Source organism: Pongo abelii, chromosome 15 (genome assembly GCF_028885655.2).
Source record: "Pongo abelii isolate AG06213 chromosome 15, NHGRI_mPonAbe1-v2.0_pri, whole genome shotgun sequence".
Taxonomy (NCBI): domain Eukaryota; kingdom Metazoa; phylum Chordata; class Mammalia; order Primates; family Hominidae; genus Pongo; species Pongo abelii.
The window spans coordinates 30,622,206-30,694,294 of record NC_072000.2 but is presented as its reverse complement, the minus strand read 5'-3'; positions in this window follow the sequence as shown (position 1 = coordinate 30,694,294).

The following is a 72,089-nucleotide window of genomic DNA, read 5'->3' as shown; positions in this document are numbered from 1 at the left end:
GATACAGGCACATTTCAGGGAGAATCTAAAACTTCTGAAGTCCATCTCATATAATCCAAGGCACAAAGGCAGAAGCTGGAATGACTTCTTATGTTAACAGAACAAGTCAGCAAGTATTTGAAAAGCTAAGACAACCAAAAGGCATACCTTAGCTTATTGCCAGTATAAGAACAGAGAGGATAAAATTATCTGTATCTTCTTCAAATGAACATTACACTGAAAAGAGCAAAATCAGCATGAAAAATGAACAATTCCAACATAGAGAAGAGCATCATAAAAGATTACCTTTATTTTATGTTAGTTTATAGACTTATACCAAGACTACTTAAATAACTGAGAGGTAAGAAAATAAAAGCAGTATCATTGCAGAATTACTGAGAATCATTGTTGACTATATTTTTGACCTACAGTAAAATAGAAAATGTAGAAAGAGACAGGCAAATATTAACTCTGGTAGTTTAAGATTGTTTCAGTTAAATCACTTTTATGTTTGTATAATAAGTACAAAATTTTCCTGAGTGAGAAGAATTTTTTTAAAGTAATGGGAAATTATAAGGACCTGGGTGAGTTAACAATATATTTTAAAAATATATTTTTCTCCACAGGTAATGAACTTTCTATTTATGAATGTATGTTTATGAAACTGTACCTTTTATGAAAAAGCTATCTGACATATTAGAAAAAAACACTTTTCAGTGTTTAAGAGGTTGAAATAGATGAACTCTAAGGTATCTTCCAAATTTTAGCACTATAAAGTGCTAAGAAAAATTGTTCTCATTATCATTTTTATTATCATAAGGAATAATGATATTTATTGTATGTCAAATCCATATAAAAATTAATGTATACAAGTAAAGAAAGAAAACTCAGATAGACTGCTTTTGTTGAGTTTCAGAATAGGCTCTTTAACACTGAACAAATATGAATGCCCAATCCTTTGTTTCTTTCAGTCCTAATTACGTATCTACAAGTCTAGGCTTTAAAGTCAGCTAGAGCTCAGGTGAACAAAAATGGTGGCAAAGGATATTATCCTTAACTTTTATATAGAGTTTAGATAACAGAAATTTTAATGTATCACATTGTTTAGCAAGCTACATGTTTGTCATATATTTTAGTTAATACGATACATAGGAACCTCTCACAATAAAAGGGCAAATGTTGTAGCTGAGTGTCTCCTATTAATCTTTCCCCACTCTACTCAAAGAAACACCACCAGCATCAGCACCTCCACAGTAATTACATCCCTTACAAATGAGTGGTTACAATGCTACGGCAGAAGGACACTGCATTGGGAAAAGATCAGGGAAATCTGGCTTATAAAAATTATAACAATTTATTCCAAGACTAATTAAGTGAGAACAGACGTAACAATCAATTTCCTAAGATTTTGCCTAAAAACCTATGTTTTAATAAAAAAGAACCTCAAGTTACTGGTTACTAAAACATATATTCTTATATAAATATAAATATTAATGTGTAAATTAGAAAATTATTTTTATCAAATATAGAAGCTACATAAAAATAACAGTATTTCCAACAGAATTAATGGAATATTACCTCTTATTGTTCATTGAAAGAATATACACAATAAATTGTAATTTTCCCTAACCCACTCTCAAAACAAGTAAACAAATACACGGATATAGAAAACAATGAGTTGTTTAACGTTCACTAATTACAATACAAAAATCCTAGTTACAGCTCTGGAAGTAGCTTGTAAGTTTTAATTTTAAGCATAAATAAACAACAAGAACAATAAGAACAATTATTAAAACAAAAAAATTCATTATTTCTCAACATGAATTATGAAGAAGACTACATATAGATAAATTAAGATATAGATTGATAAATAGGAAACAGAAGGTACAGGCTTTAGCTATTATACTGGAATTATATCACATAATAAAATTCGTGAGAGATTATGCTTCCTGAAATTACCAACAGCTTCCAGTAATACAAGTGTAATTGCAAGTTTTCATATACTATATTGTTGGACATGATTCAGATTTCATATGTTCTTTATTGTATTGAGATAGCCTGCAAAGATTTTTCCAAGCCTACAGATGCAAAATTTTGTTGACTATAGAGTAAGGCCTATTTCAACAAGAAATGGTAGGTAGGAAAACAGAAATAAACATAAGGGAAAATAATCTACCGTTGAGTTAAGGAGACCATAAGAAGCTAACACTAAAGAAAATGAGAACTAGGGCATTTAAAAAATTGAACACAACTAGGCAAAAACAAAACAAAATAAACAGAATGCCCCCTCACTATGTAATAACAAACAATAGCACTACCTTGTATTCACCCAGCACATTTTATTTATACAAAATATCTTCATAGAAATTATTGCATTAATCCTCACAACAATGTTTCTCTGGTATGAATTGGAAATAGATGGTATTATTTCTGTTTAATAGTTGATACGAGTTGCTAAAATTCACACAGAAATTCAATGACTTCTGAAATAAAATCAGAATCCAAGCAATCTCACATTTTAACTTATTAATCTATTTCCTAGCTTGCATTACTGTTAAAAACCTAATGTTTGACATTTCTTCTCCTATTCACTGAATACTTCATATTTTGCTGGTGGTATTCTGCTATTTTTGGACAGGTGATTAGCTGCTAGTGAAAACATTATTTCTCTTTAACTTCTGAGGACTTCAGAGTAAACAACATTACATAAAAAACATGAACAAAGGTGCTAATACATTGGCTAAAAATACTCAGAAAAGAAAACAAAAGACATTTATTACTTCTCCACTCTTTTGAAGGGCAAGTATGTAATATATGTCTAAAAATCAAACTGCTGGAATAATATGTACTTTTCTATGACAGTGATTTAAAATATACCTATAACACCGCTTTTCATATTAGATTTTAAGTGAAAGAAGAGCTAGCATAAATTGCTCTTTCATAGTAAAAGCCAGCTATTTCTTCTCAACTCAAGGAGGTCTTACTTCTCTTCAATGTGGCCAGCACAGGCACACTTAAAGTAACCACTTCTCAAGCACCATTTTGTAAAACTAAACCAAAACGATATTAATAATGATAATAATTTGCATGACTGACGGCTTCAAGGCAGCTGCACAATCAATCAATATCTTCTTTTGATTGCATGGAGTAATTGATGCTTCTTAGAAACTGTGGTATGGCTTCTTTTGGCAACAGCAGAAGGGAAACGAAAATATTAGCAGGGTAGGAGCAGCCCACGTTTTAAAGATTCCTGAAGTCTGCAGAGGGCAATGCTTCCCAGTAATTTTTAGCACAGAAAAGGTGCTCCCACTGTTCCGAAGCTGATAGCTCACTGTTAGCCATCATACTTCAAATGAAAATATTCTGGAACAGTCTTGAACTGACTGACTCCTAAGTCAGACAGCCTGTCAACATCTGAAAATCAATGTTATCAGCATCTCTTCTAGTGGGAGGATTACTTAACAGGGGTATCTCCACAGTCATCCTTGGCACACCTGGTCACAGGAACACATGATTTATACAGCTGCCCAGTAGGGGTTTATGCTGAGAGAGATTTTGGCAGATGAGGCATAAAATTTGAAAATATGCTGCCAGGAAGACTTGTAGTATGAAAACCCTGTGTTCTGTAAACATCAGCCTTCTGATTTGTTAAGTCTTTACAGCTAAATAGAAAAGTAACAAAGCTAAATAGAAAAGTAACAAAGTTGCAAAAAAGCATAAAAACATGCTGGAAAATAAACAGATTAATAATAATGAGCTGGCAAAAACAAAGGCTCAATATTTATATATTTAATTGTGTATTTCAGAAGTGAATAAACTTACTGGCCAAGATAATACTGGACAACAAGAGACACAAGTATGAAATTACGCACATGAAAACATGTTAGAGATAAATCCAGAAAACATGAACAATGGTATCTACACTGACTGTGCTCCACAAGTAAAATGGGCATGGGCTATCAAGGAAATTCACCTGCCTCTGCTTCTCTTTGCACCTGAGATGCTATGGGAAATTTGTTCTATTAAAAAAGAAAAAGGGATAGAAGTCATGAATTGGCTAATGTGTCTTCTGTGCACACTCTCAATTCATTACTACTGTATCCAGTTACTGAATAATAACTTGAATTAGACTATCTACCTTGAGGAGAAGATTAATCAATAAAAAAAAAACTTACAGATATACCATGACCAGTTTCCTTTTTCAATTTAATATTATTTAGCTAGTAATGCCACTTTCTCTTTAGCATTAATATTTTTAGTACAAATTAATAAAAAATACTAATGTACTGAAATGTCTTATTTTGTCAACTCAAGACTAACAATATATATCCACATGTGCCTCATTACTTTCTCCCAAAACTTCACTATTCTATGTATTATTAAGAACACACATACATATTAGTAAGGACAATAGCTTTAGAGTCTTATTCTAGGACCAAAATAGAAGACTATAATACATGCAAAAAAAAGACAAATATTAAATGTAACTATTTAATAGTCAAGTAAAAAGCCTGTTTTGGTTGTGCCAAAGATATAGAAATTAACACTTTCAGTTACTTGTCAAAATAAAATGGTGAAATTTGAGTTAACTCAGCAGCCTAGATGTCAATTACTCCAAGAAACCTCCCGACATTTCATCAACAGCTGTGAGTGACATTTCACTTTTCTGATGTCTCAATTTATTCATACCTCTTTTATTAAAAAAAGTGTCTTTTAATCATTCCATATAATTCAACATGCGCTTTATCTCTTCAGCTCCTGTAGAAATTTCTTAAGGGCAGGAGCTTAGATGCTTTATTTTTAAAATTGCAATAATTTAATCAGTAATATATTTAAATGAATGAATAGAGCAGTGCTATTCGGGTATTAAGGTACTGGTCAGTACTACACTTCTCTTCTAGGTCTCTGTATCAGCTTCTCCCAAGGTTGGTGGTTATTGGAAGAATTTGGTTTCTTGTGACTGTAGGACTGAGGTCCCTGTTTTTTTGGTTTTGTTTTAGTTTTTTTGCTATATTGTCCTGTTCATATTTAAGCAAACAAGAAACATTGAATCCTTCTTGTGTTTCCAATTTCTCTGACTTCCCTTTATGTCTTACTCTTCTGTGTCTAAGGTATTTGGGAATTATACTGGGCCCATGCTGCTGGATAATCCAGGGCAATCTTTCTGTTTTAAGTTCAACTGATCAGTAAGTTTAATTACATCTGCAAAGTTATTTTACATATGTAAAATAACATACTTATAGTCTGGGAATTAAGATGTAGAATCTTCTTGGGATACAATTATCCTGTCGTACCCAGCTTGTCTGAAATGTCATCACCAAAGGTATATTTACTAGAATATGTAAGTATATTCTTTTATTAGACAAATATTCCTAAACATGTCAATATGGTCATGATTAACATTCACATTTCAGTGTGAATTTGTAAAGTCAGAATCTTACCTTTTAAAAACTCATATTTGCACTTTAGTAATGAGAAATGTAGAGATGAAAATATTAAGTGATGCTGTAATTTTATACCATAGACAACTATTTTCCTGTAGAAAATTATAGAGAGCCCTGGGTGGAATACTTAAATGTGGCACTCTGAAAAGGGGTGCTAGAAAGTAGAATGAATTGGATACAGTATATGACAAATCATAAAACAGCTTTCTTTCTTTTTTTTTTTTTTGAGATGGAATCTTGCTCTGTCACCCAGGCTAAAGTGCAGTGGCGCGATCTCGGTTCACTGCAACCTCAGCCTCCCGGGTTCAAGCGATTCTTCTGCCTCAGCCTCCCAAGTAGCTGGGGCTACAGTCACGCGCCTCCACGCCTGGTTAATTTTTGTATTTTTAGTAAAGACGAGGTTTCAACATATTGGCCAGGCTGGTCACGAACTCCTGACCTCGTGATCCGCCCACCTAGGCCTCCCAAAATAAAACAGCTTTCTTATAGGCTGGGAATTATAGTACTGAGCTAGCTACATTAACCGTATCTTAGATTGACTCCCTCCTTTATCAATGACTCAAACATCCACCCCACCCTCTCCCCACCCACCACCCCCCCAATACACAAATGTCTACATAAAAATACAAGACAATATCCTGGAGACTTTCTGGAGTTGAGAAACTTGTTTTTTTGTTTGTTGGTTGGTTTGTTTTTCTCTTGCAGCACTGTAAAGTATTTTCATAAAATAACAATAGAGGTAAACGGGCATTTCAAATAGAAGGAAAGGTACAATATATAATTATTTCCAATGGTTTAAAAAAAAGCTCCTTAACTAACAGGAATAACCTTGTCTATTCAGTTATTAAATTGTATATTTAAAGAAAGAAATAATTTTCTTTGGTTCCAGTATTGAGTCCATGATAATCCAATCATAACCTGACAGGGAGTAAAACCAATTTCTATTTCACTTTACTGCACCATAGTATCTAATCTTTTTCTATTGATAGTTATTCCGTGCAATTTTCATTAGAAGAGTTTTAAACATCAGACGTAACACCTGGAGGCTGCAGCAGATTCACAGCAACTCTTTCATATCTGGTCACTTCACAATTAGGTTATAACTTTAGAAGAAAGCACATACAAGGCACTGGGTCACAGCTTTAAAGTTATAGAACCAATAAAATCACCCAGGGTGTACCATTATTTTGAAATGACTTATAAGCAGTTTCATTTTATTGCCAAACATTTTTATAATTCCTTTTCCAAAGACAAATGTGCTTAGCTTGATTTGTGTTTGTCTTTGCATTTAATCATGTTTGCAGTCATTTTTTGAATTTAGAATTAATCCTTTCTACATTTATGTAACACTATCCTAAACTTTTTTCCCTCTAAATTTATCTTAGTGGGTGATTGCTTATTACATTTTTATAATGTAGTAATTATTATATATACATAGTGCTTTGAACATCCTGACGGAAGGTATTTTATAATTTTATTATTTAATTGCTCAAACATTTGCAAATAACACATTCATAAAGTCTAAAACATGTAAGCATGACACAGATTCTAGTGCTATTCAGAAAACCACTAGATCGGAAATACTTTATGTAAACATAAATTAGCATTTTACACACTCCTGGCCAAACTACATGAGACCTGGGCCTGAATTTAGTTACCTACCCTCAGACAGCTAGTAGCAAGATGCTGGTATATCCATACAGAGTGCAGCAACAGACTTATGAGGCAAAAGTGTATGGTTTATTGTTGTTGGCTATTGTTTTTACTAAAGAAAACTAATGAAAATCGAAGCCTTAGAAAAACAATGGGGATGATAATGAGAAAACTGAGACCTAGTTGTAGTTCTTCCACTTACTAAGCACACCAGCACATCACTTAGCCTCTAGGTTTCTCTTTAGCATGTGTGAAAAAGTGAGGCTGAGCTACAGCTGCACCTTGATACTTTCTAGTTTGGGTATTAGAGGAGTTTATGGATTGATATGTGTTCTCCCTCTCCGTAAGCTATTGTCCTGTTGTAAAACTGGCAGCTTGGAAGACAAATTAACGGTATTAGTCAGTATTCGCCAGAGAAACAGAACTAATAGGATAGAGATAGACAGGACTGTGAATATGATTTTTTTTTTAAGTTTCAATAGCTTTAGGGGTACAAATGGTTCTTGGTTACATGGATAAATTGTATAGTGGTGAAGTTTGGGCCTTTAGCGTACCTGTCACCTGAATAGTATACATTGTACCCAGTAGGTGATTTTTCATCCCTCACCCCCCTCACTCTCTCCCCTTCTGAGTCTCCAAAATCCATTATAACATTCTGTATGCCTTTGCATAACCATAGCATAACTCCCTCTTATAAGTGAGAACATGCAGTATTTAGTTTACCCTTCCTGAGTTACTTCACTTAGGAAAATGGCCTCCCATTCCATGCAAGTTGCTACAAAAGACATTGTTTCATTCCTTTTTATGGATAAGTCATAGTCCATGGTGTGTGTGTCTGTGTGTGTGTATGTGTGTATATATATCACATTTTGTTTATCCACTCATTGGTTGATGGGCACTAGGGTTGACTCCATATCTTTCCAATGTGAACTGTGCATATGAGTGCAGATATCTTTTTTATATAATGACTTTCTTTTCTTTGGGTAGATACACAGTAGTGGAATTGCTAGATTGAATAGTAGATCTACTATTGGTTATTTGACAAATCTTCATACTGTTTTTCATAGAGGTTGTATTAATTTACATTCCCAACAACAGTGTATAACATTTCCACCAACAGTGTATATGCATTCCCTTTTCACCGTACCCATGCCAACACCTATTGTTTTTTCACTTTTCAGTGATAGTCATTCTGACTAGGGAAAGGTGGTATCTCATTATGGTTTTATTTTGTATATCCCTAAGATTAGTGTTGTTGAACATTCTTTCATATATTTTTGACCAATTCAAAATCTTATTTTGATAAATGTCTCTTTATGTAATTTGCTCACTTTTTAATGGGAATATTTGTTTTTTCTTGCAGATTTGTTTGAGCCACTTGTTGATATTTGCCCTTTGTCAAATGTATAGTTTGTGATTTTTTTCCCATTCCGTAGGTTGTCTATTTATTCTCATGATTATTTCTTTTGATGTGCAGAAGCTTGTTAGTTTAATTACTTCCCGTTATTTTTAGTTTTGTTGCATCTGACTTTGGGGTCTTAGTTATCAATTCTTTGGTTAGGCCAACGTCTAGAAGAATTTTTTCTAGGTTTTTTTCTAGAACTTTCATGACTTCAGGTCTTACATTTAATTCTTTACTCCATGTTGAGTTAATTTTTGTATATGGTAAGAGATATGGATCCAGCCTCATTCTTTTGCATGTGGCTATCTAATTTTCCAATAACTGATGAAACAGAATGAACACAGCAAAGTTCACAAAAGGGCACAAGATAACAGTAGATATGACAGCAATTCCCTTCAGTGGGAAAAAAGAAGTCTAAAAAGGTTACGAGCCTAGCAACAATGATCACATGGTCTGAGAGTTTGGATGAAACATAAATCATTTTATTAATCATATTATCAATAATATTAAACTATGATAATGATTAATTGCATGTTCATACTATTAAAGGCTTTCTATGCAACTGCACAACTAGGCAGTCTTCACTCTTCACATGCAAGCCCAGCATTGACAGAGATACTGGTTACTTCCAGACCAAAACTGAAGAACTGCTCCCCAAAGAAACTGAACAATATATATGGGAGAACTAGGGATCCTGGTGGAAGTATTAACATGCCAGAATTTTTCCATTTATTACTTTTAATGTATTTTTTTACTTTCGGAAACTACAGTGAAAACTAGCTCGTCTATCTGCTTCTTACTCACATGCCATTACACGAAATGCTGAGAGCTAGTCCTCCTATCCAAAGGAGAAAAATATTGGGGGAAGCTGACCTACAGAAAAACAAAGAAAACCAGTATCAGCCATGTATAATATGATAAATACTTGGAGATGTCCCTCAGTCAAACATTAAAAGTAACCTATTAATGTGTACAACATAACATCAAAGAAACAGCAGGCATCATCTCTATATATAATAAAAAATATTCCTGGATGGGAATAGGCAGCCTACAAAGAAATCAGTCTACATTGCAAGCAAGAAAGAAGGTACCTAGAAAAATTTTACGTATTTAAAATTTTTGTCTGTAGTTGTCTATCTTTTATTTTTTTTTTCATTCAGCATCTGAACCTCCTATAATACTTCATTTGAGAAATTTGTTAATATGTGATTCTTGGGGTAATGTAGCAATTTATCCGCAATTCTACAAGTCATTCTACTGGTAGTGATATAGTATATTATCCAGTGGTATCAGTGTCATCAACGATATCTGTTGTCCAATTAGCAAATGAATGGTTAAAGAAAATGTGTTATACACAATGAAATAATGTTCACCCATAAAAAAGAATGAAATCCTGCCATTTGTGACAACGTAGATGAATCTAGAGAACATTAAATTAACTGGAATAAGTCAGGCACAAAAATAGAAATACCACATGATCTCACTCCTATGTGGAAGTTTTAAAAGTTGAGCTCATAGAAGTAGAGAGTAAAATACAGGTTATCTGAGACAGGGGAGGATAAGGAGAAGGGGGATGGGACAAGTAGGACAGCAGGTACAATGTTACAATTAGATATGAGAAAAGCCTTCTGGGTTCCAATGCACAGTAGGATGACTATAATTTACAATTATGTATTGTGTATTTCAACAAAGCTAGAAGGGAGAAATTTAAATGTTCTTACCATAAGGAACTGATACATGTTTGAGGTGACAGAAATACTAATTACCCTGACTTGATCATTATACAAGTTAGCCATGTATCACAACATCACACTATACTTTATAAATATGTACAATCAAAAATAAAATAAAAAACAAGTCTTTTTAACAAATGTTGCTAGGGCATTTGAATATCCATATGCAAATTTAAAAATTAAAAATAAAATACCTTGCAGTAGGCCTTTTATTTTATATAATAATTTACTCAAAACAGATGACATATTTAAATGTAAAATGTAAAACTCTAAACTTCTAAAGGAAAACATAAGAGATAGTTTTAGTGAACTTTGAATCAGAAAAGTGTTCTTAGATATGATACCAAAAGTATGATTCCCCAAAGAAAATATTGATAGATGGGACTTTACCAAAATTAATTTTTTTTCTGTGGAAACACTGTTAAGAGAATTAAAAGACAAGCTATACACTGGAGAAAGATATTTACAAAGGTGGTGTCTCCCAAAGAACTTTTTATCCATAGTATAAAAAGAACTCTCAAAACTCACGAAAACCACCCAATGAAAAAATGAGCACAATTTTGAATAGACACTCACCAAAGAAGATATATCAGTAGCAAATCAGCACATGAAAAGGTGTTTGATATGATTAGTCATTGGGATAATACAAATTAAAGGCATAAGGAGATAACAATAGATACCTATTAGATTAGTAAACAACAATAACTGAAAGAATAACCTGACAAAGCTACATATGGTGGCAAGTGTACAGAGCAGCCAGAAATTTCGTACATTGCTGGTAAGAATGCAAAAATGATATAGCCAAGAGTTTAGCATTTTCTTATTAAATTAAACATACACTTACCTTATGATGCCATGAGTTTTCTCCCTAGGAGTTTACCCAAAAGAAATAAGACTTTAATTCATTAAAATTTTATAGGGATTTTTAAAATAGCTTAATTTATAAGCTCCGAAAAAAAAAAAAAAAAAAAAAACTAGATGCTCTTCAGCCAGTGTAAAGAAAAACAGACCCTGATGAATCCATGCAGTGAATACTACTCAGCAATAAGAAGGAGCAAATGACTGATGCAAGTAATAATAAACATGAATTTCAAATGAATTATGATAAGGGAAAGAAGCCAGGCTCAAAGGGCTACATGGTGCAAAATTCCATTTGTACAACATACTGAAAAAGATGAAACTATAGGGAACGAGAACAAATGATAGATGCCAGGTTTTAGAAACTGGGGAAAGGGTTGATTACAAAGGGACAGCACTAGGGCATGTTCTAGGTGAGGGATTGCCCCGTACTTTTCTTATGTTGGTATACACAACTCTATGCCTTTGTCAAAACTCATAGAAGAACTGTATATCCCAAAGAGTGAATTTTAATGCACGTAAAGTTAAAATACATAAATTAAAATTAACAGGGGAATTTTCAAGCGTAGTACGTAAATGATTAAACGTTATCGATGATGAGAGCAAAAAAAACTGATGTGGAAATAGTAGAATAAGAAGTCAACAGAGGTTGTATACACTTGATTTAGAACAAGAAATAATATGGATGGAGCTACATGAACTAACACAGGAACAGAAAACCAAATACCACGTGTTCTCACCTATAAGTGGTAGCTAAACATTGAGTACATTATGAACACAAAGAAGGGAACAATAGACACCAGGGCCTGTTTAAGGAAGGGAGGAAGCTGAGGATCGAATGACCACCTATTGGGTACTATGCTTATTACCTGGATGGCGAAGTAATCTGTACACCAAACTCCTATGACATGCAATTTACCTATAACTAACTCACACATGTACCCCTGAGCCCGAAATGAAACTTTAAAAATATATACCTATATTATTTAGAAACATTGAAGTAATCAAGAGAATTAAGAAAGAAAAATAGCATTCCCTGAGGTATTACAGGACGAGTTTTGTACTTACCCCATCAGTCAGGATTGAATTTTTAAAGTATGCACATATAGCTTTTAGTAAAAATGAACTATGTAATGTTTACATTTTATAAATATGTTTACAAAAATTATATTGGGTTAATATAAGGGTAGATAACATAGAGTAAATTGATCCTATTTAATGATGTGACTTTAGTAATTTTTATATATCCCTTCTGTGGTCTTCACAACGTGTGAAGATAAAGAAACTATCTTGTTTTCTGTTGAAAGTTGATTTCTGGATCTGTTAGACCCCAGATCACAATGACTTTATGAATATTGTGAGTAAAGCAAACAGACAATTGAAGCCATACCCCTTATAGACCTATATTTCAGTCCCGTGTTTGTCAGTGTGTGCTCCCTGCTCTTTTCCAATGTGCAAGGTAGTACATCTGGTCACTTGGAGAAATTCTAACAAGCAGTAATTAATCAACTGAAAGATATGTGTCTCATGTAATTACTATATGACACAAAACTCTGAATACAGCAAAAACATTATGGATCCTACTAGACAAGGCAGAGATCTCAGTAGGAGGCTGGTAATACAAGCTGCTGCTTGGAAGCATAGAAGACATCTTTGTCCAAGCTGTTTAGTACATTTTTAAACTCTCGGGAAACCCTAGTAAGTATTATTCTGGGCCTGATAAACATGTTCTTGTCCTTTTTAAATGTAGTACTATTTTTCTCCTAGCAAAGATAGCTTACATCATAAGTTATTATTACATAATATACCACCATCATGACAAAAGCTTATAAAACTTTCTATATTTCTTTGGTATTTATTTTACAACCCTGTGAAAACCAACTTTCTGGTGACTTTCATGCTTTGAAACCAAAAAGTACCTAGTGATTCTTCAAAAGATAGCACAAACTCCTAAAAGGCAAGGATTATAAGACCTGGTGATTTAAAATCATTGATCTTGTTACAAAAACTTCAATTCTATTTTAGGGAAGGTATTTTTTCTCATAATTTGACAGGTATTTCTACATTTAGTACAGTTTCTGCATATATTTTCTAATTCAGTTAATTTTATGATAAATCCAGAAGGAGGATCCCAAGTGCGTCATTATACAAAAATAATATTTATTGAGAAATAATACACAGTCACCTTTATCCTATTTCTTATAGGGTAAGGCATGCTGATTAATATATCAGTGTTCCAAACATTTCTTTTTATTCTGAACAACACTGCCATAATAAACCAGAGATGGAAAGCTTATTGAGGGTGAGAGAAGAATTACATTTCAGTAAAGAAATAGATTTCATTTTAAGTACCCACGGGGTTATTTTACAAAAATAATTAAAATAAATTTTAAGAAAAATACTGCTTGGCAATGGCTTTTATGTATAGAATATTGTTTTCTCAATATAACCCCTATTGAGGCAAAAGTAATATTAACAAATGATAAAGTTTTGCTATAATTCTTAGTATTTTAATAAGCATAGTTATAACATGCCAAGTAAATTAAACTCCTTAATCTTTTCCCCCTATTTTATTTTAACACTGCAATGCTATACTTGGAAAATGATCATTCCACAAACAAAGTCACTAATCATCCAAGACTGATTAAAGAGAAAAAGTTTTCTTAATTCCTGTGACCCCCTAAGCTGAAGTCTTTGAATAGGATATTAAAACTTAATTATCTGATGTACAAGTTCAATGTTATCAATCTGGCCTCTTTACCACTTTGCAAGTGTAAATTGCTTGGGTAAATAGGTGAATGGTCTCTCCTTTTCTTTTTTAAATAATTCACATTTTCAATTTCCAGATGAAAAATAATACCTTGACTAAATGCTAATTATACTTTCCTGCTGACAAAGATAGAATAAACCAAGAGATTACCTAGAATACTAAGGGGATAGCAGTATGCATAAATCAATACTGCCTCTACCCATATTACTAATCTTCTTTAGACATGAAACACAAAGGTTTTTGAAAAACGTAGACCATTTTGAGATAAGGTTTAAAGTGCTCTCTCAATCTTAAAATATACTTTTCTTTACTAAACAATTTTAGGCTAAACTATTTTAAGTATAAATAATAAACTGAAGGAAAAAAACAAAAGCCAGGACCTCCTCTGTACACCCCCACTACTGTCCACCTAGTTCTGTTTCATATAGGTAACCACATCAGTTTCATGTATGAACTTCCAGAAATAGTATATGCATACACAAATGTTATTTCACTGAAATTTTAACATGAAACTACATCTTGTATTTTTTTTCTTGAAATACAGTATACATACCGATCCATATGAATGCATATGGAGTTGGTATGTTAGAATATTATGTAAATGTTTTCTGACTTATTTAAATTGTTGCTTATGATACGTCCAGAAACAATGAAGGCCCAGTCCGCCTTTGTGTTCTTGCTTATGGTGACATCCCTTTCCAGGTCATTTGAATTCTTCCCCGACAGCCGAGTAAAAGAAAACAGGGTCTCATGCCAAGTTGCTTGAGTTCAAATTTTGGCACCACCAGTTTCCACCATGTGAAATTTATGTAAATTACTATAAATTGATGTAAGAATCTGTTTATATTTCTGTAAAAATGCTATAATTATATCTCAAATTTTATAAATTATAAAAGTCATGAAAAATATTTACCACACTTCCTGGCAAGTTTTAAGTGTTCTATAAATAAGATGTGAATATTAATGCCCTTGCTTTCAGGAGCCTTCTGAAACATGAGATAAATTCATTGTTACATATGAAGTTTCAAGTATATCCTCTAATGGTATGTATGGCTCTGGCCATGATCGTTTGAATGGTTCTACAGGATGGATCCTTTTCCATTCCTCCCCTTACAGTATACAGATATTTTTCTCTAACACCTGCCTAAGTACAAGGAGCAGGTAGGTAAGTGTTGTCCCAACACAGAAGTACTACTATAAAAATGACTGGACCCTCTTCACATTAAAAGCAGTAAGTTGCAGTGTATCTTAAACTGCAGACTCAAATTACAAGACCCCATATGTCTGTAAGTAGTCTTTATACAAATATATTACTCTACGTAGGTCAAGCACTCCAACTGCCTGGCACACATTCAGATAACTTTTATGTATATCAGTTAACACCTTCTCTCTCCCTGCTCTGTGGATGCAATGGTGCTCTGTAAAGTGACATATCACTCCCTTATCTCTAGAACTAAATAGTCGATTCCTACTGTGTTAGCATTTGACTGCTCTATGAGTAAATGGGTGTGGGCATTGTGACCACCTTTCCCTTCGGTATGCATATCCAACCAAGCAAAGACACAATGAATCTAGATCTCTTGTTCCCTGAGCAGTCTCAGTTCCTGTGTGGCATTTATGTTTGAATGTCTCATAGTATCTTATTTATTTATTTATTTATTTATAATATCCATGCCTAAGGTGGCTATTATCCACATGTAAAGTGGCTATTATTATTATTCTTTTTTACAGAAAAAAGAATCAAAAGTTTAAAAAGCACAGGTAACTTCCCTAAGGTCCAAAATCAGTAAGTGGCAGAGCTAGCACTCAAACACAGGTTCCGCTGACTTCAGGTCCATATTTTTCCACCACAAAACATTGTCTCCCATAAATAAGTAAAGAAGTTCCATGTGAAACTGATTAAATTCTGCAAGAACAAAATTAACTAAACCAGATTTTGTTTTCTTTTCTACAACGAAAAAAAACCTGTATATACAGGGAATATAAATATCATATTATGCTTGGCAGTATGATAAAATGTAAAACACGAAAACTGTTGACACATTTTCAAAGCTATCAGTCAGGGAGGTAACCAGGCAGTGGTTTACAGACCAAAGTTAGGACTGCAAACACTTGAGGATTCCCTTACAAAAATAAATGTAGATGGCAACACAAGAATATTTACATGAAGTGATGGAGGTAATAAAATTAGCACATTAAAGCCAAAGTAACCAATTTCTTTTAGAACCTCTTTATTAGAATATTGTTTTCACCCAAAATGGTTTATAGATTGTGCTAATAAATATGTACTTTTTTAAAATTATCACTTTTGCTCTGTTATCTAGAGAAAACATGCATAAGGGCTGGTCCCCAGTTAAGATCACCCTTCCAGGCCATTGGACAAAATGAATTCAATGTATGAACTTGTTCTTACTAGAGCTTTGCTTCAAATTAGTGATTCCAAGCTGTGGTCTAATTCTAACAATAGTAATGTACAATGTTCAAATTGCCTTCACATTAGTTTACTCATTTTATTCACACACAAAAAAACTTTTATTTTGAGAAAGCCAATACTACTAATCACTTTTTTAAAAAGATAATAGCATTGGGCTGGGCACCAGGGCTCACGCCTGTAATCCCAGCACTTTGGGAGGCCGAGGCGGGTGGATCACAAGGTCAGGAATTCAGGACCAGCATGGCCAACTTGGTGAAACCTTGTCTCTATTAAAAATACAAAAATTAGCCGGGCATGGTGGTGGGTGCTTGTAGTCCCAGCTACTCGGGAGGCTGAGGCAGAGAATTGCTTGAACCCAGGAGGCGAAGTTTGCAGTGAGCTGAGATTGCACCACTGCACTCCAGTCTGGGAGACAGAGTGAGACTCTGTCTCAAAAAAATAATAATAAAATAAAATAAATAAAGATAATTGCATTGAATTTGAGGTTAACGAATTTGCCCAACAATTCGTCTGTCCATTTTCGAGAAAGAACAAAATTTCTTAACCCTTAGCCAAGTGTTCTTCTAGTGATAATGGCAATGATAGTGACAGAACAGGAACATCTAAACAATAATACTAGCAATGACAATAGCAGTATCAGTAGCCTTGCATTTCTAAATATATGTGTGAAATTTCTATGTCATGTTCTTAAAAAGGATATTACCTCACCTAAACCTCATAAACAATGTTATGAAATGAAAATTATCTTACACAAATCATAAAACTCAGTCTGGGAGGAGTTTAATAACAACCCTAGATCACATAGCTAGTAAGTGCCAGTGTAACACATTATGTTTCACAGGTAGTACTGTTTATCAGAGATCGAATTTATAGTTTAGCCCATGTGCTGGTCTCCACTAATTTTGTTGTTCAAAATGGGATAATGTTCATGCTCTATTTAAGACATGAACAACTATCTCATTATTTTAGCGACAAACTCTGATATCATTATTCTCTAAATAACATAGATTATTAATTTACCATTATTAAGGATGAGGGAGGTGCTTTAATGTGGATATTTTGGAGCGTTCCCTCATTTGATGGTAGTAACAAATGAATGTGAGTTTTTTTTTTCTTTAAAGGCAGAATAACACTTTTTTCTTCATCTCCACAGGTTCCATTCTCTCTGTATTTCTCTCCATATTTCTTCAGGTCTTACCTTCTTTCTTTCTCGCATGATCTCTCAGCACAGTCACTGATATAGCCAATTGCAAATACCCATCTCCATCACAGTTCATTCAACAAACAATTGTTAAGAAATGAATATACTTCAGTACTTTTTTAAGTGCAATGTATATAGAGATAAATGAAATGAACATGACATCTCTCCTTACAGATAAAAGCATTTACATAAGGACATTGACATTAAGCAAATGCATTAATAATTGTGTTACGGCCAAAAAGAAGGATGAGAAAAAAACAAGATGCAAGATGATATGTGACCTTTCACAAGAGAGGCTCATGTAAACAGTAATCTCAAGAAAGGTCTCCCTGACAAAGTAATTTTTTGGCTGAAATTTGAAAAGTAAGTAGGAATTATGCATTCAAATAAGGTAGGAAACTTGTCCAATGGTCCTGTGGGAGGAAGGTACTGAATAAGGGAACCAAAGGTGAAATTTAGTAAGGAAGGATGACAGTCCACTAGGATAATGAATTAATCAAGAGCTATGTACACGTTATTCATGATATTCACTCTCTTCTATGATTAAAATAGATGATTGAAAGACTGTAAGCAGGGAAATATTTTCTTTCTAAAATCTTACTCTGTGGTAGATGGAGAAATAATAGATTGGGTCTCCAATATAGTCCCAAGACTACATTTGAGGAGACTGGTTATAAAACAGTTACCAAATACCTAGTAAGACATGCTGGTAGATAAATTGGAATTGTCTCAATCGACATTTGAGAAATAGAGCACATGTTTGATATAGAGTTAAGGGGTTTAGTCTGCACTATTGGTAATTTATCAGAAGGGTAAAGGAGAAGGAAGACTCAAGAGGAAATTCAAGGACAAAATTGGATACAAATTTTTGAGCTTTCAGAAGGATTAGAAATCAAATTTAAAACAGGTTCAGTCTAAGATACCAAAGAGAAGTGAGGGAGTTCAGAAACAAAACTATATGAAACAGAAGACAAACATAGATAACCAAATTGTGGTATATTTATACTACTCAGCAATTAAAGGCAGCAAACATTTGGTGCATGCAGAAAAATGAATGAATCTTTAAAATGTTATGCTAAGCAAAAGTAGTTAGACACAAATCACCAAAATATGATTCCACATATGTGAATATCTAGGATAGATAAAATGAATCTCTAGTAATAAAAATCAAATAACTAGTCACCTAGCGTAGAAAGGCATGAGGGTAGGGGTGAGGAAGACAGCTAAGGGGCAATAAGAAGCTTTCTGGGATGTGGAAATTACCTAAATCTGGATTAAAGTGATGGTTAAAATTGTGTATATATGTATCAACATTGAATTGTACGGTGAAAATGGATGCATTCTATTATACACAATATATAGCAATAAAGTTGATTTTTAAAAGACAAATATATGCTATCAGCTAATTTAATGCTTTGCACTTTTTCCCAGAAGTTAAAAAAGAATCAATCAATTTTAAGATAGGGCAAATAATAGTGTTTCAGAAATTGAGGCTTTGCTCCTAGCAATAATACTCACAAATAACACATAAAGTACAAATGTATGGTCTTACTGAATGTGCTGGATTTGAACTGCTCTTACACTCCCACTTAAACCCCAAAGTGGCATTTTGGGAGGCCGAGGTGGGTGGATCACCTGAGGTCAGGAGTTTGAGGGCAGCCTGGCCAACATGGCTAAACCCTGTCTCTACTAAAAATACAGAAATTTAGCGGGGCGTGGTGGTGTACGCTGGTAGTCCCAGCTACTAGGGAGGCTGAGGCAGGAGACTTGCTTGAACTAGCGAGACAGAGGTTTCATTGAGCCCAGATTGGACCACTGCTCTCCAGCCTGGGTGATAGAGTGAGACTCCGTGCCAAAGGAAAAAAAATGATTATCTTACTGATTGTAATGATGATCATGATCATATTTCTGATTGTTGGATATAATTGAATAATCTTGTTGCTAGGACTGTAGTAAATGATCTTTATTAAAAATGTTTAAAAGTTGTTTTTTATACATAATTCGTCACTCAAATTATCTGCTTACTCTCAAAAATATTCCCTATATTTACAATTGTTTCAATTCAGATCAGATTAACAGCTTCACCTGTGCAACACAGTGGAACTTCCAGTATTTTACTGCCTCGCTGGAGGTTTACAATGATTTTCATGTACAGATATCACAGCAGATAATTTTATGACCTTTTAACTCATATCTTAAATTTACTTCATCTGTGATTAATAGTTACAATGATATATCAATTTTAACATTGGAGCAGTACTCCTTAAAGCATTTTGGTGAGTTAAAACTGGATACTATTTCAGTTGGAATATTTAGCAGTGTTTTGAGAAGGCTTAGATAGAATCAAGTCATTTCATTTTATTGAAACAGTTGGATTGTGTTTCTATTTAGGTAGAAAGTATCATCATGTGACCCAACACTGACTGTCAACTTGTGAGTGTCTCCCATGAAGAATACATCATTTGCTGAACACATAACACCAAGTTCGGTTATCTGTCAAAACACGGAGCCATCAGAGTTTGAAAAGGAGGATGATAAAATTGTAACACACCTGACATACACTAGGCTGCTGCTAGAAGGAAGCAATTGCTAGATTTCAATGTTTGATTAGAGCACAAGATGGATAGGATTTGTTTGATTTTAATTTTTAGACTCTAGGGATATTTTTGCCATATTAACCACTGTGAATTTTCATAAAATAAAACAATGGAACCATGCCCAGAAAAGAAAATTAAAAGTCCAACTTTAATTATTCACACAATTTAACATGGAAAATGAAAAAGAATGACAGTGGGAAAATACAAGTAATGAAAAGGGAGAGCTAATGAAGATGTCTGTCCTGGTTAAAAACGTGTTTTGTAAAAAGAGGAAAATAAAAAAATTGTTTATGTAAATATAAGTGTACTTTCCTCTCATGATGCTTAAAACTGTGTCAGCTTGATTGGATTGAAGGATGCAAAGTATCGATCCCGGGTGTGTCTGTGAAGTTGTTGCCAAAGGAGATTAACATTTGAGTCAGTGGGCTGGGAAAGGCAGACACACTCTTAATTTGGGTGGGCACCATCTAATCAGCTGCCAGTGCAGCCAGGATACAAAGCAGGCAGAAAAAAAAAGGGAGAAAGCTAGACTGACCTAGCCTCCCAGCCTACATCTTTCTCCCGTGCTGGATGCTTCCTGCCTTGAACATTGGACTCCACATTCTTCAGGTTTGGGACTCAGACTGGGTCTCCTTGCTCCTCAGCTTGCCTATTGTGGAACCTTGTGATCATGTAAGTTAATACTTAATAAACTCATATATATTATATATATATATATATATATATATATCCTCTAAGTTCTATCCCTCTAGAGAACCCTGACTAATTTTGGTACCAGAAGTGGGGTAGCTCTAGAGGAACAGAATATTAAGGATGGAGTTCTTATGTTAGTTTTGGGGTTTCTGGGGTTGGCTGCTTAATATGATTAAACCCCAAAATGTTAAGGACTCAACTTCCAATAGTACAGAGAACACTGATAGTCCTTTGTGTGAACTCTTTAGAGAGTTATGTAAAATAAGTGCACTTGACACTGCTGACTCACCACTTGTGAGAGGCAAGAAGTTTAGTGACTCTATACATAATAGCTTAGACCATATGTCTGAATAGTCTGACTCGTGTGGAGCTCTGGCCTTGGCTCATTAATCATGGTGTTCCTAGAAGTGAAATTGATAGGAAGCCTACTGCATTCCTACTTAATTTATGTCAGCAGAAAACTTCTAGGTCAAATGGACAAAAGACTAATTTGAATTATAAAAAACAGAAAATCATGGTCCGTCAATCAATTTCCAGACTTGAGCCATTTTACAGATGCAGAACCCCTTGAATGAAGGGGAGGCTGAGTCCCCTTGAGGAAGGACCCCACTACATTACTGATAATTTATGCAGTGAATCTTTCTCCCATCCTTCCCCAAGAAGACCTCTAGCCTTTTACAAAGGTAACTGTGCACTGGAGAAAGGGAAATGATCAGACATTTTGGTGACTGCTGGACAGTGGCTCCAAGCTGTTGTCAATTCCAGGGGCCCCAAAATGTCATTGTGGCTCTCCAATTAAAATAGGGGCTTATGGGGTTCAGGTAATTAATGGAGTTTTAGCTCAGGTCTGACTTACAGTGGATCCAGTGGGTCCCTGGATTCATCCTGCAGTCATTTCCCAGTGCCAGAATGCATAATTGGCATAGACACACTTAGCAGCTAGCAGAACCCCCCACATTGGCTCTCTGACGGGTACAGTGAGGGCTATTATGGTGGGAAAGGCCAAATGGAAGTCACTAGTGCTAACTCTACCTAGAATAACAGTAAATCAAAAACAATATCTCATCTCTAGAGGGATTGCAGAGATTAGTGCCACTATCAAGGACTTGAAAGATGCAAGGGTGGTGATTCCCACCACATCTCCGTTCAACACTCCCATTTGGCCTGTGCAGAAGACAAATGGATCTTGGGGAATGACAGTGGATTATTGTAAGCTTAACCAAGTGGTGACTTCATTTGCAGCTGCTGTACCAGATGTGGTTCCATTGTTTGAGCAAATTAACACATCTCCTGATACATGGTATGCAGCCATTGACTTGGCAAATGCCTTTTCTCCACTCCTGTTCATAATGCCCACCAGAAGCAATTTGCCTTCAGCTGGCAAGGCCAGCAATATACATTTACTGTCCTATCTCAGGGGTATATCAGCTCTCCAGCTCTGTGTGATAATCTTACTCGGAGAGACCTTAATCACTTTGCCTTCCACAAGATATCACACAAGTCCATTACATTGATGACATTATGCTGATTGGATCCAGTGAGCGAGCAGTAGCAAACACCCTGGATTTATTGGTGAGACATTTGCGAGCCAGAGGATGGGAAATAAATCTGACTATAATTCAGGCATGTTCTACCTCAGTAAAATTTCTAGGGGTTCAGTGGTGTGGGGCCTACTGAGATATTCCTTCTAAGGTGAAGGATAAGTTGTTGCATTTGGTCTCTTCTGCAACCAAGAAAGAGGCACAATGCCTAGTGGGCTTATTTGGATTTTGGAGACAACACATCCCTTATTTGGGTGTGTTACTCTGGCCCATTTATCAAGTGACCCAAAAGGCTACCAGTTTTGAGTGGGGTCTAGAACAGGAGAAGGCACTGCAACAGGTCTAGGCTGCTGTGCAAGCTGCTCTGCCACTGGGGCCATATAACCCAGCATATCCAATGGTGCTTGAGGTGTCAGTGGCAAATAGGGATGCTGTTTGGAGGCTCTGGCAGGCCCCCATAGGTGGATCACAGCAGAGGCCTCTAGGATTTTGCAGCAAGGCCCTGCCATCTTCTTCAGATAACTACTCTCCTTTTGAGAGACAGCTATTGGCCTGTTACTTGTCTTTGGTAGTCAGCGTTTGACTATGGGTCATGAAGTCACCATGTGACCTGAACTGCCTATCATGAACTGGGTGCTCAAATGCCCATTGTCCTCACTCCTGCCACTCTGCCTTCTCTCCCCCAGCCTGCATTGATGGTGTCATGGGGAGTTCCCTATGATCAGCTGACAGAGGAAGAGAAGACTCAGGCCTAGTTCACAGATGGTTCTGCCCAATACGCAGGCAGCTGCAGCACTATAGCCCCTTTCTAGGACATCCCTGAAGGACAACAGTGAAGGAGAATTTTCCCAGTGGGCAGAACTTCAAGCAGTATACCTGGTTGTGTACTGGAAAAAGAAAAGGCCAGATGTGTGATTATATACTGATTCATGGGCTGCAGCCAGTGGTTTGGCTGGATGGTCAGGGAGTTGGAAGAAGCATGATTGGAAAATTTGTGACAAAGAAATTTGGGGAAGAGTTATGTGGATGATCTCTCTGAGTGGTCAAAAAATGTGAAGATATTTGTATTCCATGTGAGTGCTCACCAACAGGTGACCTCAGCAGAGAAGGATTTTAATAATCAAGTGGATAGGATGAGTCGTTCTGTGGACACCACTCAGCCTCTTTCCCCAGTCACCCCTGTCGTTGCCCAATGGGCCCATGAACACAGTGACCATGGTAGTAGGGATGGAGGTTACACATGGGCTCAGAAACATGACTTTCACTCACCAAGGCTGCCATGGGTACAGCCACTGCTGACTGCCCAATTTGCAAGCAGCAGAGACCAACACTGAGCCCTCGATATGGCACCATTCCTCAGGGTTGTGATCAGCCAGCTACCTGTTGGCAGGTTGATTATATTGGACCTTTTCCATCATGGAAAGGGCAGAGGTTTGTCCTCACTGGAATACACACTTATTCTGGATATGGGTTTGCCTATCGTGTAAGCACTGCTCCCACCAAGACTACCGTCCGTGGAATCATGGAATGCTTTATCCACCGTCATGGTATTCCACACAGCATTGACTCTGACCAAGGCACTCACTTTATGACTAAAGAAGTGTGGCAGTGGGCTCATACTCACAGAATTCACCGGTCTTACCATGTTCCCCATCATTCTGAAGCAGCTGCGTTGATAGAATGGTGGAATGGCCTTTTGAAGTCACAATTACAATGCCAACTAGGTGACAACATTTTGCAGGGCTGGGACAAAGTTCACCAGAAGGCTGTGTATGCTCTGAATCACAGTCCAATATATGGTACTGTTTCTCCCATAGCCAGGATTCATGGGTCCAGGATCAAGGGGTGGAACTGGAAGTGGCACCACTCACCATCACCCCTAGTGATCCAGTAGTAAAATTTTTGCTTCCTGTTCCCTCCACATTACCATCTGCTGGCCTAGAGGTCTTAGTTCCAGAGGGAGGAACGCTGCCACCAGGAGACACAACAATGATTCCATTAAACTGGAAGTTAAGATTGCCATCTGGACACCTTGGGGTCCTCCTACCTTTAAGACAACAGGCTAAGAATGGAGTTACAGTGTTGGCTGGAGTGATTGATCCAGACTATCAAGAGGTAATCAGTCTACTACTCCACAACAGAGTTAAGGAAGAGTATGCATGGAATACAGGAGATCCATCAGGGTGTCTGTTAGTATTACCATGCCTTGTGATTAAGTTCAATGGGAAACTACAACAGTCCAATCCAGGCAGGACTACAAATGGCCCAGACTCCTCAGGAATGAAGGTTTGGGTCACTCCACCAGGAAAGAAACCACAACTTGCTGAGGTGCTTGCTGAAGACAAACGGAATACAGAATGGGTAGTAGAAGACGGTAGTCATCGATAGCAACTATGACCACGTGACCAGGCGCAGAAACGAGGACTGTAACTACCATGAGTATTTCCTCCTTCTTTTGTTAAAAACATGTTTGTGCATGTATACGCATGTACTAAGAAAATATCTTCATTTTATTTCCTTTTTATTTTATCATGTGACATAAGATTTATTGACTTCATGTCAGGATTTAAGTATTGTTAACTTTATATAATAGTATTTGAGTTAGGGATTGGTGGATTTTCGGTTGTACAAATGACAATTGTATTATGTTAGGTGTAATTATGACCTTATTATTGTCTTTATTTGTAGATTATGTATAGTCTCAGGTGATGTGTGTGGATTCAAGTTGACAAGGGGTGGACTTACAATGGTTAATACTGAGTGTCAACTTGATTGGATGGAAGGATGCAAAGTATGGATCCTGGGTGTGTCTGTGAAGGTGTTGCCAAAGGAGATTAACATTTGAGTCAATGGGCTGGGAAAGGCAGACATCCTTAATCTGAGTGGGCACCATCCAATCAGCTGCCAGTACTGTCAGCATATAAAGCAGGCAGAAAAATGTGAAAAGACTAGGCTAGCCTATTCTCCCAGCCTACATCTTTCTTCTGTGTTAGATGCTTTCTGCCCTAGGACATTGGACTACACATTCTTCAGGTTTGGGACTCAGACTGGCTCTTCTTGCTTCTCAGCTTGCTGACAGCTTATTATGGGACCTTGTGATCCTGTGAGTTAATACTTTGTAAACTCATATATATATATATATATTTATATTTATATATGTATTTATATATATTTATATATATCCTATTAGTATTTATATATCCTATTAGTTCTCCTCTACATATATCCTATCAGTTCTGTCCCTCTACAGAACTCTGACTAATACACCTCTTACCATCAAAACCAATTCAGAAGAATCAGTAAGCTGAATTGTAACCCACACCAGAATTGACATCAAAGATTTAAATAGCAAACTAGATAATTTTATGATTATAAGACTGTTCATACTTCAAGATGAATTAAAGAAAAATAAAGCACTTTCTATAAGTTTCTAAATAAAATAATAATTAGTCTGCAACAAAATGATGAAAATTCAAACCCACAGAACAAAATATTACAGCTGAGAACAAGATAATCAATGTGATCACAAATCTGCTGAAGCCACAGATAGAGTAGTTTTCCACGGGTCTTTACTTCTTTAGCACAGGCAACATTACTCACTTCTATTCACTCCAACATATAGTTACCTAGTATATTTTAATGAGAAAAAAAGAGAATTGTTTCACTCTTTATTTGATTAATGAAAGAAACTAAATATAAATTTGTTCTAGGTACATTAGACTGTCTACATTGCAACAGTTAGATGAATCTGTATGTGATTTTGCCAAAGAAAAAAAGAAAAAGAAAACACCATTTTTCTTTAGGTAGAATTCACTTAAATCTTTTCAGGGCTTATCCTTTCATTCTAAATGTCTGTAAATAATTTGCTGTGTTCTTACTTTCACCTACTTTACATTTTACTGCGGGGAAACAGACGTGTAGATTGTAACTTCCTGATGGCAAAAATAGTGTCTTTTTTTGTTTATATTTTTCCATAAGTTGAGGCTGACAAAAAGCTAGCAATAATGTAAAATTATTAAATGAATGAATAAAATACCAAACGTAGAACAATTAAATTGAAATGACCAAATAGTCAAGGAATAAATAATTTCAATTCAAAAACAACTTTAGATATGAGAAGTATATTGGGGAAACTCCTTGACTCATTTAGAAGGCTTGTATCATTTCAATCACAAAACCCAAAAAAGAAGAAAATATATTGACAAATCACACACTCATTTAGATGTAAAAAACCATATTAACAAATAACAAATTAAAACTAATTACAAATAAATGAATATTAATTTTGTATGATAAATTCAAGGATATAACTAGATATTCAATAAGTATAGTTTGGAACATAAACAGAAAAAATAAAAATTATATCATTAATAATTTATTATAATATTTGATAAAATTTAATATATATTCACAATTTTACAAACACAGCAAATGAAGAATAGCAGAATCTTTCTTAATCATGTAAAACATACCTAAAAATATAGTAAGCATTATATTTCATAGTGGAATATAGAAAGCTTTCCTTTTAAGATCAGGAACAAGACAAAAATATTCACTCTCGTGACTTTTATTCAAAATTGTACTGGAGTACCTATTCATTAAAAAAAATATAGATTTAACCTAGCTGTATAAATATTGATAGAAAGAAATGCAACTGACTTTACTCCAGACCAGATGATTTTCTATTCAGGATCATCAGTGTTCACAGGTAGATTATTGAAATTAGTAACAGAATTTATAATACTTGCTAGTTAAAAAATAAATTAAAACATTAAATTGAATCACCACTTCTGGACGTGGTGCACTAAGACTCTCTCAGATAAACTCCAAAGCAGAAAACAATATAAAATCTGCACATAATACTGAAAACAACTATTTGAACAGAAGCAGAAAGACTCTGGAAGTATGTTTCCTTGAAGGATCAAATATAGTATCTAGATAGCCAGACACAATTTCCATAACTTTCAGCATAGATTTAAGTATAGTCTACAAAATATACATGCTGGTGAGAGGAAGGAAATCTTAGAAATGAACATAGTTTTTCTGGACTAAGGAAACTGAAAACTGAAGCCAGGAGCTACAAATATAGAAATGGAATAATGAATGGGAAAGAGCCAAAGACAGGAGTGCCCAAACTCTTTCTACCCATATCTGTGACTGACACTTAAAGCCCCTGCGTGGAACAGATTCAAGGAAGTTTGAATGAAGAAAAAGAGACCTGAAATGATCAGACCAGACTTGCTTCCCAAGAAACAAAACTTAAAGATCAAGTACAGCCAAGAAAAACACCTACACACACACACACACACACACACACACAAAGGAAATGTCCAGACATGGTGGCTCATGCCTGTAATGCCAGCACTTGGCTAGGGTGAGGTGGGCACATAGCTTGAATCCGGAAGTCTGAGATCAGCTTGGGCAACAAGACAAAATTCAGTCTCCACAAAAAATACTAAAATTAGCGGGGCATGAAGGCATGCACCTGCAGTCCCAGCTACTCGGGAGCCTGAGGTGGGAGTATCACCTGAGCCCAGGGAGGCCGAGGATGCAGTGAGCTATGACCTGGGCATCACAGTAAGACCCTGTCTCAAAAGCAAAGCAAAGCAAAGCAAAGCAAAGCAAAGCAAAGCGGAGAGGAGTGGAGAGGAGAGGAGTGGAGAGGAGAGGAGAGGAGAGGAGAGGAGAGGAAAGGAAAGGAAGTAATAATCTTCAGAGGAAAAAGACAGAATCAAAAATACACCTCATTATTGATAGACAGCTAGCTAGATTAACAAAGGCAGAAAGAGAAAAGGTCCAAATAAGTGTGATTAGAAATGACAAAGGTGACATTACAACTGATAATACAGAAGTTCCTCGGAGACTATTATGAACATCTCTGTGCACACAAACTAGAAGATGTAGAAGAAACGGCTAGATTCCTGGAAACTCACAGCCTCCCAAGACTGAATCAAGTAGAAATCAAAACCCTAACAGACCAATATGGAGTTCTGAAATCGAATTGGTAATTTAATAAACTACTCGCCAAAAAGGGCTCTAGACCAGATAGATTCATAGCCAAATTCTACCTGATGTACAAAGAAGATCTGGTACCAATTCTAACGAAACTATTTCAAAAGATTGAGAAGGAGGGACTCCTCCGCAACTCATTCTATGAAGCCAGCATCACTTTAATACCCAAATCTGGCGAAGACACAACAAAAAAAGAAACTACAGGCCAATATTCCTGATGAACACAGATGCAAAAATCTTGAATAAAATACTATCAAAACAAAACCAGCAGAACGTGAAACAGTTAAATCACCATGATCAAGTAGCCCTTATTCCTGTGATGCAGGGCTGGTTCAGCATACACAAATCAATAAACGAGATTTACCACAGAAACAGAATTAAAAACAAAACCCATATGATCATCTCAGTGGATGAATAAAAAACTTTCTATAAAACCTAACAACTCTCCATGGTAAAAAAAAAAAAAAACCTTCTAGAAACTAGGCACTAGAAACTAGGCACTGAAAGAACATACCTCAAACTAGTAAGAGCCATCTGTGACAAACCCACAATTAACATCATGCTGAATGAGCAAAAGTTGAAAGCATTCCCACCAAGAAGTGGAACAAGACAAGGATGCCAACTATCACCATTCCCATTCAACATAGTACTGTAAGTTCTATCCAGAACTGTCAGGTAAGAGAAAAAAATAAAAGGCATCAAAATAGGAAAATAAAAAATCAAATTTTCTGTCTTCACTAATGATATTATTCTATACCTGGAGAACCCTAAATACTCTGCCAAAAGGTTCCTATAGCTGATAAACTACTTCAGTAAAGTTTCAGAATACAAAATCAATTTACAAAAATTAGTAGCATTGCTATGTGTAAATAAAATCCCAGTGGAGAGCCAAATCAAGAATGCAATCCCACTTATAATAGCCAGAAAAATATATATATACCTAGGAATACATATAACCAAGGAGGTGAAAGATTTGTACAAGGAGAACTACAAAGCATTGCTGAAAGAAATTATAGATGATACAAGCAAATGGAAAAATATTCTATGCTCATGAATTGGAAGAATCAATTTCATTAAAATTGCCATAACATCCAAAGATATAGACAGGTTCAGTGTGATTCCTATCAAATTCCCAATGCCATTTTTCACTGAACTAAAAAAATAAAACTATTCTAAAATTTATATGGAACTAAAAATGGGCCCAAATAGCCCAAGCAATCCTAAGCAACAAGAACAAAGCCTGAGGCATCACTTTATCCTTATTGAAACTATGCTACAAGTCTACAGTAACCAAAACAGCATGGTACTGATACAAAAACAGACCCATAGACCATTGGAAGAGATTAGAGAACCCAGAAATAAAGCTGAACATCTACAGCCATCTGATATTCTACAAAGTTGACAGTAACAAGCAATGGGGAAAGAACTACCTATTTAACGAATGATACTGAGATAATTGGATAGCTGTGTACACAAGAATAATACCAGACCCCTACCTTTCACTATATATAAAAATTTACTCAAGATAAAATAGACTTAAATGAAAGGCCTAAAACTATAAAAATTTTAGAAGAAAAACCAAAGAAATACCATTCTGAACATCAGCCATAGCAAATAATTTATGACTAAGTAACGAAAAACAATGGTAATAGAAACAAAAGTTGACAAATGAGATCTAATTAAACTAAAGAGCTTCTACATAGCAAAAGAAACTGTTAATAGAGTAAACAGCCTACAGAATGAGAGAAAATAATTGCAAACTATGCATCTGACAAAGGTCTAATATCCAGAATCTATAAGAAACTTAATTCAACAAGCAAAAAACTACTCCCCTCGTTAGAAAAATGGGAAAACGACAGGAACAGACACTTCTCAAAAGAAGGCATACATGCATCCAAAAATATGTAAAAAAAAAAAAAAAAAGCTCAATATCACTAATCATCTGAGAAATGCAAATCAAAACCACAATGAGATACCATCTCACACCAGTCAGAATAGCTATTATTAAAAAGTCAAAAAATAACAGGTGCTGGAAAGGCTGCAGAGAAAAGGGAATGCTTATTCACTTGGTGAGAATGTAAGTTAGTTCAACCATTGTGGAAAGCAGTTGGGAGATTTCTCAGAGAACTTAAAACAGAACTACCAATTGACCCAGCAATCCTATTACCAGGTATATACTCAAAGGAAAATAAATCATTCTACCATAAAGATGAATGCATGCATATGTTCATAACAGTATTATTCACAATAGCAAAGACATGGAATCAACCTAGTTATCCGTCAACAGTGGATTGGTTAAAAAAAAATGTGGCACATATATAGCATGGAATACTATGCAGCCATAAAAAAGCACACCCGCATGGCACATGTATACATATGTAACTAACTTGCACATTGTGCACATGTACCCTAAAACTTAAAGTATAATAATAATAAAATAAAATAAATAAAAATAAAAATAAACACTGAGGGGGGAAAAAAACCCATAAAATCCTGTTCTTTGCAGCAACATGGATGCAATTTGAGGCCATTATTCAAACGAATTAACACAGAAACAGAAATCTAAGTACCATGTGTTCTCAGTTATGTGTGGCAGCTAAACATTAAGTACACATGGGCATAAAGATGAGAACAATAGTCACTAGTAATTACTAAAGTGGGGAGTGTACACTGGGGACAAGGTTTGAAAAACTACCTATTGAGTACTGTCCTCACTACCTGGGTGATGGTATCCTTCATATCCCAAACCTTAGGAACACGTAATTTACTCATATAAAAAACCTGCACGTGTTCCCCCTGAAGCTAACAGAAAAGTAGGAAAAAAAAAAAAGAATCCCTTGAGCCTGGGAAGTGGAGGTTGCAGTGAGCCCTGATCACACAACTGCACTCCAGCCTGGAGTGAGCTCATACCTCAAAAACAAAACAAAACAAAACAAAATGAGAAATAAAAAAACACTGGAAGTCTGAGAAGAGAAGTAGAAACAGTAAGAAAAATCAAATACACATTCTTAAAATGATAAATACATAGAATAAAACACAGAAATTCATCATGACTTTGTGGTATGACAATACTACTAAGACAATGCACAAAGAGGCACAAATCATAAGAAAAAAAGATAAATTGGAATTAATTTTTAAAATTTGTGCTCCAAAAAGCACTATTAAAACAATAAAAATGTAAGCCACAAACTGGGAGAAAATATTTGCAATACAAAATACTTGACAAAAGGCCTGAATTCAAAATATATATAGAACACTTCCTACTAAATAGCAGAGGGATAAATCACCCACTGGGATAAGAGACACAATATTTAAAAAGATAATTCAGAAATTAGTATATGTATAATTCAGCCAATAAATACATGTGAAGATGTTTAACGTTGCTAGACATCAGATAAATCAAAATTAAAACCATGAGATAGTTGTACATACTCATTAGAATGTCTAGGAGTTAAAATGATTGGCAATATCTAAGGCAGAAGTGGAACAATTAGAATTTTATACATTGCTAGGGAAAAAATTAAATGATAACCAGTTTGAAAAACAGCTTAGCAGCTTATAATAAAGATTAACATCTACTTTATGCTCAGACCACATATAATTCAGAAATGTTACTCTCAGGTGTTGAGCCAAGAAAAATGAAGATATATATCCATGCAAAGACTTGCATAGCAATGTGTATAATAATTTTAATCATTATTGTCCACAAATGGAAACAATGCAAGTGTCCATCAGCAGGTAAAATGTTAAACAAATTGCAGTACTCAAAAAATGATATTCGTCAATAAAATGAATGAATTACAGATGACCAAAACAACCTTAAAACATTCTAAAATATTATATGGAGTGAAATAAATCAGACACAAAAGACTATTAGTTGTATAATTCCAATTAAGTGAGTTTCTAGGACAGACTAAATTAGTCTATAGCAATAGAAATCATAATAGAAGCTGATCTGGTAAGGAGTTTTCTGTGTAGAGTTAACTGTAACGGATCTAGAACGAACTTTGGGGGAAATTAAATATTCTAAAACTCGATTGGGATTGTAACTAAAAAGGGGCAGAATTCATTTAACTGCTCACCTAAAGTGAATGCATATTTTGTATGTAAATTCTATCTTAATAAAGTTTATTAGAATCTAACTCAGATTTCATAGTTAAAACTTAATGTAATTCACTAGATTAATAAAATAAGAAGGGAAAACCATATAATCCTTTCAATAGACATAGAAAAATCATTTGACTAATTCCAGCATCTTTCTTGGTAAGTCTCAACTTAGGTATCCACAATGGAGAGAATTTTAAATTTTAAAACAATAAGAAAAAAGAAACATTGACAAAATAATTGAAGTAAACTTCAACCTGATAAAGGGCATCTACTAAACAAAACAAAACAAAACAAATCCCCCACAAGGAAAATCCTGCAGCGCCAAAAACATACTTAATGGGGAAATACCAAATGCTTTTCTTCTATGATTGGGAACAGTATAGCTGGGGTGGGGCCATAAAATGAGAAAAGAGAATTAAAAATACAAAATTTGTGAGAGTGTTTACCTATTGTTACACTTAGGTAAGGCTACTAGTGGACTTCCAAGATAAATGTCTGTTCTGTTAAAAAAATTTGTGGCTACATGAGTGCTTTTTGAATTGTTACTCTTTACACGTTACACACATTTTGGATATCCTTATGGGGATACCCTCTGTCCTAGTAAAATATTTAAATGCCAGGACATTTTAATTGCAAAGTGATCATACTTATCTTAATTATATAATATTATAGAAGTATTATATATAATTATATGATACTTAATAAGATAGCATATCACATAGCGCTAAAAAATCATAAAGTTTGAGTAATGTGAGATTAATAGGGTTTGTAATAGAAAATTTTTTATGAAATCTTAAAAGAATAATATGAAAGGTATAGAGAGATAGGTAGATAGACAGATAGATAGAACAGTAATCCAGACACAATATAAATTATTATCAGCTAGGTATATATCAAATGTGTGTGCATGTGTATACACAAATACATAAAATTTGTTCTAAGTGTGTTAAAGACAGGAGACTTAAGAATAATTGAGAAAGTTGGGTCCAGATAGGTGGAAAAAACTCAACATTTGTTAAAAATTTGAAGCTTTCAGTAAGCATGGGGAAATTTCGAACAAAGGGGTATAATGGAAAAAGCTATTGTCTTTTAGCTACCACCCAATAGAAAATAAGATTAATATGAAATGCCTTTAATGCAGCTTAAATGAACAGTTAATCTGTTTGTAAAATTACCTGCAATCTTAGATAATTAAAAATTATTATAAATACAATATGGTACCTGTATTAGTCTTTTCTCCTGCTGCTAATAAAGACATACCGGAGACTGGGCAATTTATAAAGGAAAAGAGGTTTAATGGCCTCACAGTTCCACATGGCTGAGGAGGCCTCACAATCGTGGTAGAAGGCAAAGGAGAAACAAAGGCACATCTTACATGGAGGCAGGCAAGACAGCATGTGCAGGGGAACCACCCTTTTATAAAACCATCAGATCTCATGAGACTCTTTCACTCTCACAAGACCAGCATGGGAAAAAAACCCACCCCCATGATAGAACCACCTCCCTTCAGGTTCCTCTTATGACACGTGGGGATTATGGGAGCTACAATTCAAGATGAGATTTTGGTAGGAGCACAGTCAAATCACATCAGTACCTAATAAGAGTTGAGGATACTTTCAATCTAAGGATTAATACAAATAATATTTGAGTTGATTTTAATAAATTACTATCCCAAGTACCATTATGATAGTTAATCTTAATAAAACAAATAATTGTATGCATAGAAGCACATTCACACACATACACACATTAATGATGACCGAATTAAAAACCAAATACTTTATTTATTTGCCATGCTAAACATTGTCACATAAATATGTTTTTCTGATTTTTAATGTTTGCCTTACTAAGTTCCAAATGGGTAAAAATAATAGCTCAGGAAAAGCCAATTAGAAAAATGTCCCCAGTCTAGTCAGGCAAAGCAAGTGACTTTAAACTAGTTAGAAATAGTTGTCCCTTTTTCAATAGGGCACAGCATATAGATTGGTAAGTACAACAAAGTTGAATTTTAGCTTATAGTTGTTGCTTTTTCAATAGGGCACATCATATAGATTGGTAAGTACAACAAAGTTGAATTTTAGCTTCCACATACAATCTTAGTTGGAAAATTTTGTGCATTGAAATTGCACGATCATATATTGTCTGTAGTTGCCTATCTAATAATCCTCTTGGTGAGTCACAATGCGCAAGAGCACAGAAAAAGATCTAGAAGTCTTAAGCAAACATACTGATATCCTTGTCTATTCCAATTATTCCCCAAACTTACATTTGTAGAATATAGTAGGTACTCAATATGTTTATTAAATAACAGATATAAAATAAACATTTCTTCTGTCACAACAACAATTTACATACTATGAAGATGGTATTCTAGGAAGCTTTCCTTAGCTCTTACCTACATTAAATGTCCTACATACTTTCTACTACAAAAGGATTTCAGACATTTCAAGGAGAAAATTATTTTCACAATGGTGAAAGTGATCAGCAATTTAACTTCCAGATAAGTAGAGAATGATTATACACTTTAAAACAGAAAAAAAATGATGATATTGTGTGATAATTGGCTTATATGTCTTTTGTGCATTTTTGTAAGACTAGAATTGCAAATGCTCAATGCTCATTTAAAACAGCAGCAGCAGAACTAAAAATACAAATAATTCGTATTTTTGTACAGGGCTATCAAAATTTTCATTTTTCTCCTTCATCAGTTTCACAAAAATTAAATAATAGAATGCCAGGAGATCTTAAAAATAATTTGAATTTATACCACACAACAAGGAATCGTATTTTTAGTAAAACTTGATTTTAGTTAGTATTTTCACAACAAAATAAAGTGTTTTTAATTGCTCCCCTCTACTTTTTTTGTGTACTCTTAAACTTGCAATGTCTTTGTCAAGTTGTTTGTCTGTTTGTTTATTTGTTTTGTTTGTTTTTGAGACAGAGTTTCGCTCTCATTGCCCAGGCTGGAGTGCAGTGGTGCAATCTCAGCTCACTGCAATCTCTGCCACCTGGATTCAAGCAATTCTCCTGCCTCAACCTCCTGAGTAGCTGGGATTACAGGTGTCTGCCAACACACCCAGCTCATTTTTTTATGTTTTTAGTAGAGAGAGGGTTTCACCATGTTTGCTAAGCTGGTCTCAAACTCCTGATCTCAGGTGATCCACCCTCCTGGGCCTCCCAAAGTTCTGAGATTACAGGCGTGAGCCACCACACCTGGCCTTTGTCAAGTTTTAATATTGGGCTCTGGTGGTCTGTTTTCTGAAAAACGTTATGTACAATCGGTAAAACTTCTTCCTTTAAATGTTTAGTAGACTTAATCAGTGAAAGCATCTGGGCCCGGAATTTTCTGTGTGGAAAGCATTTTGATAATTAATTCAAATTGCTATACATATGGAACTATTCTGGTTTTCTATTTCATCTTGTGTCAGCTTTGGTAAATTGTATTTTTAAGATATATGTACATTATATCCAGTTTTTAAATTTATTATCAGTAAGGCTTACCTTATTACTATTTACTATCTATGTGATGTGCAGTGATATAGCTTTATAATTTTAAAATTAAATTTTAGATCATTACATAGGATCAAGTGGAAAGAAATTTGATTAATTCAATTATTTCAGCTTCTAAGTATTTTCATTCCAAACAGACAATAAAAAAATGGTGTAAATTTGCCATATGTATAAAATTTTACATTTTATTTATTTTATGACTGATAAAATATTTGACATAAATTATTTCTAAATTATTATATTTAAGATCACAGTTCATTTAACCTAAAGGCAAACTATACTCTTTTTATTGATAACATGTTTCCTGGTGTCCCATATGTAACATTTTTTCACCTTTCATTGCTTTAAATTACATTAAATATAATGATTTCAATTAAAAATAAAAATTTCCAGCAGCCAGTTGGAACTGATAACTGGTGATGATAATGTGTAGATATGTAAGCAATGCCAGTGTGATAAGCCAATATTTACTCATTTTAAATTGACTTAGTAATCAGAAATCACAAGTTATTCTTTAACAACAAAGCAAAACAAAAAACAAGTAAAAACCTCATCTATGGTGTATCCTATTCATTTTATGATAACTCGGTTAATACCCTTGTTAACTATATATTACCTTAACAGAAGAGATAGAGAGAGACAGAGAGCTTTAGCAGAATTCAAGAAAACATTATTAAATTATTTTTTAAAACAACAACAAAAAAGATACATAAGATATTAGTATCCTTCATTTCTAACACAAGATGATCCACAAAGCTTTATGAATAGTTAATTTTTTTAAGGCCTGTTAATAACTTGAACCGTTCAGGTTTAGAAACGAATTTTCTTATAGAAAAGATGATAAATTTTGTAGTTGTTGTTTCTCATAGAAGATACTCACTTTTGAAACAAGAATGAATTTAAAACTTAATACCTAATTCACACTTAGAACAACAGCAAAAAAAATCTGAAAAATCATTCTTCTGATGTTCATGTTATCTCCTAATCATACAAAATTACCTCTTTCCAAGTACTTCTGGGAAGATTAATATGACATCCAAAACAAAGTACATGAAATGCATCCAAGAAACAAGCTACATTTATTCAGTATAAGGGGCAGTGCCAAATTTGACAGGGGGCTGGCACTTAATACCTGCCATTAGTAATTTTAGTATGAAACAGGTTTCGTCTCTAGTGCTTTTATACTTCTGAATAAATGTAGAACTGAATCATTCAATGCTGAAACATTTTTTCTAATACCATGGGCATCTTCTGTCATTGAACTCAGTCAATGACATTGAACATTGTCATGTTAGGATAGGCCCATTCTTCTAATTTTTTGTGTGTGAAAAGACTTTTTGGGGGGCATATGTTGAGTTCTGTCTTAAGTTTTTTTCTGCTTTCCTTTGCATTTCATTTAAACAGTAGATTGAATGATGGTTTTTGAATTTAGAGTAAATCTTCATTTAATTTCTCTGATAAAAACACATGCTGATCATCCTGCAGTAGGCAAGAACAAGATTAACTTCCAATGTAGTATTAAAAAGTTCTTATTTCTTTGTGTTTTCTCCAATGTTTCTTAAGATTGGTCACCTACCAGAAAATTAATAGAAGGCCATCCAAGAGAATTATCCAAGAAGTGCGTAAGTTTTATTTTTCACTGCAAAATAAAATTCAGTTAGAAATGTGAGCTTTTATTTCATTTTATATTTTTAGAAAATCTCTTAAAAATCTGAAAAACCAATCTTCACTATCATCATGAATTAAATCTAATGTTATGCAAACCTTTAGATAAAATCCTATGTAATATTCATTAATAATCACTCTAAAAATAGCATTACACATGAATTGTGAATAATGTAGAGATGATTTTTTCAATCATCTCTATACTAGAAAAGTATTTAATCTTAGGGACACTAAATGGAATAAGCCACCCTTTTTTATTCCCTGTGGATTGAGTGTTTCTGGGGACAAAGAGAAAAATGTACCTCTTCCCATGTATCTATTAATAAAACAGGGTTATTCCTTAGGTTTGATGGTGAAAATATTTCATTTATTGGTTACTTTGCATACATCTGTTGAGCACTTTTTGATGTTATGTCCTAGGCTAGACACTGAAGATAAATGAAACACTGAAACAACTTTTCCACACTTGCTATACTATTGAAAATAATCTCAGTTGCGAGTCATAGAAATTATAAATCAAATGGCATAAACAATAATGGATATATTATCTCAGGAAACAAGAAATCAAAATGTCAGGCAGATTAAAATGTTGGTTAATTTATGGCCATTGTCAGGATCAAAGGCTCATGTTTCTTTTATCTTTTTTGTTTGTCAGCCTCAGCATGTAGACCTGTTCATCGTGATCACACATATAGCGCCAACAATATCCGATGAATGAAGAGGGGATGTTTCTTCTTGACTACTTTTATACGAATGGAAACCTCCAACCTTAGTAGATTCCAACTACTTTATCACTGGTCAGTATTAATTACATGTCCTTTCCTAAACTAATTAGTGTCCATGACATTCGGTTTGCCATGAATAATTTAAACTACTATTACAACCTCCCTTTTGATCTGAAGATACTATGATGTCTTCTTAACACATGGCCATTTAATGGAGATTTCCACATCAAGCAAATTAGATATGCTGTCCAGAAAGTTTCTCAGGCACACATGTTTCTTGACACACAGTTTTTCCTTTTCTTTTCTTCAACTTCTCGCACTCAAGCCCTGTCTATATTCTGAACTTCTTTTCAGCCTTCAAGAGTCAACTTTAGGTTAAAAACTAGGAATAGACATAACTATCTTTTACCGTCTAAAGCAAAACACAAAAAAATAAATAATGATAGGGCTGTGCATTATTTCATTCTGATTGTAGTAAGAGTTGTTGGATATTTCAGAAAAATTTTTTGCTGATGTAAATGTTGCTCATAATTTTTGTCACTAACACAATACACCTGCATTAGTTTAGATTTGTAGCAGACACATACAGAGTGTCTCTGCTTTGTTATGTCTTCCAGCACAGTCGTGCTTTAGTATTCCACATTGAAATATCATTTTATTATAGATTATGGGTTTTTTAAAAAAAAATGGCCGATCTGTCATAAACTGCTTACTTTCTGTCCCACCAGAACATAAAATCATGAGTGTATAGAAGCAATCAATTATTATGAGAACACAGTAGAAATGAGACTGAACTTGAGTAGTTCCAGAGGACAGGAGAAAGTTGTACATAGCTCAGACTCCACTGTGTTACCACCTTGCTTTCAACTCACACTGATGGATTTGTGAAGAGTTCCCTATGACAGGTTGATGGACTAAGGAAAAACATCAGATGTGATTTATTGATGGTTATACATAATATGCTGTGACAGTACATGTTTCATATGATCAGGAAGGACAGCAGTGAAGGAACATTATAAAGGTAGAAAAATGTGAAGTGATATTTTTAACTGTCCACTGTTACTGTAGGGATGGTTAAATAAAAGTATTGTGGGAGATGATGTGGTGATTCCTCAAGGATCTGGAACTAGAAATACCATTTGACCCAGCCATCACATTATTGGGTATATACCCAAAGGAGTATAAATCATATTGCTATAAAGACACATGCACACGTATGTTTATTGCGGCACTATTGACAATAGCAAAGACTTGGAACTAACTCAAATGTCCATCGGTGATAGACTGGATTAAGAAAATGTGGCACAAATATACCATGGAATACTATGCAGCCATAAAAAAGGATGAGTTCATGTCCTTTGTGGGGACATGGATGAAGCTGGAAACCATCATTCTCAGCAAACTATCGCAAGGACAGAAAACCAAACACCACATATTCTCACTCACAGGTGGGAATTGAGCAATGGGAACACTTGGACACAGGAAGGGGAACATCATGCCCCAGGGCCTGTCGTGGGGTCGGGAGAGGAGGGAGGGATAGCATTAGGAGATATACCTAATGTAAATGATGAGTTAATGGGTGCAGCACACCAACATGGCACATGTATACATATGTAACAAACCTGCACATTGTGCACATGTACCCTAGAACTTAAAGTATAATAATAATAATAAAAGTATAATACATTGCTTTATGGTAGTGTTTAATGTTGTTTTTTTTTTTTTTCATTTAGTCAGAGAAAAATATGTTTGGAACATTAAGACTAGCAAGACTAAAGTAGGGCCATGTAGGCAGATCTCTCAAAATGGGCTTAGCTTGTGAATATATTTATTTCTCCTGTAAATATTCACCAGAGAATATTCACTGCAGAGGAGGTTTTCCATAATCAGGCACAGTTTATACATGACTACTTTTTTACCAGTCATATAATATCCACTTCACGGGAGATCAATGGACTGAAGTGGAACATATCATGGTGGTAGGAATGTTGGTTATGGAAGAGGTTAACAACATAGAATTCCCCTCATCAGTGACAAGAATTCCCCTCATCAGTGGCAATAATTCCCCTCACTGAGGAATTCCACATAGAATCCCCCTCATTATATTCTGTTATAAGCAGACACCAATGCTGAGCTCCCCATGGCACCAAAAGTAAGGAATCTTCCAGTCAGCTGATGGCAGGTTGAAATCACTGGGTCCTTTTCATTATGAACAGGGAAGTAATTTGTTCTAGTTGAAGAAGATAATTAATCTAGATATGCATTTGTAATAGTAATTAGTAATAGCCAATAATAACACTTTTACCTTGATGATGGTTGTCTCACACAATATTTGCACTAAATATCTTTCTTGGGAAGTCCCTTCCAAGAAGACTGAAGCCTGATACCTCTATGATTTTACTTCCAAGAGTAATAAAAGTATATATGTTTTTCATTTCATTGGTAGAAGTATATCTTACTACATATTTAGTCCTTTCTTTTTACCACTCTAAGATACTTTAATTAGTTTAAGCTTAAAGTTATAAGAATGAAAAAGGCAACACAAGTGGGTTATTGGAAGTGATGGTGAGAAGTATCAATACCACTTTTATCTCTTGGTTTATAGTTTCTTGACTCTAGGAATTAGAGATGCAGCACCATATATTTGTCATTGTTTCAAGGGACATCATATATCCTGGAATAGAGTGTTCCACCTCATCAGGATGCTCTTCCCGAGCTGGCACATTTTTGGGCCTTTAATAGGCCATTCTATTATTTTATCACACTGTATTGTATCACGCTGACAACTTCTAGTTGGTGCTCTGCATAGTAAAACCTCTTTATATTGTGGTTATATGACCATTATTCCATATCTTTGCAGTAAAATGGTCCCTTTATAGAGGCAACATTATATGGGAATTTCATGTAAGTAAATCTAGCATTCTTTAAGTACCGAGATAATGGTGCCGGCAGCAGTTTTATATACTAGGAAGACAACCTACATTCAGAGTTAGGGTATATTCTAGTAAGGCTGAATTACAATTCTCTCCAGGGTAGACAGAGGCTTATGTAATTAATTTGTCTACAAGTAGCCAACTGGTCATCCATAATAAATGGTACAATATTGAGGGGTGGATTTGGTTCTCCTCTGATGACAGGTTATATATCACCAAAGACAGTATCTCAATCAGCTTTAATAAGAGGCCTAGGCCACTAGGTATATGCATAGCCTCCATCCACCATTGCCACTCAACTCATGGATTTACTGTGCAAATATTATAATGACTAAGAAGACAGACTACCTTCTGTCCAGCTGACAAGTCATTTTGTCTAAATGATAATTGTGTGCCTTTTCTGGAATGGATGCTTCATGATGAGGATTAGAAAATATATACATAAAAAAAAACTACGACCTTTCGTTTGCATTTTTTGGTCATCCTAAAAACTTTATAGTGGATGTTGTGATGTATTGCTCAGGTACCCTTTTGAGGACTAAGGCTTTTTTCCTATCCTTTGAGCATTTCCATGGCTGGAGGCTCTCAGCTGAGTCACTTTCTAGGAGTTGCTCTCAGCAAAAGTGTACAAACTTTCCCAAGGTCATTGTCTATCCTTGAAGGCGGTATTCAATGGCTGGTTAATGCAGAGGTATAAACTTTGGTGTATGTTAGGAAAACTCCAGATATTCCCAAAGACCTTTGTTGAGATAGACTTTTGTTGAGAAATTGTCACAGTTCAATTTCTCTTTTATTCAATGCTACTACCTTCATCCCCAACATATGCCCCTGAGGGCACTACCCAATTAATTTAGTGAAAGAAAAACTCAGTCTCAGTCTCTGAAAGACAACATAAGACAGTTGGTGCCAGGAGTGACGTGAAGAAACAGACATGAAAATTGGATTTTGGTGCTATGTGACCAGCTAGCAAGCCCTGGAAATGAATGGAATTTAAAGAGTTATGAGAATACAGTAGTCATGCAAGTTTTAAAAATTTTTCATTGGTAATGAATTGAAATGGGATACCAGGGAAGGAAAGGTACTGGTAGGGGCAATATCCAAGCATTTGAAAGGCTTAGACAAGTAAAAATCATGGAATCTATGGATTTGAATGGCTCTCTGGGTGCTTCTAACACATCGTAGAAAGTTGATAAAAACTGAAAGTGATTACTTACACATTAAAGGCTTAGTTTGAAAGCTCAAAGGTTTTTTTGGCAACATGCAAATAGCCTCTGATCTTCAGCAGCCAGAGGGCAGGAAAAGATAAGGATTTGACCTAGGAATTATCTGTGACATTATCTAGAAGAATAGCTACTGCAGAAGTGTGAATTCTCAACCTCATTAAGTATGCTCTACCAAGTTCAGGTTGTTGATAGGGAGGGAGAGGGGTATTGAGAAATGAAGTATCCAGGTTAATACTTTCAAAAATCCTGAATCTTGGGATTCTTCTGAACCTGGGAGTGCTCAAAATGGCCCACTACTTCCTGTTATTAATGGTGAGTGCAGTCTCTTGCTTGAAGAAGAAATAGAGACCTCTGATTTGCAAGAAAGCATGTTCTCTTCCCAAAAACTACCCTCACCATTTCTCTGGGCTATGAGGCCAATAAGTACAGTTAAGCTACAACATAACCTGATCAGGTAAGGGCTGGACCTACTAAGACAGGAAAGGAAATATAACTGAAGAAAGCTGCAAGATGCATCCATCATATACTGGCAGGATCCTAGGGAATGCATACGGCCTGAAGTGTCAGGATGCTGGATCAACAGTAGTAAAACTTAAAGTTGGATACTGGAAAGCTTATAGTTATGGGACACTCCCTCATGGTACAAATGTATCACCTTAGCAAGACCTCCAGCATGTGATAATAACACCCTTTTAGGATAGTTCCCGGAAGTTGGAGAAAGTGATTGCTCACAGTTAATAAACAGAAATGCCAGAATTTCCACAAAAGGCAGTGAAATAAGAGATTAAAAGCCTCAGAAAAATGGACATGCTTGAGTAGATATGCCACCTAAGGTCAGATAACCCACCAACTGACTAAGCTCTACAGGTGTGGTGGGGGTGCTGGGGAGAGTCAGGAGACACTTTCTTTTTTAACCAAAACAATAAGTAACATTCAAGGGAAAGGGACACCACCACTTCTGAGAATCTCACTGGGGATTCAGTGGTGTAAGACATAGTAAGAGATGCTGTTTCAAAACAGGGATCCCTTATAGCAACAGGAATGATAGAAATCCTGAGTAAGAGAGGCCAGATGGCAGAGCTTTAGTGTGTGGAGGTCAAAGTGGCAGACAAAGAAACCTGACTCTTTGACAGCTACAGAAATAATAAGTTACTATGTTCCTATGCACAAATTAATGGGCTTCCGTTATAAAAACTGCACAATCTAAACTTGGGGGTCAGGAAGGATAGAAAGCCAGTTTGTTGAAGGCAGCTGCCCCTAGAAATATCACGGTGTTTCTCTCAGGTTTTGACTTGAGCCAGTTTCACAGTTGAAACCCATTTACCACAGGAAAGACAGAGTTTATATAAAGAAAGACCCTGCAATACCACATAAATTGAAAAGAATAATGAATTTATCACTCTTTCCCCAAAGAGACCTATAGCCAATAACTCAGATACACTGGACAAAAGTGAATACTCAATAATTGAACAAAGGATCACACTATAATGAGTCACGTTTATTCACTATATTAATGTCATCATGTCAATCAGACCAGATGCTGATATAATATCTTCAAAGTGAGAAAATAAATTATTGCCATTTGTGCATTCCATCACTAGAAAAGAAACCTTTTCAGGTTCTAGACATAGCGTATTTCATATTTGGAAATATTATTCCAACAAATGTATTTGGTATCATAAAAGGCTGCTAGTTCATGAGACACAGGGCAATAAAGTACTCTACAGGATATTGAGTCTGTGCTCCTGGCTTTGCTGTTTGTTTCACAGAACCCCACACACTCTGTGGTGTTAAAGGTATTGATGCTAAGGAAAGGTGCCTCGTGGTATTTATACCCAACACCAATAAAATAATCTGAATGAAGACTCCTAGGTTTCTGGATGAAGCTTATGCTATTTTCAGTCAAAAATTATACATAATTTGAAAAACAGGTTTTGCTAATGAGCCCTGGTATTAATGGAAAGCCTGACGATGAGCACTAAGAGATCATGGAGCAAAATTTTCTATACTTAGCTGAGTTCTCTCAGACCAACCTAAGCATAAGGATGAGCAGGTCTAGCAGCACTGTAAGAGGAATTTTGCAAAAGCAGCAACAGAGAACACAGGCAGATTGCAAAAGAAGGTGGTACAGAGTTCCATTGACAGCCAACACTATTGCATTGGCCTCTCTTTCAGATAATACCTGTAGTCTCATGGGGAATTGGGAGTAGAGCAGTAATTTAGGACCAGAAAACCAAGGCCAAGTTTGAATTAGAGATGGATGGACTTGCATGTGTATGCTAGTCAAAAATGGCCTGCTGAAGTCCTCCAGTGCCACCTGAAATAGCTACCAAAAGCAGAGATAAGTGAACTTCCCCTACATACCAAACCAATGGAAAAGCATTTGGTAAGGCAACTGAGCATCCACTGTATGTTAGAGGAGAGAACCCAAGGTAAGAATATATGAATGGATGGGAAATGTCAAATGGCTTAGCTAATTGATCAGGAGCCCGGAAAGATAAATGTTGAATGATAGGGAACGAAGAATTCTGAGGAAGGTGTACATTGATGGATCTATGAAAACAGGGCACAAGGTACGAAGGGCTTCATATCAGATGAAAACACCTATCCAAGTAACATCTACTTCTAAAAACACATTAAACTAAAAGATAGTCAAAAGCAGTCAGTCCCTGTGATTGTCCACCCCAAGATGGTCACAATGGACTCATAAATGCAGTAGTCATGGAGGCAGGAAGAGAAACCATGTATGAACCCAGCTGTATGGCTTCCCAATTTCCAAAGTTTATGGAGCCCCCGCTGCTGATAAAGTCAGCAATGGAGACTAACTCTGAGCCTCTGATGTACTATCCTTTAGGATCAGTTACCTGATAGCAAGTTTATTACATTGCATACCTTCCATATTGAAAGGGGCAGTGCTTCAACTCGAGTGGAATCAATACATACAATAAGTAGGACAAGCTTTACTGACTGAAAGGCTTCAGACAGAATCATATCTTGCTTGATCCACTCATCCAAGACCCTATGTAACCTAATGCCACATTAGAGCAAAGAAGGTGTGAGATTTGGCATATGACCATAAGACCTTTTAATCCTATTATCTTTCTCACCACTGAGAAGCTGTTGGCCTGAAAGAGTGATGAAACTACCTTTCAAAGGTATGACTGAGACACCAGCTTAGGTACAATAACTTATAAAGAAGGGAAGACATTTTTCAAGACTCCGTATTTATACGGAATTCATGACCATTTTATGCTTCTATCTTCAATAGGTAGACTAAAACATGGGTTTGGTCACCAAGGACAAAAGTAATAATGGCCCCACTCACTTCCAAACTCTGTGGCCTTTTTCTGGGGAATTTGTACTTTCCATCCCCATGATCTGGGCAATATGAGTTTAGAGTTCCTGGTTCCCAGAGACAAAGTTTCCCTGAGGGCAGTAGCAGAAGCCCCACTAAACTTCAAGCTATGCTATCATATGGCCAGTTAGGGCTTCTTAAGTGAAAAGACAGGCAAAGAAGGAAAGGAATCATCAGTCTGGAAGGAATAATTGACCCTGGTCATCAGGAGAAGGTAGGGTTATTATTAGATATAGGGGCTAGAAAGATTGTGTTTGGTACCCACATCTTTATTTGCATATATTTTGGTATCCATTTGGCTGCTTTTGAAAGTAAATGGACAAGTGCAATAGCTATGGCTTGAGAAGGGTGAGTTAACCAGACCTACAAGGGATAAGGTCTTGGTATACACCCAAATAGATGGTAAGTAAAACAATAAGTATCAATTTCAGCCTTGAGACCAGCTGCAGTAGGGGTTGTAGTTCTTCTCACTAATCTTCCTCTTACTTTCCAGGAAAAGAGACCAATAAGAATCATGGCAGAACTTCTCACAGAACTTATGATATCAAATAAGTAGATTAGAGCATTATAAAATCTGAACAATAATAAATGTTTTATGTGGTGCTCAGACCACTCCTTTGGGACTGAAATATTCATTTCCTCATCTTCTGGGAGTGCTGATGGCTAAAAGTTCCCAGTTGAGTCTCTTTATGTATTGGATGTAGTAATTGATTCTGAATATCAAGAGAAAGTTGGGTTACAACTATATAATACAGGCAAGAAGGAATGTGTCTGGAGCCCATGAGATTCTCCAAGGAGTGTTTTAGTTCTCTGATGTCATGTGGTAAATTTAATGTAAAACTGTAATAACTAACACAAGTAAGAATGCTAATGGCCCAGAAAGGACTCTTAATGACTTGGACTCTATAAAAATGAAAATCTGGATTTGGGTCACTTAGTTAACTGCTGAGAAAATGCCCTCCTGGAACTCAGAATCGCCCTCAGTAGCGGAGTACAAGCTCAGAACAAAGAAAGAAGCAGACCACTTCAGATTGTTAAGTAGTCAAAGATTTATTTAGTTGGGAACTTACATATGAGGTGGGATTGGGTGATGACTAGGTAAATCTGTGTGCTTGCAATGCATACGTGTCTAATCTTTTATATCGTGAAAAGAAAAGAGAAAGGGACAAAATTTAAAAAAAAAAGTCACTGATGATCATAAGTCATAGGGTTACTTTCTTAATCTATGTACTTTCTACTTAAAGGGATTGTTTGGGTTTCCCACAATCTGGTCAACATTCCTAAGTGGGGAATGAAGGGTAAGGGAAGGGATGTTCTGGGAAGTAGCAGTTATTTGGTCTTCTGATGACTGCATCCTACAACTCACTTTGTGGTCATGTACCCAGAATACATTTTCACAACACTCTGCCCCTCCCGACTGGCCTTATATTCTTACAAGCCCCTTCTTCCATGAGAGTACCTGGCTTCCCTGAGGGGTTTTATAGGGAGAGTGGATGCGTTATTCACAAACTTGGTGCCACATTGCATGATGAGTCTACAGTAACAATAGAGACACACACAGGAGAAAATGCAAAGCAAAAGAAGTAAGCATATTAACAAGTGTTCCCACCAATTTCCCCAATCTCTAAACTAATGTGATGATAACTGTTCCTATAATGGGTGGGATCAATTATCTTTGATGCCATGTGATACAACAAGAGGAAGCTAGAGATGGAAAGGTAAAACTCCAGCAGGCACTTGTAAAGGTAGATCGTCTCCTCCAACAATGATTACGATGGAGGATTTGTCCCAAGTGGTCAAAACAGCAGCTGCCTGGGAAGGCTTCCCAGGAGAAGCATATCATACTTGCCTGCTGGGAGAGGTAGGAGTGTCTCCTACATGATTACTCTTCCTGGACTGTTATATGCCAGATCAGGAGCCTGATCACTTCTCCCTTATGCAAAATGCAAGTGGCCTTGTATTAGTGTCTCCTTACCTCAGGCTCAGAATCTAGCAGTGTGACAGGAGTCCAGGTCAGTAAGGTGAAGTCCTCCTTCCACTGTGAGACAAAGTATCCCATCCAGCCTGACAGGGTGTTCCTGTGGTAGTCAGTCTCCACTACAACAGGCTGTCTCCTGGCTGGATGTCCCAAGAGGTATGCATTGCCATAATGCAATTAGTAGAGGCTGACTGAGCCAAGAATATGTCTTCCTTTGTTTGCCATACTATGTTCGCCATTTACCGTTGGCTCATCTATCCTGTCATATGGAGCAATAGGGCCCACTAGGCTTTCATCTATAAGCCTAATAGCTTGTGGCAACATTTTGTCCACCCAGCCAGACATTGAGGTCAGAGTGGTCTGTAGGAGAAAAAAAGAAATCTTCAGAGGTTAACATGATATCATCGATGTAATGTGACCATGCAATGCTGGAGGTAGGGGACGGGAGAAAACAGAGTCAAGTCATGGGCTACTATTCCATGGCAGATTGCAGAGCTGTGTCTTTCTGGTTTTATTTTGCTTTTTCCACCTCCCAGTGCTACTTGATTTGACTTGATCAGTGAAGCATAGTGTTGAGGACCCTGTTGCATGCTCTGGGAAACCTCCTAGGGCAACGGGTGGGCATTGCCACTGACCCTGCAGACTGGTCTTTGGTGAGTGTGAGGCTCGGAACCCATCCTTAACCTGATATTTGAATAGAAGAGGAAAGGATGCAACAACAGCAGTCAATATGAGCTCATTGGCCTCACAGGGGTTTTAAGCACAAGCCATAGTACCTCTGGTCACCCAGCCTCCCATAGCCCCTACCTAGAGCAAAAAGCCTGGCCTATCTGAGATTCCCCAACACTGATAATCCAGACCTGGCTCCTGTACTCCCACCTCTTTCTTCCAGTGTCTTTCTTGGGTTGTTTCTACTTGCTTCACATCTGTCTCTTACTTACTGTTTTATTTCTTTAAATGTATGCTTTCATTCCCACGTGTTTTTTGTGTGTGTCTCTATCTCTTGGCCTCTGTGTCCCAAGACAAAGCGTCCTTATTATTTCTAGTTTTAATTACCATACGTTAATTAGAATTTTATTCTAATGGTGAACTTGCATTCTGTAGATTAACATCATTTTATAACCTCCAGAAATGTATGCTTCCACAAAGTTCAATTTTTCATGTTAATTAACAGACCCAAAAATACAGTATTTAGTGTTTCTACACCATGTAAGATGCCAAAAGTATGTCAAATTAAACTTATGCTCAGCAATTAATGTTTTAGTATTTTATCTTCTTTGGAAACTATGTAGATATTTGATGAATATCCATTATTTAATTTAACTTAGCAAAACTCCAAGGCTGTAAGCTAACAAAGAGATGTGGGAAGCTATTTTTAAGTCGACATATTGTAACGCAAAACAACACTAGCCATCATCAAGTTATTTCCTGTTAACTATTTTTACAGCATGTTTCATGTTAAGCAGTCATTGAGAAAGCAAGAACCTAATGAATTAAATCCATGATTTTGGAGGTTTTGTTTCTGTTTTATTTCTGTTGGATATGTAAAAGCAATGGACACAGCACCTCCACATGCACGTTTGTCCCTTGGTTGAACTCACAGCTCTATGATCTTAAACATCTAATACAGAAAAAAGTTGTTTGTTTCTTCTAATAGTAATTCCATCTTGAATTAGTATTAAATATTAAATTATCATTTTGAAACAAGTCTTTCTACTTCAGGGCAAAAATTACTCTTTTTCCTTTAACAAAACACAAGTTTATATCTCATAGCTGAATTCATCAAATACATGTCTTACTTTCCATTGAGTTCCGTATCTTCACTTCTGGTGCTAACTGCGTATCTGTTGTTTCTTGCACTGCCCACAACAGGGGCCACCAACTGCAACTGACTTCTTTACTGCCATGATCTGCTTTTATCCCTCAAATAGGGTGACTACCCTTTGGGGCCTTTTTAGAGCATTCTGTACTCATGCAAAGGTCCACAGGCATCAAACATATGGGTCACTGGTCTCAGCGTGGAGGCAGCTAGCCAATCTGGATTTCCCCTCACAGATTCTCTATTCCCCAGGCCTATTTCTTTGGTGGGCTCCTGGCTAGCTCACCAATTGTTGGGAAAATTCCCTGCTAAACTGAGAACTGCCTTGTCTCAGTTCTCAGTTGAGGGCAAGCTCAGAGCAAATAAAGAGGCAGGCCACTCCAGTGGGTAGGTAGTCAAACATTTATTCAGGGGAAACTTACATAAGAGGCAGTCTTGGGTAGCAGCAAGACAACATAGATCTCCACACTTGCAATGCTTGTCTGTCAGTTTCTTATACCATGTATAAGAAAAGGGGGCTGGGCCCGGTGGCTCACACCTGCAATCCTAGCATTTTGGGAGGCCAAGGGGAGAGGATCACCAGAGGTCAGGAGTTTGAGACAAGCCTGGTCAACATGGTGAAACCCCACCTCTACTAAAAATACAAAAAATTAGCCAGGCATGGTGGCACATGCCTGTAATGCCAGCTCCTTGGGAGGCTGAGGCAGGAATATCATTTGAACACTGGAGGCGGAGGTTGCAGTGAGCTGAGATGGCGCCACTGCACTCCACCTGGGCAACAGAGCAATATTCCATCTCAAAAAAAAAGAAAAAAAAGAAAAAAAAAGTCACTGATGGCGTATTAATCTATCTGTTTTCTTCTTTATTTACTTTCTACTTAGAGGAATTGTTTGTTTCTCCTATAACCCAGTAAACATTCCCAAATTTGGTTGGAAGTGGGGAGGTTATTCCAGCAAATAGCAATTATCTTGGTCCTCTGGCCAGCGTATCCTATGATTCATTTCGTGGTCATGTACCAAGAGTACATTTTTATAATACTAGCCGAAGAATCATTACCTGATGTAGTGTTTACTGAGGGCAAAAGGAAAATGCAGCAGAAGACATTATTTTTGGAAGGTCACAGTTGTAAGATGCATGGTTCTGTCACATGTGGGGATTTTGCAGAGATTTGAGCAAACTCACTTTACCTTCATGATAGTATTTTCAGATCTCTCTGAGCTCTGCTTTGAAGAATTAATTTCACAGCTAAATGTGAAGACTTTTCAGATTTACTGCAAGCATCAATTTCTCCAATATTTCCAGATATTGAAACACAATTCTTCAGTGTGTAGGTGTTGACTCTGATTTTAAAGACTCAGTATTCAGTAACTTGCCTAAAGTTAATTAATTACAAAATACTAGAGAAGGATTCATGGAAAAATCTGTTTCATGTAAAAACTTTTGCCTTTAATTATATTCTGCTATAGAGCGACACGTAAAGCAGATAAATGGGTCATTTCTGAAGTTGAAACTGTGATGGGTGCGTGGAGTCCACCACAGATCTGAATATATCTGCATATCCAACAACACTGTGGTTCCCCCAAAGAGACTGGATATTATTGCACTAGAGTCTTTCATAGGCTAAACATTATGCTTAATGATAAAAACAAAAGATAACAAAACATGCTCCTTTACTTCAAGGGAGCTTATACTCTAGTGGGAAGATAATTAATAAATTAACATATAAGATAGTCATTGCTATAAAGTGCAACTTAACGGTAGCAGATTCATTTGGTGCATGGCAGAAGGGAAACAGAAGTGTACCTTGAGGAGTGAGAGATGACTTTACTGATGAGTCGTGACTGAGACTTAACAAACGTTTACCAAATTATTAGTCAGACAAGAGTTGGGGAGTTCTTCAGTCATGGAGAAAGGTATGTGCAGAAGCCAAATGGCATGAGAAAGCTGGAACGTTTAGAGCAGCGCAAATATTTTGATATTTTGGTAAGGTGAGAGTATCGAGTTCCTAGTTGAGGTAGTCTTCCAGAGTGTCATTAATTTATAATTTATCATATTAGGATAAGGGGCTCCTTAAGCAATCAAAGCATAGAAATGGCATAATTTCATGTGGGAATCAGAAACCTAGCCCAGTAAAGATATTAAATTGGTTAGTGGGCAAGAAACAGGACAACCAGTTGAGAAACTATTGTAATAAACCTGGTGAGAAACGGTTAACAGATAAACTAAGGATGTAGACTGGGACAGAGGCAATGACAAAAGAAGACATTTTGAAAGAAAAATGATGCTGAGTTTTAGACGTACTGACATGAAGTTGTTTGTGGAACAATCATGTGGAGATGTCTAGTAGAAAGTTTGATTTAAAAAAAAGAGTATACAGTTCTCAAGAAAATCTGGCTCTAGAGATGAGCTTTAAGTCAACAATATTTAGGTAGAGATTATGTATTCTTAGACATGGATAAAATCACCCAAGAAAGAAGTGAAGGATGAAAGAGGAAAAAACAACTGTGACTAAGAAACAGTTTTAGAAAACACAGATATTTTAATGGTTGTTTAAGGGAGATAACTTTAACCCCTTCTCTAACTAAAGATTTCACTCCTGTAGTATTATCAAGATTATCAATGGCTTTTGAGGATTTCATCTTTTATATATGTTAGTACCAACCATTTTATTAGGGTCAAGGTCAGGAAAATAATGGTACAACAATTTAAATATTTGCTCTGCCCTGTCTTCATAATATGGATTTATCGTCCCAATCATATCAGGGGGTACCCCATCTAAGAGGCAAGGGGTTACTGAATAACTAGAATTTCCAGTCTCTGCATTCCTAAGGCCACTTGTTCAATCTTTAATACTGCTTATATGTCTGAGCAGGTAATCATAATTAACTGGTAATTAATGTCATCATTTTTAAAATTAGTAAATTTTTAATATTGCTGCCAAAGCCACTCAATTACGTAACTCTTTACTTATAACAAAATAGTTTCACATACACTAGATCAAGAGTTAAACCCTATTTTATTTCACTTTTCAAACAGTGCTCAGTTTTATTTTTTTACCTAAGTTTAACAGAAAAGATAGGATGTAAACATAGGGAAGTGAAAGATGAGATGGAGAGTCTTCTTTGAGATTGCATGAACACAAAAAATGGAATGCATGTTATTGTAGGCAATAATTAACTGAAGAGGGAAAGTTGAGTAAAGCAGAGGTCTCTTTAATGAAAAAGTAGCAGATATGGGGTAGGATTAGGAAGAAAGCATTTCAAAGAGGGAGAAGTCTCAATTTCACTTTATAATATTGGAATTTTATTCAGTGAGTGCTTATCTGGTGCTGTATATATGACTATTGTGATAGCCTTGTAAAATGATGTGAATCTGAATAGGGTTGGTGGCTACTGGAATAATAACTAACAACAACAACAAACAAAGGAATAAATTTACAGGGACAAAGACATTGTTTAAAATGTCCGACATTTAATATATGGAATTAAAATCTGAATTCTGATTAAGTATGGAAAGAATTTTGATGTGAAAAATAATTGAATAAGAACAAAGTTTCTTCTAAGATGGTGACACATATGTTTTGAGTGCAGAGCGGAAAGTTCAAAGCTCAAGACATGCTAGATAAAAAAATAATAATAATAATAATTAAATGCATTTGAAAAAAATTTTGGCATGTCACGGAATACTCTCTCATTTTCAAGACGTAAAAGTGATTATATGTCAAAACCTGAAACAAAGACTTTAAATAATTGATAGTGGTCATTCAATATTGATTTTAAAATGTCAAATGATCAATCAAGTTTATTATGTTTAAAATCTGAGAAACTTGAAAGATTATATTTGATTCAAATTAATGAAGTGTATGTGAATGCTCAATGACAATGTGCTTTATCAATAAATCATTTGCTCACATGGCGCTTTTTGTGAAGCAGTGTTGGATCAACACTGTATAGTGCATATATCCCTATACACTACTTGGTTCCACAGGTTTTGTGTTTGCAAAATGAATAATAAGTTGCAACTAGCTAAGATATTTAGAGTATTGTAGAGGGCGTTAAAATATTTCCAAAGGAGAATATTTAAATAGGGTTTAAATAGTGATAGTATCATTAAAATCAGAATAGAAACTTTCAGATTTACAATATTGAAGGCAGTAATACTTACTTGGATATGTTACATCATTTTTTTAAAGTATAATTGATCTAGAAGTAAAATCAATAGCATAACACCAAACCAGCAGCCAATAGTATTGCTGAGTAGCCCTCTTTTGTCAAGCCTGCTTGTTACGCAGACAAGAAACAGCTGAACTTAGCACATAATACATTTGCATGTAAATCGTATTTTTAAAATTCTTAAAAATAGTTTATCTTAGGTAGATTAAGAATTACTTGCTTTAAAATTCACAACAATTTGCATATCTAGACCTTTAAAAACTGATGATTAAATGTTTAATATGGTCCATCTTGTACACAAGTAATTAAATCCACACGCTGGTTTATTGAGGTCTAACTTAGATGATTTTTACTATATTAAACCAAAGACATATTTTTTAGTGAGGAAAAATATTCCTAATGGCAATTTGCTTCATATGGTTGTATATTACAGAAAAAGATAATTTCAATCCTACATAAATGATTCTTTTGAACCATTTTCCTTTGAAACAAATGATGCAGTGACATGGCAAAGCAGAACTACAAGGAAAAAATAACGTGAAAAATAAGCACATTATGTTCCCTTTGTTCTTCAGTTTAAGGCTATGTTATGATTTTATTCAACACCACACTTTATAGTTAAAATGTAAGGGCAGGTCTGTTAAATTCAGAAACAAGGAAAAAATATCTAGTGTTACCTCCATTTGTAAGTATCGTGGTTTGCATCATTTATATTAAAAATATACATTGTAAAAATGAAATGCAATTGACAACTAACCAAATAAAGATATATAATAAATGTTATCTGAGTTGAAATTTAAAGAGTAATAAAATACAATTTAGTCAAATATCAAATATTTTAATAAAAATAATTCTTAATGTTGGCTAGTAAGCAGATCCTCCTGCTCACTGTAGTGCGTTTTGCAGTTAATGCAAAAGCCTTTCAAAGAACCTCCTCTTTGTGAGCAGGAAATTATATCTCTAAAAACCTACAATAATAAAATAATAAAACCTGAGCTCAGGAATTGTGAATAAGAGATATTAAGATGTTTGCAGAAAAGATGTTAATTAGATGCAAAATTGGAAATCGCAAATGTCTGACTATAAATAAATGAATAAATAGTACATCTAAATAAAGAATTCCATGCGGCTATCTAAAGTTTTATTTTAGAAGAATATTTAATGATATGGAAAATGCTAAAAATACATGTAAAGTGCAAAAAGGAGAAAATAAAATTTCATAAATGGTATAATGCAATTTGGCAAAAATTAAAAGAACAAAGAAATACATATATCACGTGTACACATGCAAACAAGCTAAAAGAGTCTGAATGGACAGATGACAGAGATAGATAGATGATGATGATGGGTAGATAGATTGGAAGTAGTTACACAGAAAAGTAACTATTTTCTGGTAGAATTATGAGTAAAGTTTATTTTCTTCTTTTTACTCTGTATAATAAACATGTATTAGTTTTATTACTTAAACAAGAACACATTGTAAACCTGTAGGACATGCATTTTACTACGTAATCTATCTTCTTACCATTGTTTAAAAGAGTAAGAGCACAAATTTAAACCTTACTATGTATTTTATTTGAAGAGAATTCGGCCCATTCTCCATTTTGTCCTCCCGTTCCTGAATGTGCCTTTAAAACGTGATCCACACATAAATCAACAGAGTATGGTCTAACCATTAAATAATGACATTGCAATTGCATGCCCTGATTCAAAAATAAAGCGTAAGTTAATAAATTCTTCATAAAAGTGACACTATGCTCACAGAAGGGCACTACCGGAGATTGCTGGTTGATTAAACCTCCAGCGAGACACATTTGTTTTCTAGTTCTATACTTATTGATTTCGTAGTAATAACTGCAATGCAGAATTACTGCTTGCACTTACCTCAGCACAAGAAGCCCTGTTGCTTTTTTATCAGAACATTATGTTTCCTACTTTACTTTTCAATTTCCTGGATGTATCAAGAAAAACAAAATGAGTTAAAAAACAACAACAAAAAAATCAGCACCTGAGACTCCAATTTAGATCACCCAAAAGTAAAATAAATGTAAAGAGTTTCCGTGAAACTAAAAACAGTGCTAACATATCAGAAATTCAAATTACAGTTTGTGCTGTTGACACAAAACTATTCATTTTAAATGTTTTTATTTCTATATTAGAATAACATCCAATATTTAGATACACTCACTTAATTTCCATATTACTGATTTTCTATAATGAGATTTATAAAGGAAAAATGTTTCTATTGAAGCAAATGTGAATAGTAAACTCTTTATTCTTTCTTTTTTTGGTTTGCAAAAATATTTTGCTAATATACATTCAGAATCACTGTAACAAAATTCTGCTTTCAGAGATATAAAGAATCAATGGTAAAAATTTTATTTTCAAATGACATGATGACAGATATTTTTCTAACACTTTAGTATCGTAGAATATAATAGCAAGGTGACAAGTAGTAATAGTGTTGTCCGCCCATTCTAGATATAGTCACAAAATGATTTGAGGAGACTTTTCACCATTTATTTTCCTTTTTAACATTAGGACAAAGATAAATTCAACATAATTTTAAGTGCCATCAGTACGGTGTTAGGAAATATAGACCATCTATCATTTCTAATGGTGTTTTCGCCTAATTTTATCTTTCACTTACTACATAAATTTGGAAATATTTTGGAGGTAAGTTGAGGTTCTTAAATAATCCCTAAACCAATTTGATTTATACAAATTTAGATTAATAAATTTCTTAGATCCTTACAATTCCAATTGGATTTTATCCTTTGTGCTCATTAGTGTAGGATAGGCTAGGAAAACAACTGGACAAGTATATAATAGATCAACACAGTGAAATTGTGTAGTACAGGGAATTTCCAAATATACAGGGATCGTCTACTTCACAAAATCATGTGAGTATCAAGGCTGAGGGCAACTTCTCTAATGTCAGTGTGCAGTTTGCATGATTTCCCTGGGGTTCATACTCTAAATCAGTCAGAAGGGGAAATGAGCACAAAGGACTACATTTAGGAGATCAAGGCCAGGGGAGGCCCATTATTTGCTAAAAGGGAGTACAGTCATATGCACATATTTATCTGAAAGGAAAACTGGAAAATGTAGTCCAGGAAAAAGAAGAATCTGTTCCTGAGAGAACTGCAAATAGCCATCACATAAGTTGGCCCCTTCATCTGTGTGTGCAACTTTTTCCACTGAGAAAACACTTAGTCCTAGCCAAGTGAGACAACCTACCTACCCTCCAGTTACAGAAGTCAGCTCAAAGTCCATTAGGTTTAAATTTTGTTCTGCTTGTTCTAATGACCTATGAATCGAAAGAGAAGTTATGGATTCTCTCCCATCATGCTCAGCATCACAGCAAGAGCAAGATGAAAACTCATATTCATGAAAGGGGAAAAGGAGATATAGAACAGTTCAGTTCCTAGATCTTGGCAGGACAAATCCTGCAAAACAAGCATCATGGAAAGCCACTTCCCAGGGACGTGGAGAAATGTTGTTTTGTTTTTGTTTTTTAATTGAGTCTGCTCTCTGGGGGCATATTCCTCTTTCAATATAACTTGCGCTCTTTGCTCTGACATTTGGAACGTCCCTCTTTTTTTTCTTTATTATTTTCAGTGGCCACATCTGACGTGGGTAACGTCGAGAATGCCCTACTTAGAAACTTCATGATTTGGACAGCCGTGTTCCTGCTGGTGAAATTCCTGTGACCTCAGGCTTTTTTAATGCCGCATTCTCTCTCTCATACACACACATGCTCTCCTATATGTCACATACATACACACACTTTTGCTGTTGTTCTATTATTCTTGCTCTTTTTAAAATTTTTATTTTTTTCATTTGTATAAATCTAAGAGGTGCAAGTGCAGTTTTGTTAGGTGGATATATTTCCTAGTGGTGAAGTTTGGGCTTTTAGTATAACCATCATGGAAATAATTGACATTGTACACATTAAATGACTTTTTACCCTTTAATCCCTCTCCACTCTTTCAAGTTTCCAGTATCTATTATTACACACCCTATGTCCATATTCTTGCTCTTTACTGGGGATGGGAGGCTTTTTTAACTTTTAATATAACAACAGACTTACAGAAATTTGTAAAATAATACTAAATTTTTCATATCCAAGTCACTCAAATTTCTGAATTGTTAATAACTTTATGGGCTGAAGCATACAACTCCATTAAAAATGTACATCTTTCTGATAAATTCCATATTCAAGTTATTTCTATGCTCCAATAAATGCTGCCAAATATTTTTCCTAGATATCATTGTTAAGTTGACTCTATCAAGTTGGCCTTCTTTGCTCTTCCTCTCCCTCCACATACATTTGTCCGCTCTCTCTCTTTTCCCTTTAAGAACATATAAAACAATAGGATTGGATGAGAAGACAAGACATCTTAAGCTGATTTTTGCACAAACCGAAGCCCTTTGATTATACTACCTTAATATGCCTTTGGTTCTCAGAGCATTTTCCAGTCTTATCTCCCCTTATTCAGGGCTCAGAGCAGTTCGGTTTTCCAGCCCTATGATGCTTTAATCTCTGGCTTTCTCTTTTCCCTTCAATCTTTGTTTAAAACCTGTTAATTCTCGCCTAAGCTCAGCTCTTTCTTATAATTCATGGCTCAGTGCAGCAAATAATAGTCACATATTTCTTAACGTTTTTACTTTTTTCAACTTTTCCCTTAGCTAAATGTTCAGGGGCCACTTGGTCTGCTTTCCAAGTAACTATGGATGACTTTCCAAAATGCTTTGCCTCCAAACATAGCCCAAATGTACATCTTTGCAACTTGCTGTACATATTACATAGTCTCCAATTTGTTGTTGTTGCTGTTAGAGCAAAAATTGCTTATGTTATGGCACATGTTTTTTTTTAAATCAGCACTCCATTTTAATATTATATTTCTTCTACTAGTTTTGGTGAGCTGGGCTACAGATGATAGAACTAAACATATAATACTTCAAGACAATAGCATTCTCATGTAACTGTCTGTGAACTTTCAGGTCAATGATCAAGCTTGAGGCACTCTGGGGGTTTCTATTTAAGGCAGAAGGAAGGAAAAGCAGTGTGAAGGAGTGCTCATGAGTGATTTTTATAGAATAGACCCAGAAATGTGCATACTACCCTCCCTGTCATTCTACTGGTGAATAGTTGGTCACATGGTTACAGCAATCTTCAGGGGAATTTGAGAATAGAGGCTTAGCTATGCGCCCAGGTAAAAAGGGCAGGTGGGCAAGTGTCTACTTTGCTTTTGAATTTCTCAAAAGTGGTTGCATAATTCATAAAAAACCAAGTATGTTATGAAAATACAAAAGTAGGTAAAGAAAAAGAATAGTAAAAGTAAAATAAATTCTGAGTACAGAGCAATAGTAGCCTCTTATTTTATAGTCATTTCATAATTTGCATTTTATACATTGAGAGAAAAGACTTCTTTGTTCAGTTATTTGAATGAATACATATTACCCAAATCACTTCACATATATGTGTTGTGATGATGATGAAGATGATGATGATGATGATGATGATGATGATGATGATGATGATTATACTGAAAAAGACTTTAAAATTAGGCTCAAAGTTTTTATATTTTGCTTTAAAGAGTAATGTTAATTTTGGCAAAAAAAAAAAAAAAGAAAAAAGCCTAGTAGAAAATGGAGTAAACTTTTGAGTTTCAATAAAACTTGAAATTATGATACTCTGTGCCTTAGCTATAATTATGTCAGTCAAAAGTAAATATTACTTTCCTTTTTAAGAAAACTAATATATTTTAACAGTAGGAGGGATTTTCTGTTTCTATATAATCCATTTCTATTAAGGTTGTTATGTTTGCTTTTCTGATATAATTCAGGGTTTTGCTGTGGCAAGAGAAGAGAACATTAGACTGCAAAGTATATGCCCAATAATGTATTTTTAATACCAAATCTTAGAGTATATGACATTACCTGTTTCTAGCTGAAGCATCTGCAAGAAAATGATTTTATTATATACTGAATTTGTTTAAGAAAGAAAAATAAACTATTTTGGTGTGGCAATGATGTTCCATGTGTAAACAAAAATTGGAGATAATAATTACATTTATTAAGTACTGATTATGTATCAGATAAATCCTTGTAAAACAAAATATGGTAGATTCTATCATTATGCATATTTTACAGATAAGAAAATTGAGACCACTGAGCGCAGTGGCTCATGCCTGTAATCCCAGCACTTTGGGAGGCCAAGGCGGGCTGATCATGAGGTCAGGAGATCAACACCATCCTGGTCAACATGGTGAAACCCCATCTCTACTAAACTACAAAAAATTAGCCGGGCGTTGTTGTGCGTGTCTGTAGTCCCAGCTACTCGGGAGGCTGAGCTGGGTAATCTCTTGAACCTGGGAGGTGAAGATTGCAGTGAGCCAAGATCGCACCACTGCACTCCAGCCTAGTGACAGAGCAAGACTCTGTCTCAAAAAATAAACAAAAAAAAAAAAGAAAGAAGGAAAATTGAGGCTTAAAATATCATCTCATTACTCAAGATCCAAAAATGGAAAAATAAAATAATAAAGATGTCCATAGAGATAGATTCTGAACACCTATGTGATCCTAAAATTTAGTAAGATTTGTCAGTAAAATATATTTCCCAAATGTTTTTTATAGCATTTAATCTGTATTAATATGCTTCCAGAAGCTTTACATTTATTAACTCATTTAGTACACAACTGAATGAGGCAGGTACTCCTTTCGTTATGATAGAGAAAAATGAAGCATATCAAAGTTAAGTAAATTGTTCATGTTTACAAAACTAGTAAAGGGGAGAGTTAAGATTCACGCTCAGGCTGTTTGACTCCAGGAGCTGACTCCTGTTGCTTGGCTTGTTCATACTCAAAGCCTCATCTTCAGTGCTGGGGAGAAAAGGCTACTAAGACATACAAAAATTTTGTTTACTAAGCCTAACCCACAAGCTTTCCTAGGTTATTTTCTATTATTTTTACATTTCTGTCACCTTTACTTGGTTCCATATCCAAGTAATACTTGCTTTTGTTTTTTTTAAAAAAGGAAAACTTTACCTGAAGAAAAAAAACATTTTAATATGCACTCTTTTGTTCACAGAATATTTCCCTTAGGAAAAATTCTTCCTCTTAAAATACAACGTGAAGAGCAGGATGAGAAATGGTTAATGATAATTTATTTCTGAACTACTTATCTGATCTAATGACAATGCCAAAGACTTACTTCAGAAATTTCAACACATTCTTTTGATTCATTTTTTACTCTATCATTAATAATTACCAGTGGTTTCTGAATGAAGAATGGTGTATATCTTTCTGTTGACGTATTTTCTCAACTTGTACTCCCAGATATAACATCTTTCAGTTCATTCCAGTCTTTCCACAGTCACTTCTCTCAAGGTCAAGAGAAAGATACAATAATGAGAAAATAGAACAAACAGCAGCTAATGGCAGGAGCAGTTCATAAAAAGCTGTAATGGCAATTCCACCCAGACAGCAAAGGAATGCAACATTTTCACTGAGCACTACCTGACAGAGTCAATAATCAAGGGAAAGCCTTAATTGATGACACTTCATTAGCATAATGAGTCGAAGCTGGGAAAAGAGAGTCCCTTATTAATTAATCAAGCAAAGCACGAACTGTTTCAATCTCCTACACTCTGCCATTTTCCATTAATCAAGAAAATGTGTATTAAACTCATTTGAAATCTCAGCATGTGGATTATCGTTCCAAGGAAGAGCAATGGCAAAGAGGTTTGCCCAGCTGCACACATCTGCTCTGGACTCACACATGCCTCTGATTCAGATTTGCAAGGCTAAAACCATGCACAGAGGGCACAGAGAAAGCAGTTCTCCAAAACATGTAAATCACCATCTCATTAGGAAAGCAAATAAAACCTCATCAACTTCAGTATAAAAAAAAGAAAGAGACAAAAGAAAATAGCTTCATTTGCTTTTCCTTTGCCTGTTGTCCAAACCTCTATTGCATGAAATATCATAAAATATAGACTGTACAAAATATTTATAACATCCTGTCCAACATTCACACTTGATTCCAGATTCACTGGTTCCATGTATTCCATTGGGTCATGAGAAAAATGGTTTTTGGTGGTGGTCCCTGGTACAAAGAAGTCATGCACCTTAGGTCCCCAACTAACCACAGGCACAGGTGTTGAGAATCAATGCTAATGAGGTTAACAAGCCAGAATCAAAACTGTGCAATCCCTACAGCAGAATGGACTTGAAGAGAGACGAAAACGAGAACTCCGTAATTGTAAGGTCACTTCCCTATGATGTTTCTTATAATCATCAGGTGAAAGGTGGCTGTCAACACATTAATAAGGTAAAGAGAACTTGAATAGAATTTTGGAAAGGGATCACTGCAAAGGAAATTTTTATACTTTTATTTTAGATATAGTTTGACACCCACTACTATACTATGTAGCTTACTATCTCCCCTTGATGAATTGGAAATTTGTTTTCTCCTATACTGTAAGGAGTCTGGACTAGAGGAACTCCTAAGTGAATTCTAGCTCTTAAATGTCATTAGGGGAAAAGTCATACATTCAAAGCAGGCAAGAGTATGATTTATTCAGTTAACTGACTACAAAAACTTTACGCGATTTAAGAATGTTGGTTTAATCAAACTCCTCACTTGCTTTGTATCCACCTGTACCAGTGACCCCATGTGCTGTGGTGCCAATTGTGCACTCAGTGATAGTTTAACCAAACCCCATCCTTCCATCTCATATGGGTGCCATTGCTTCCTAAAATACTGTGTCCATTATGCATGATCTAGGCACAGAGGGGCATCCTTTGCAAAGACTAACAGTGACCAGTGTTCTGCATGTCCAGGCATGACAGATATGGGAACCCAGCCATGTAAAACCAAGGTCAGTTGTTCTATCTAGCCTATATAATTCATATTTATCTATACCTGCTTCATTTCAAGATGGATTTGAAACATTATTCAATTTTAGTGGTTCCAGCATAAGTGGAAGAAAGAAAACCTCTGATCAAACAGGACACAGTTTTATCCATTGCCTATTTATCAGCATTATTTTAAAGTGCTTGATGATCAAAAGACAAATTTATTTGACAGAAAAGTGACTCATCGAAAAATTCAAGTGGGTGCATTAAGCCCAGTAACAAAATAAATTCACATCTGAAGCACTTCTGGCATTCTAGAACTTAAGTGTAGTGATATACAGATCACCAGTAAAGAGCCATTACTGCTCCAGGCGTTCTTTCATGTCAGCCAAATTGGTCCCAAGTGCTGAATGTTAACTGTTTGAGCTCTGAGTGGGGATGGGCGTTACCTCCTTGCAGGGCAATAACCTGTATCAACTTGAAAGAGCTCAGCTTTGTAGTAAGGGTGATTTTATAGTAGTAAATTATATTTTGCAACTTGAAGATAGCTGAAGCCATCACCCGTAACATGAGATGATAACCAGGGATTGTATGTTCTCGGTGACTATATTTTCTTATAAATATTTTATGGATTTTTCAAGTCCACAAAGATTCCCTGTTGTCATAAAGTTCTCTTAATGTATACAATAGACTTTGTTCTATTCATACAAAATGAAATCCTCTCTCAGATAGTTTGGAAAAGGGAAAATATGCCTCTACAAGATCTAACTATTTTTGAGTTTCATGTATTGACATTCCAGGAACGTTTCCTGATTTTTTCACTAGGTGCTGAATTTTCTTACAACGTGCTATTATTTCTGCATATGGGTATCAGTGGTCAGTAAATAAACTCCGAAACTGATTTTAAAATGAGAAAATATACTGTATTTCAAAGTCAAAAGTGAGCAAAAACACAAAAAAAGGAAAAAGAGACAGAAGAGTGATTCTTTTTCTTAGATACCAAAACACACCATATCAGAAATACATGCTTATTCCAATAAACGTCAGACAGTTGCATTTTTGTCAAGAATGGCTCTCCCCTGCTGTTGTGAAAATAATAAATTCCTATAAAAATTTAAGAATTGATCAAATGGGACCTAATTAAGCTAAAGAGCTTTCACACAGCAAAAGAAACTATAAACAGAGTAAGCAGACTGGGAGACATATTTGCAAACTACGCATCTGACAGAGGTCTAATATTCCAGCATCTGTAAAGAATTCAAACAAATTTACAAGAAAAACAAACAAACAATCCCATTAAAAAGTGGGCAAAGGACATGAACAGACACTTCTCAAAAGAAGACATACACGTGGCCAAGAAGCATATGAAAAATTGCTCAACATCACTAATCATTACAGAAATTCAAATCAGAACCACAACAAAAGATACTATGTCATGCCAGTCAGAATGGTTATCATTAAAAAGTAAAAAAATAACAGATGCTGGGGAGGCTGCAAAAAAGAAGAAAAAAAGAAACTTTTATACACTGCTGGTGGGAATATAAATTAGTTCAGCTGCTGTGGAAAGCAGTATAGTGATTATTCAAAGAACTTAAAATACAACTACCATTCAACCCAGCAATCTCATTATTGTGATATATACCCAAAGGAATATAGATTGTTCTATCATAAAGACACATGCATGCCTATATTCCTCACAGCACTATTCACAATAGCAAAAACATGGAATCAACCTGGATGCCCATCAACAGAAGACTGGATAAAGAAAATGTGGTTCATATACAGTATGGAATGCTATGCAGCCATGAAAAACAAACAAACAAAAATGAAATCATGTGTTTTGCAACAACATGGATGGAGCTGGAGGCCAATATCCTAAGCTAATTAATGCAGGAACAGAAAATTAAATACCAAATATTCTCCCTTGCAAGTGGGAACTAAACATTGAGTACACACGGATACAAAGAAGGGAACAATAGACACTGGGGCCTACTTGAGGGTGGAGGGTGGGAGGAGGTCGAGGGCTGAAAAACTCCCTCTCAGGTACTGTGTTTATTACCTGGGTGATGAAATAATCTGTGCACCAAAGCCCTGCAACACCCAATTTACCTATATAACAACACTCTACATGGACCCCTGAACTAAAAGTTAAAAAAATCAATGAATACAAAGCTGATATTTTTTTAAAAAGTAAGAATTGAGATCAATTGAACAGATGAAACCGCTGTCTTGATAAACTGATAGTGTAAAGTAAGACTGAAGAATTGCTTGATATAAAACAGGGCAAAATAACAGAGCTATTTCTTTTTAAAAAATTCTGTAGATCATTAATTTAATAGATTAAAATATTTTCAAACTCTAAGGTGAATACACTTATTTTAAAACATGGACCAAATTTCTGAGAAGTGCTAAGTTTAAGGACTTTCCCAGCAACTTACCCTTAAAATTATTTTATTTCTGAAAAAGCCAGTTATATTCATCAAGTATGGGCTCAGTTCTTGTTTTGAGAACAAGCATTACTTTTGCAGTCCATTTAGAATGCAATTTTGTCTACCATGGAGCAATGTGATAAATAAATAAATAAAATCTACTCATAAAACATGCAATAATTAAGGTACATCTGGAGATAAGTGAAATTTAAAATGTACAAGTTTCCAGGATGTTATCATTAGAGAAAGGCAACTTTAGAATAACCTTACAATACAGGAGAAGTAACAATATGTTTAACTTTATATTTGCTATTGCCAATAAACATTGAAAAACATTAGAAAATGTTGCAAAGGTGAATAATAAACTGCTTTAAGTAGTAAATGCAACAGGGAAATATATAGATGTGTACAGCAGTATGTTATCCTCTGGGTTCAACCCATCATTAAACAAAGAATAATGTACTGAATAGTGATAGGAGAAAACAAAAAAGAGCCTTATTCACAATTTCAAAACCTTTCATTTACTCAATCATGCAGCACTTTCTGTAGTCAATAGGTAAAAGGCAAGGTTTACCATTACCAGCTATAATATTTTAATATTTTCTGAAGATCCTGTGAACACATTTTAGTAAACAAGACAATTGTGGAAGTAAAAATTCCAGGTTGGTAGAGACGGAGTAATGCCCAAGTGACAAAATGAACAACTGATGTTGGCAAAAATTAAATCTCTATCTTCTAATTGCTAGATCACTGCTTCATGCTAACTCCTCATGTTGTTTTGCTTAGATCAACAAGTGTACCTGATGATCCTTGAGTAGAAAACTATAAGGATTGTTTATGCTATTTTAACGTGATTACTGAGAAGATGAAAGTGAATAGTATTTATATTTTTGATACTTTTTTATGTTGATTTAGGCATGCAAGACATTCTTTGAGTAACAATCACTACTAAGTACCACTGCCTCTTAGTAATTATGAAAGAAATAGAAAAATTAAATTTTCACCTATTTTAATAAATACCTTTATAAATAATAAAGGTATAAAGGTATTTATTAGAATACCTTTATAATAAAGGTATAATTAATATCATACTAAAGGTATTAATAATAAAATAATAAAGGTATTTATTAAAATACCTTTATTCTTTGAACATATTATTATAGCAGAATCCTATAAGGTTGTAACCAAATATGTGTATTGTATCACTGGAAAATTCAAACCATCTCTTCTTTGGATTGTAGCATAATTTGAGGCTATTGCTTATAATTCATTGTACTTGAGAAAACTCCCAAGGGATTCATGTTTTAGAGAGCACTTATTACAGAAAGTTTTTATGTCAAACTGAGAGCCAAAAACTTAAGAATAAATCTAGTTTTACAAAGATGTAGATGTTTGCATTGCTATTGTAAATTCTTCAAAGAAGAGCAATTAAAATTAATTTTAAAATCCTGGGATAATTTAGAAGATTAATACTTCTAAAACTTCTTATAGATGTATAAATGTTCCTAAACATACAGTCAGAGGAGTAATGAAAAGCTTAGAGGAACCAGTGAAGGGGTGATACAAGACCTAGAAAACTTCATTATCCATGATGAAACCATCTCTACTCCAAGCAAGCCTAGAGGCTAATGTTATTTCTTTAGTAATATTGTAATTTCAAGTCATATCACTTTTCTCTATGATTTTTACAAAGACAATTATTCAGACTTTTATATTTTGGTTGCAGATTGAGGACAGCATATGTGAGTATTATAATGTAAAGAAATTAAGAAAATGCATTCATCACATTTTAGAATCTTTATTAAAGTGTGTAATTAGCTCTAATTATTTTAGAAAATCTATCTAAAACATTTTATTTTAGCAACTTTTAAAACTTGAGTTTAGAGTTCAGAAGAAAATTCAGTAGATTTCAATGATGACACTGAATTTCTTAAATAAAAATCGTACACTGGTAAGTAAATTCTGTAAAAACAAAAACCCTAGGAAAATGGAAAACAAATCTAATATTGTGGTAAAATAACTCAGTGGGGTGGAGAGAATATCATCTGACCATATATTTAGTAGAATTCATAATAACTGGAATATGTGATGTTTAATCACAACCATATGTGTTCATTTTTTATTTTTTTAAATTTCTCTCTCCAAGGAATTTACAGTCATTATGTTTACAAAGTACCAGAAGATAGAATCACTACCATCATGAGAGGAAAAAACACTGAGATTTCATTATCAAGGGGTATATATAAACCATCCTTACACACAGAGCACAATTTTAACTAGGATTATGAAGAAGACTCTACCGAAGTTAAGAATGATAAAATGAGTCTTCCAGAAATAACATAACGGGAAAATCCATGGATACATAAGAATGCTCCTAAATGCATTGTAAGCGATGGTTGTTTCTCCACACACCACTTAGAAAAGGGAGGAAGGAATTTGTGTGTGTGTGTGTGTGAATACATCAATGATCATAAGATTAATGTTTCCTCGGGTCCAGTCAATGACATCTCTCTACTTGCTCCAAAAATGTGCTATAATCTTCACTGTATCCTCCTTTATTGTCCAAATAAGATCAATTAATAACTCCTATTGATATTGCCCCATCCCATCATTCATCTATATACTCCTTGTGATCCTACGGATGTCTTAGTTCAGGCCATCCTTACCTCCCTAGGGAAATAAGAAAGATATGGGTAATCTCATAGGTCACGTTTCAGAGGTTGAAATCAGGGCATACCTTACCGGTTTAATTGGAATAGGGACACTTCCTTCAAAGTAACAGAGGGAAAATTAATGTAGGTAGTTACAGATGCAGGTGAGTTGACAGTTTTGGTAATGGGAAGGTAAAAGAATATATCTGATTAAATCTGATTTCTCAATTAAACACAAAGCTTGGTCATCAGTAAAAGGCAAAGTAAAGAGAGAGACAGGAATAGAAGAGGGAGAAAGAAATAATATCAGTGATTGACCTGAGACCTGCTGAATGCTTTATGCAAAGCAAAAAGCTATAAATCCTAGACGTGTGAAACAGAACTTTTTCTTAAACCATTAGGTAGCACATGTTTTAGATGTCCACTTTGACCCCTAGGTGTCCTTTTAGAAGACGTAGAGTCAAAGGACAGAAGGAATAACTGCAGATGAAAATATTGTTAAAGGCTCATGGTGATAACATATATATTGTTCTTCTATATAGTCTTTCTAATAAAGAGGATGAGAGTTATCAAATGGAAATTATACGGCAAACTACTTCTCATACATTTGTATTCATAAATTGTATGAATAAATTGTATTCAAAAATCGCCTCAATAACTTTAATTTTAGTTTTAAAATGGAGCATGTGCAACCTAATGCCATCTCTGTCTTAAACGACCTTGGCTTGACTAGGCCAGATGTGGATAGTCTTATCCTTCAGTGTGTTCTTGACAATGCCGCTCTGCAGTTTTCTCATTGGAGAAAGCATAAAACTCCACTCTTGGTCACAGATGTGGATTGTTTTTCTTACTTTGAATTCTAGGTACACAAGCCGGCTTAGCTGAATTTATCATGAATATAGAAATGACAACTATTAGAATGGAATGCAAGGGGAAAAGTGAAGCTACTATATTAATAGAAGGACAGAAGAATGACAGCAAGAGGCGTGGAGTAATCTGTTAATAGAGTGAAGGAATAGTTTTTGTATTAACAATATAGAGGCAGAAGCAAATGGGATGCTGCAGAAGTTTACTTTTTTAGAAAAATGCAGCACACATTGGAGTCTAGTTCTCATGAACTTGGATTGAAGGTCAGGACCAGTCTATGAGGAAGTATAATTTGATGCTGCAACAAATAATGTTGACATACAATACGTTAATCCTGTCCATTGCCGCAATGTTTTAGTATCTGAGACAGAGACTAAATCAGTAGTCTCAACTGCAGGTGACCTTGGCCCTAGAAACAACTAGCAACGTCTGCAGACATTTTTGTTGTCATAACTAGGCAGGAGTGCCACTCGCATTCCCAGTGTGCAGGACCACCCCTCACAACAAATAATTATCTGGGCTAAAATGTCAATATCACCAAGGTTAAAAAACTTTGTTCAAAATAATAGCCAAGCAGCCACAGTTGTAAGAAGATTAAAGAGTGGGTGAAAGATTTACCATTTACATGTACTCAAGGTTATTCTTATTTGATTTATGTTGCATTTTGCATGTCTTCACATAAATCACTGAGAACAATTCTATATTCCTGTGGCTAGCTGGCCATTATTTAGAAGGTTTTCTCTTTCCTCTTATCTAAAGACTGAACACTTTTTGGTCATATTGTTTGAACTTTCCCTAGAATTTTAAATCTCCTCTCTCCCTACAAAATTTTCCCCACTTTGTAGCCTGCTTTCTGCTTCCAACACAGTTTCACATTCAGCTCTTCATCTGACTTCCTACTTTGTCCCAATTATTGCACATTCAGACACTAATAAGTAATTTTGAAGTAGACACATCCTTACACTGTGGTTTTTCCATATTTCAAGATATGGTATGACAACTGCAAACATACCTCATTATACAGATGAGACATTTCATTAAGTATTATTGGAATAAGGTAACAACGCTTAATGAATAACTAATATAAACAAATACACACAGGCCCATTTTTTTTTCAGTCATGTTTTAGTGTATGAGATCTTTTGTCAAATATAGTTTTCAATCATCAGGGAACAAAAATACCTTGCCACAGTTGCCCACCAGTCCTGGAGAACAGCCAAAAGCTGCAGTTCTACAATTCTTTCCCTGGAAACACAAAGGACAATGTGTTTATTTAATTATGTTGTGCTAGATACTCACAATATTCAGCTGTTTCCAATACATCTGTAGAATGATTATATAGTTAGTTATAGTAATAAAAACACATTCATCCGGGAGATGTTGTTCTTTACTCTTGAATCATATATCTCTTTATCCATATACTTGCTTTAGATTCAGCACATGTGACAGCTTCTGCAACATCTCTGAGCAGAAATAAAAATAAGGAGAGAGCTTGGAACATTTTATTCCTCTTAGTATATAAAAAATTGGAAATGCAAAGCACTGAAAATTTAAGGATTTAGAACTCCTGATAAATATAAAATCTTATTCAACCACACTATTTCAATTCTAGAGGGAAATAATAATGTAATAATAAATTAGTCTGTAGCATGTGGAGTAGCTTTAGAAAATAAGTTTGTTTATTCTTTTTCTGCAATATGCCATTGAAAGTACTTCTTCTTGATGCACTGTCCTCATTTTTTATTGCACAATGTTAGATTATTTATTGCTCTTTCAAAATGAACCAGCACTCATCATATATTTTCTGCATATTTTATTATGAATGATAAAATTTGTTTATGTGAGTAGAGTAAAAAAAGCCCACATTTTTCATGATGAACTAGTTTTCTGGTAGAGGCATGGTTCTCGCCCCCTTAAAAAATTACTAAATTTGATTGCTTATTTAAATTATGTCTCTGCTTAGTCCTAAATTTATATTATTATCTTTCAACGTTAGGCACTGCATCATTTAGTACCTGTGCAGGTAAGAAATACTGTAGGAGAGAACTTTCTATCTATCTGTGGATAAGTTTATCCAGTTCCCACATATCAAAGTAACAAGTACAATCTTTTAAAAAGGGTGAGGATGCATGGGAAATGTCTCTATCTAGCTACGTTTTTAAGCTATCAGTTGTGTGCAAATAAAAATAATTTATTTGTTCTCAGAGTCCCTACTGGCATTTTAAAATGACTTTTGCAGGATATTGTTGTTTCATTGACCTAAATTCTTTTCTTTCTTTCCTTCATGTACTTTTGCACATCTTTAAAGTAAATAACTCGTGATGGTAAGGGAGTAGTATAATGAGATGATCTGACTTCTACTGGTTGGAAATAAAAATAAGGTAAAATATGCATACAAGAATTATTAGACAGTTTTCACCAGTTCTGTGGTTGTAAATAAAACGCATTTTCATGAAAAAAGACTCAACTAAGTGCTTTCAAATACAGAAGTCAATATCACTTTAGAAAATCTCAGATAGCTACTATGTAGACGTTCTATTTTCTATGGCAGCAAAAACAAGGCAAGAGGTACTGAAGAGGCATTGGTAGCTGATTTTAAAAGTGTTTTTTCTAAAGAAGACAAATAATACATTTTACTCCAAAAACGACCTACACATATTCTTTCTTCTGCTTAAGAAAAGACAATTTACAAATTTATTGCGGAATGACATCTTAAATCACATAAGCAATCTATGAAAGCAAACTTTGTTAACTTTAAGTGATGTCTCAGCAATTCTGAAATAAGGCTACCAAGCTATCCTTGAATCCCTTACATAAAGACAGGCAAGTTATGTGTCTACTACTTTGAGTAACAAATCTATATGCCATAGAAACAAATACACCTAAAAGCTGTAGATTAATGCACAAAATTATGTAGAGAATAGGGAAAGTTAAGACAAGCAAATGACTCCAAATTCAGTTGTTCCTCCTATAGAAGGAAGAAGTCATGTCTTGGGTTCAACGTGATTCAGCCCAATCTCTCATATCCAAATCATGAGTCCTATCGGTCAGTGAGTAGTCAAGAAAATGCTTCACTGTAGAGTCTTATCCTGTACAGACTTAAACAGAAAAAACTGACAAAATTTCAAAGCATGTCTCTATAAGACTTTAAACAAAAGCACTGTATATGTTATTTGGAGGAGGAATAAGGAAACGGGGATTCCAATAGTTAAAATTATTTTCCTTAAATATTCTGGTTAGCCATGATTTATTGAACATGGCATGTCTCAAGGCACAAATATTCCTTAAAACTAATGAAACAGTAGTTAGAATGCATAAGATTTGAGTCTCCCACTATGTATCTTTGACTTTGACAAGTGGTAGTTTGTCTTTGAAAAATGACATGAAAAGAAATAAACATTACTGGTAATTCTTAGTTATACTATTTTTCATGAAGAGATATATGTATTTTTAATCAAATTCAATTCCATAAAT